This window comes from Lampetra fluviatilis, chromosome 69, assembly GCF_964198595.1.
Source record: "Lampetra fluviatilis chromosome 69, kcLamFluv1.1, whole genome shotgun sequence".
NCBI lineage: Eukaryota > Metazoa > Chordata > Hyperoartia > Petromyzontiformes > Petromyzontidae > Lampetra > Lampetra fluviatilis.
This window is the reverse complement of record NC_136343.1, coordinates 4,425,858-4,497,946: the sequence shown is the minus strand read 5'-3', so window position 1 is coordinate 4,497,946 and position 72,089 is coordinate 4,425,858. Positions and strand designations below refer to the sequence as shown.

At 47.7% G+C, this 72,089-nt stretch overlaps 1 long non-coding RNA gene across 1 annotated transcript; it reads right to left on the bottom strand.

Moving 5' to 3' along the window:
- Positions 1–37,921: 37,921 nt before the first annotated feature.
- LOC144952656 (uncharacterized) lies at positions 37,922–68,337 on the bottom strand. The gene is made up of 3 exons (XR_013640666.1): positions 68,281–68,337; positions 38,804–38,874; positions 37,922–38,007 (listed from the first exon to the last, which is right to left on the bottom strand). It is a non-coding gene; the product is annotated as an uncharacterized LOC144952656 (long non-coding RNA).
- Positions 68,338–72,089: the final 3,752 nt, after the last annotated feature.

The window sequence follows — 72,089 nt, the reverse complement described above, 5'->3', positions numbered from 1 at the left end:
ACATCTCCATGGGGAGAGAAAAAAAGAGAGACGCACACTCCACATATACACCAGCAGGCATCGGCCCGTCAGGGTGCGGGGTCGAACCCACAACCCTCCTGTATACAAGGCGAGGCAGTTACCATCTCACTAGCGGCCGAGGCACCCATACAGGGACTCTTCTACTTACGAACGAGTTAGGTTCCAGAGGTCTTGTCATGAGTCGATTTGTTTGTTAGTCCAACTTTACTCCTGTCGATTCCAAACACGTTGTACGGCGTGTACACTAAACATGAGGAATGGATAGTTTTTGTAGATGCCACCAGTTCTTCATATTCTGGAGATGTAGATGTCATTGATACGTCACGTTCAGCAGAAGTAGATGCGACCAGTGTTTTCATGTTCTCCAGATGTAGATGCCACTGGTGTCTTCACATTCTGCAGATGTAGATGCCATCAGTTCTTCATGTTCTGCAGATACAGATGCCACTGGTTTTCACGTTGTAGATGCCACTGGTTCTTCACGTTCCGCAGATGTAGATGCTACTTGTGACTGATGTTCTGCAGATGGAGATGCCACTGGTTCTTCATGTTCTGCAGATGCAGAAGATAATAGTTCTTCACGTTGTAGATGCCCATGGTTCTTCACGTTCTGCAGATGTAGATGCCACTGGTGTCTTGTTTTGGGCGGCCGTTGAACTTACGATTCTCGTTTCCAAACAGCTGCAACTGGACATATACGGGGAGAGCTTTGTTCGTATCTCTGAAAGTACGTGAGTGCAATATTCGTAAGTAGAGAAGTCCCCCACACAATTTTAACAGGGCGAAATATATTTTTTTAACCTGCTTATCTTAGGGCACCCCTTTCCCCCTTTTCATGAGTGCCGTCAGCCACGCTTGGCGAGGACAACTGCCGCGGTCGGCCCGACAAGTAGAGTATTAAAAAGCAAACGAGATAACGCTCATGGCAACGAGCAAGGCCGACGTGAAGCGAGCCGCACGCAATCGGGTGCATCCGTTGCCGCCGCCTTTGGTGGTGCTGCTGCTGGTGGTTGCTTCACTGGCGATGCCGCCATTGTTGCAGAGATTCTGTTGGCAGCAGGTGAACGAATCGACAGTGCCGGTGAATGAGGGGACAAGGGAGCTGATGTACTCTTTTATCTGATCCTTGAAATCGGCGGTGCCACACTGAGCCGAAGTGGCGCAGTCCCTGCCCATGAGCTGCTTTCCATCTGGAAAAGTAAAAAGGAACATAACCTGTTAAATATATAAATAATTCCCAATTCATAAATAAATGCTAGCATGAATAATATAAATTATTAATATTAGTTCATATTCATAATGCACATTCTATCCGAGGATGCTCTACATCCATTTCAGTGAACACATCACCAATGCCGAGGTCCGCTTTCTCACAGGATACCCGGCATCCCGTGAGAATATCACGCCAGAGCCCTGCGCGGGACTGGAGTCACTCCCGGGGCAGACCACGGCCTGACGTGGACACGCACGGTCGAGGCCGATCTTCAACAGCGTGGCGGCTGGTGCAAGATAGAATTGTCTGGTGGCGGCACGTGGAGACTGCTATGCCCGGAGGGGCACACACATGATAATAATGGTGATGATCCTAGGATCCCAATTGCGCATTGCATGAATAGCAGGGAACAAAAACAACTAGTGGGGGGGGGGGACCTAGAGAGGAAAGAATCTGACTTGAAGGTTTCGTGACTGCAAGAATTAATATTCTTTGGGTCTTTCGGTAAAGTCACAAAGATAGGTTTAAAAAAAGACATGCTCCAATAACAGTGTAACAATATATATATATATTTTGCCCCTGGGTAGTAAGTGTTATTTTCTAATTGCTTATGCCTCAAAAGTACAGAAAATGGCTATATTTCCCCACAAACTTTGCTTTTGTGACCAGGACAGTGATTTTTTTTAAATGTACCTATTTTCAGTGAGAATTCCAGATAGATTCAGTGCTGAGTAAATTTGGAGTAACTTCTAGAACATTCCAGAACTTTCCAGTAATATAAATAGTAGTATAAACACAGGTGCCTTATGCCGACCAGTTCAGTTTAGTTCCAGCTGCTTAAGTGGATACATATCTGGATTTTTCTGAGATGGCATCAAGAGGATGTAAGAATCCGGCAGGCGTATTTTGCTTTGTCTACGGCCAATTTATCAAGACAAGAGCGAAAAAGTACTCTGTGGAAGCATCTGCTAAGATGTGTGAGGCCTACAAGGCATATTTCGGCATGCCTGTCAGGAATTAAGACAAACCATGGGGACCTCATTTTACCTGCGAGCAATGCAAAAAAAATTGGAAGGTTAGATGGACAATTGTTGCTCATAATTTTAAGTTATGAAGTGTGTTAAAAGTTTTAATTAAAAAAATGTTTTACAATTTTCAATGTTGTTGAAAATATATATCATATATGAAAAATGTTGCGAGAATCTCTTACACATTAGTCATTCGTGAAATAAAAGTATTTTGTAGGATGGTACAGAGGGGAGTTTTGGACACGAGGATTAGAAACATCATCACCCTATCATCGAACCAATGCGGCTTCGTCAAAGGATGTGGCACTACGGACGCCATATTCGCGGCGAGGCTCCTGCTGGAGAGGCACAGAGAGAAGAACCAAGCTGTGCACGTGTCGTTCCTCGACCTTGAAAAGGCATTTGACAGGGTCCCCCACGACCTCATCTGACACTCGCTTCGATCCCATGGAGTCCCTGAAACCTACGTGCATTGGGTGCAACTCCTATACAAGAACGTCACCAGTGCAGTCAGGTGTGCAGTGGGCATATCACCGCCATTTCCCATCAGCGTTGGAGTGCACCAAGGATCGGCCCTGTCACCACTCCTGTTTATCCTGTGCATGGACACGATCACTGCCGACCTGCACACGCCCCTGCCATGGTCAATTCTCTACGCGGATGACGTCCTCCTCTCAGATTAAGAGAGAGGAGAAGTGGAAAGACAAACGCGCCTGTGGAAGGAACGTTTGGACGAAAACGGGATGAGGTTCAACATCAAAAAGACGGAGTATATGGAGTGTAGCCCCCAAACCGACGGCACCATCAGTATTGACGGAGAAGATCTGAAGAAAGTGACGGACTTTAAGTACCTGGGCTCCACCATCAGCTCAGATGGTAGCATCACGACTGATGTGAGGTCACGAGTCAATGCGGCGTGGATGAAATGGAGGCAAGTCACCGGAGTCCTCTGTGATCGGAAAATTCCGGATAGGCTGAAGGGAAAAATATACAAGACCATCGTCCGACCGGTGGCACTCTATGGATCACAGTGCTGGCCAGCCACAACTGTACACGAACAAGCTCTCCACACCATGGAGATGAGGATGCTCAGATGGAGCCTCGGGCTCACTCGATGGGATCGTGTCAGGAACGAAGACGTTCGGAAGCGACTTGGTGTGGCCCCCATTGCGGACAAGATGCTTGAGGCAAGGCTTCGGTGGTACGGCCACGTGATGCGAAGTGAAGAGTCATCAGTGGCCAAGACTGCCTTGCGTATTGAGCCAGAGGGCCGCCGTCCACGCGGGCGTCCGAAGAAGCGATGGATGGATCGAATAAAGGAAGACATGAAGACGGTCAACGCATCCCCTGAAGATGCCCTGGACCGAGCCAAATGGAGAAGACAATGCCGAAAAGCGGACCCTGCGCCACAGCGGGAACAACGCTAGGAAGAAGAAGAAGAAGGTACAGAGGGGAAAAGAGAGCCATGAAGTTCGCTATCCCAATAATTTGGCAGGAAACCACTGACCACTCAAGCAACTGCTACTTCTGCAAGGTGGACCCTTCCAAACGTCGGACTGTCACGTATCTGTAACGTCCTTCATCCAGCGCCCCGGTGTCACACTGCCATGAGCTCCCCGTACCCACTCCCCCGGAGAGAGAGCAGCCGTCTTTAGAAGATAGCATCAAGTCAGAGAGCGAAGAAGATGTAGATCCAGATGACAATTTCAGAGGTGGAGCCGAGAAGAGAAACCCATACTACCCCAACCAAAAAGATCTCAACGACTTGATCAGAGATCTTGGTCTCACCAAGTCCAATGCCGATATTTTGACGTCGAGGCTCAAGCCGTGAAACTTGTTGGATGCAAGTGTGCAAGTCACAGATCAGAGGAAGCGTCACCAACGTTTTTGCAGCTTCTTCACCCATCAAGATGGGCTCTGCTTATGCCACAATGTTACCAGTCTGCTCGAGGCAATCGGAATCGCCTGTAACCAGTGGCACCTCTTCATTGACAGCTCATCCAGGAGCCTCAAAAGTCGTGCTGCTCCATAATGGTAACAATACTCGTCTCTTCCCCTGGCTCACTCAGTGCACCTCAAAGAGGATTACAACAGCATCAAGACCTAGCTGGATGCCTTGAAGTATGATGAGTACAGCTAGGAGGTCATCAGAGACTTCAAAATGGTGGCATTCCTGATGGGTCTTCAAGGCGGTTGTAACAAGTTTCCCTGCTATCTTTGTCTTTGGGACAGCAGGGACACCAAGGCGCACTACCACAGGCGGAACTGGCCACAGTGGACCGAGTTCTCTGGGCAGGAACAACGTCAAGTGGAAGCCACTGGTGGACCCTAGGAAGGTGCTGATGCCACCACTGCACATCAAATTGGGCCTTATGAAACAATTTGTCAGAGCCGTAGATAAGGAGTTGGCATCCTTCAAGTCCCTTCAAGACTTCGTCCCTAAGCTGTCTGAGGCAAAGGTCAAAGCCGGTGTCTTCGTCGGACTATAGAAATAGAAGATCCTGGAGTGCAATTAATTCCCCAAGAAGCTCACTAGCAAGGAGAAATCAGCTTGGAACAGCTTTGACACAGTGGTTCGGGGCTTTCTGGGTAATCACAAGGCCGAAAACTCTGTGGGCTGTAGAATTTCCCTCAAAGTCCATAACCTTGATGCTCATCTGGATACATTCAAAGAGAACATGGGAGTGTATTTGGAGGAGCAAGGCGAGCTCTTCCACCATGATATACTGGACTTTGAACGCCGATTTGTGAAAGTGATTTACAATATAATCGAAAATCTCGAAAAACTACTCACTTCTAAATATTTTGCAGTAATTTTTGTATTACTTTAGTATGAATACTTGTTCATTTTGATTTATATGTTGTTGTGTTTTTTACTTTATGTGAACGAAAAGACACATTCACCCGTTTTCTCATTGAAAATAGGTACATTTCAAAATATCACTGTCCCAGTCACAAAAGCTAAGTTTGCGGGGAATAATAGCCATTTTAAAAATACTTTTTTGGCATAACCAATTTAAAAATGACACTTACTACCCAGATACAAAAATAGTGTTACATAGTGTAATGTAATTGTCTTTGACATTGATTGGCCTACACCAGAGACAGCAGCCTTTTGTATGGCCTAGTCTCACTAGTAGTGTCTCACTAGCAGTGTCCCACTTGCAGTGTCTCACTACTCAGTGTCTCAACACGAGTGTCAGAGAACGTTAAAAGGGGAACAGTACAAAAACAATGGACGTATCAGAACATTTATAACTCTACACTGCACCGTAGACTCAACACTGCCACCCATAGGCTCAACACTGCACGAGCAACTAAGCACTGCCTTCCAGAGACTCAGCACTTCCACCCATCGACTCAACACTTCTACCCATAGACTCTATACTGCTACCCGTAGACTCAACACTGCCACCCATAGACTCTCAACACTGCCACCCATAGACTCAGCAATAACCCCATAGACACAATACTGCCACCCACACACTCGGCACTGTCACCCATAGACTCAACACTACCCCTGTACATTAAGCAGTCTTCCCCCTCCTTAAACTCTTTCCATTCCCTCTCTTAAAGTCTCATCTACTCTCCATCGTCACCCATTTCCCTGCCTCTTTCCCCTCCACCACGCCCCCTCCACTCCTTCCTGATCCTTCCCTGTGACCCCTTCGCGTGATTCCCAAATACCCCCTCCATCACTGCCGTCACTCGTTACTCATCACCCTTGTAGCACACCCCTTCTGCCAACTGCATCATTCCACTCTATGCCACCCTTGTGTATTTGCAAGCGCCTTGACATAGCAAACAAAACTGGCTCCATTGTTGCTAGATTATTAACTCCCTCGCCTGGCATATAGTGGGGCGTGGGTTCAATCCCGACCCTGATGCCTGCTGTATATTTGGAGTCTGCTTGTCTCTCTCCCCTTCACATTTAGAATCAACATCTCCACATGTTTAGAGTATTTGGCTGTTGCTATAAATTTTCACGTGATGCTATCAGCCACTTCGTTGAGCTGCTATTATATTTGAAAGCCAGGTCGCTTCTGCATAGCTCAAGGGGCCTTACCTGGTAAAATAAATATTGCTTATAATTTAGTATGTATGCACGTAGCCAACCGCGCTAATTGGAGTTGAGGGGGAAGGACAAACTAAACAAAACAACAAGCAGTTCTAAAGAAATGAGCTTGTCGATCTCGATGATTATTTAAAAGTGTATAGTTCCCAGTGGCTTCCTAATATCAGAAGAGCTCTCCATACGGCCCCAGAAGCGCATCTGAAAGCGCCGTGCGATGATGTGTTGGCTGTCTTTGTTCGACGGCTAGGCAAAAGTTTTGTGTATAGTAGTGTGTAGTATAATGCATAGTGTAGTGTATCGTAGTATAGTGTATAGTGTGCTGTATAGTAGTGTAGCGTCTATAGCATCTGAAAACGATGCACGATGGTGACCACTGTCTGAGTTCAATGGCCAGCAGCCAAATGTCACTACTGCTGCAAGGATGAGCGGAGTTCGCGTCACGATGGTTTATTGTTCCTTGATGAGACCAGCAAGGTAATGTGGGTCATTTGTGGCAATTGCACACTGTGTGTGTGTGGTCAATGCGACCTTCTAATGCTGTGTATTCGTTCGGCAACCAGAAGCCGATGCAGATCTATGCATCGTTAACAAAGTCGTAATTAATCGCAGTAACAGTTCTATTTCTAATGGTCTGAAATCCGTTTTAGCTAAAGGACTAAACTTTGCAGTCACACCTAGACACATACCAGTTAATGATATCATTGTCCGAGTAGATGTGGCTCTCAAGGGCCTGGGTCACATCGCTGCAGACGTAGCAAGATCTGAAATCGCTGCAACCCTCAAAAACGCTAAGATGCCGGCTAGTAACATCAGAAAAGATGAGCGTTTTGAATTAGCTCAATAAAAAAATAGGGATGACATTGTCATCCTCTCAGCCGACAAAGGCAATGCCACTGTCATCATGGACAAAATAGAATACAACAAAATTCAAGAACTACTCAACGATGGCAGTTATACAAAAATAAAAAGAGACCCCACCAACAGCCTCATCATTAAAACCAACGAAATAATTTCTGATTCAACCGCATTAATTGATCAAACCAAACAGTTCTCGTCGAAACCTTCTGCAGCCAGGCCACCAAGATGATATGGCCTTCCAAAGATACATAATGAAGATAAGCCTCTTTGTCCCATTGTCTCTACTATCAACTCCCCCACCTATAAACTGGGTCGTTTTTTGTCTGAAATCCTGCATCCTTTCACTGGAAAAAACACCTATGCGGTACTAAACTCTACGGACCTGGTATCGACAATCAAGGGAATTTCCATGTCCCCAGACGACCTGCTTGTCAGTTTTGATGTGGTGTCCTTATTCACCAAAGTTCCTGTACCTGACACCATCGAAATCATTGAAGACTTGGTTCATCAAGGACTGAATACTGGGGTACCCCCCCCCCCTGGTGAGACACTGCTTAACCAATACATACTTCACCTGAAATGGAACTTTCTGCAAACAAACTGAGGGCACCCCAATGGGCTCCCCCCTATCTCCGGTTGTAGCCAACGTGTTCATGGAAAAATTTGAGACTGACGCCATCCAGACTGACACTCTACGCCCAACCTTATGGAAGAGGTACGTAGATGACACTTTTGTCATCTGGCCACATGGCAGGCCTGCTCTAGACGAATTCCTCGACCACATCAATTCCATACACCCAGCCATCAGATTCACCATGGAAGTCGAAAAAGATGGCAAGCTACCCTTTTTGGATGTCCTAATTAAAAGGAGACCCGATGGTTCAATGAGTCACTCTGTCTACAGGAAAGCCACCCATACGGATGCTTACCTAAAACCGGATTCCCACCACCATCCATCCCAGAAGAATTCCCTCATCAAGACTCTATACCATAGAGCCCAATGCATCTCTGACCAGGAACACATTGCCAGTGAACTCAAACACGTACGCCATGCTCTTAAGGCTAATAGTTACTCCGACTACACAATCCGCAAAGCCATCACTCAAACCATCAAGAAGGATCCTGTTGAGGAGCCTTTCAAAACCATCACCTTACCCTACAATGCTGGGGTCACAAAAAAGATCTCCAAAATCCTGATTAAACACAAGATCCAGGTCCGATTCAACACAGTACATAAAATCCGTGATCTGGTCCCGTCTGTAAAAGATGTAGTTCCAGACATACAGTACCCTGGCGTCTACAAACTAAGTTGCCTCTGTGGTAGCAGTTACATTGGAGAAACCAAACGACATGTCTCGGACCGCATCCGTGAACATAAAGCAGACCTGAAACACGGTAGGACAAACACCTCAGCCGTGGAAGATCACTGTTACAATTCAGTGGGCTCACATGACATTGACTTCTCCAAGACAGAGGTTCTCTGCAAGCCATCTGGCTACCATGAGAGATTCGTTCATGAGGCAATCCACATATACAAACACAGAGACAATTTCAACCGAGAAGATGGATTCTGGCTCAGCAATCATTGGAAGGACGTAATAAACCATTTCGGATCTTAACTGATTGTGTTCACGTTTACAGTAACTTTCAGACCACAGTCCACTCACTGACATGCCCATATATATTGTGTTCTCCGCAGGGAATGGATTCTTTGCTCCGCAGCAAGTCTCCTACTACCACTCTTCCATTGACATATTTCGTTGCTTACTCTTAGTATCTTTCACTCGACGGTCAATGGTATAGTGTATAGCAGATTGTATAATAATAAATAGTATAAAATTGTAATGTTTATTATCGTAATTGTATAGTGAATATACAGCAGTGTGATATGACTTTGAAAAACCCCGCCCACCTCCTACGCATTTCACAAGAAGTACTAATCACATTCCTGCATTTCCCATAAATATGCTAAATTCCTCTTGATATGCAAATTATTTTGTCATGGCGCACTTCCCTCCTTCCAACCCAGCTTAAATAGACGCTCCAAGCGTGGTGGTATTTCATTCAGACGCTGTCTCCCTGACAGACCTGGTCTTCACCTGAGGACGGCTGCTTGCGTTGTGGCCGAAACGTCGTGAGAATTATTTTATTATGTTTTATTTTTATTATTTTATTACTTCCCTTCTACATGACTTTACCGAAGGCACCAAGAAGACAGATCTATGCAGTTCCCCCCTTCACAACACGTGCCAGATAATGTTGTACATGCTTTTGCCAGACGTCTCGTAGAGTAGTGGGAGTTGTAACAAATGAGTAAAGGGTGCTCTATAAATATACGTTAGATTATATGTGTAGTGACATATAATCTAACGGGATGTCACTGGGTAAATGCCGGCCCTAGAGGGGCTCGGTCAGCGCTGAGTAATAGCGCTGGATGGCACCACGCTTGGCGTGCAGTGCCAGCCCTACAGGATAGGGTGGAAATGCCGGCCATAGGAATGGGTTTACTATAGGCCATGGCACTTTGGTTGACACGAGAGGACATGTGACCGGTTAAGTCTACAAAGGGCCCCAGGTGGTGGCTCGGGGTGGTCACATCTCAGGGTCGAGATCCTGCTCAAGGATTCTGGAAGGTGGTCGTGGACAAACACAGAGACAGCCACGACCCGTGAGGATATAAGCCGGGTCCCCCAGAGAGACCGGCTGCTGTTGTTCATCCTGAAAAAGTCTACGTTCCTCCAGAGTCTCCAACACGTGGACCGGGACCCAAGCTGTGGTCCGGTCCTTTGTAGCTAGTTATGGTGTAATTAGTAGTTAGCCTGGTGGTCACCACCATAGGTTGTTATTCTGTTAAGAGGCAGTTACCCCGTGTGTAGGTGTTAATACATGTGTTGCCTCCAAAGATTAGGTCTGCGACTTAGTTGAACTCACTACATATTTAATGATTGTGGTGTCACTTCTGTGTACACACGCACACATGTGACGTCACTGTGCCGGGAGCGTTACTACCACGTGGGTCTGCACACACACATGACGTCATCTTGGCTGGAGGCAGGAATGACATCAGGGCCGGTGCTGGAAATGTGACCGAATCCGAGTGGGGGCCGGGGGCCCAGGGGGACCTCGGGGGACACGTGAACAGCAGGAGGGGCTTCGAGAGGGTGCTCAAAGGGAGGCGTGGCCGGGGTGGGGCCTGGGCACGCCGAGGCCCATATAAGCAGCCTCCTCAGGAGGTTCGAGGCTGCCCATGCCGAGAATGAAGACGCCTCGTGAAGATGCCAAGAACAGAGGGCCTCCAGTGAGCGGACCTGCCAGCAGTCCACCTGGCTCGGTCATGCTAGAGTAGCTACGAAGAGAAGTGTGTGTCAGCTAGAGTAGGTCGGTGGTCACCACCCTATGTGTAAAGTAAGAGTAACTGCTGAGTAACTGTTGTGTTCATTAATAAATGAGTGTTGCCTCCCAAGAAGTGTGTGCGCCTAAAATGAACCCATTACACATATGCTATAAAGTTGTGATTTTTACCAGAACAAACTTACCCTGTGATAGCACAGCAGTCACACACGAGTCTTCCCCTGGTGCACAGGTCTTGTCCATTTCAGGAACTCCCAACCCGCTGCTTCCGAAGCGACAAGTACGACCATTGGTCACTGCATGGCAAGGGGGGTGGGGGGGGGTGAGCTCATGGGAACCTGTGACATTCAACAGCATCGATGCAGATCAGACCCAGAGAATAATAATAATGATTATGATAATAAATACTTTAATCTTATAGCGTCATTTGTAGTGGTTGGCTGTGCACAGTGCGAAAGAACCCCAACACACGCAGAGTGTGTTGGGCTCAGCAGTTGTTTCTTGCTGTGGTTGTCCCACCTGATGACGGACGCTTGTGTTGCGCCCGAAACATCGTGATTTAATGTATTTTGTTTTATATATATGTGACTTTACCGAAAGAACCAAAGAGTATAGATCCGTGCAGTCACGAAAACTTAAAATCTAGATAGAGTTTAATTGGTTGTCCTTCCCCTGCGCCTCCGATCAGTGCATTCGGCGACGTACGGTGGTGTGAAAGTTCAACATACATATTTACCATAGATAACACTACCCATCGACTCAACACTACCCTACCCATAGACTAACACTTCCCATAGACTCAACAGTTCCCATAGACTATACTCTTTGGTTCTTTCGGTAAAGTCACGTGGGTAGAAATAAAATAAATCACGATGTTCCGAATGAAAGACAAGCGTCAGTCATCAGACGAAAAAAAACCTACTCATAGGCTTAACACTATCCATAGACTCAACAATGCACCATAGCCTCAAAACTGCACCTCCGATTAGCATAGTTGGCTATGTACAGTGAAAAAAGTTCAACCTACACACATCAGTATGGGTCTCTGTGGCTTTCTGTGGGTATCTTCTGATATTGGGATGCCACTGGGCGATATGCACTTTAAAATCATCTAAACTGACAAATTCACTTCTTAAGAACTGCTTTTTGGGCTTAGTTTGTTGTCCTTCCTCCGCATCTCCGATTAGTACGGTTGTCTACGTACGGTGCTAAAAAAGTTAAATGTACATTCTACACTTCTGTACACTACACACTGATGGTGGGAAGACAAAGCGAAAGAGATCCAACATCTTGCCGACATATAATATGCATGGCTTTTTCAGTGCCACCAGAACCGCCAATGGTCCGAGCACTTGGGGAACAACCCCCCACTGAGGGCTAAGAATGGAGGAGATCTGATCAAGGAGAGGGAACTCAACACACGCTGAAAAGATAATTTTGAAAATAAGCGCAATCGAGACTCGTTTGTCGATAGTGTTTTCCGCTCTGTTCCACAACACCCAATCAGAAATGAGCTTGGAACCCCCTCAACCCTTGCTAACATGAGGAAAGACATCAAGCAGATGAAGAGCAATAAGGCACCTGGGAGCTGATGGAATCCCTGCTGAAATCTTAACAAGGAGAGGCGCTCGACTCACGACTCCAAGCGCTCACGTTGAACATTTGGAAATACGAGGACATCCCGAACGACCTCAGAGATGCCATGATTGTGATAATCTTCACGAAAGGACATACATCCGATTGTGGAAATTACAAGGAGGATCGCCTTGCTGTCCACTGCAGGGAAGTTCATTGCAAGCACTTTCCTGAACCGTCTTCTGCCACTTACTGATAAACTCCTCCCAAAATCCCAATGTGGGTTCAGGCCATCGAGAAGCACAACTGGCATAATCTTCGATGCCCATAAACTGCAGAAAACATGTCAGGAACACAAACCTCTCGACATGGACTTCTTTGACCTCACGAAATCCTTTTATTCTGTCAACTGAGGAAATACTGTGGAGATCCTTGAAAAGTAAGGATATCCACGGAAATGTGTCACTTCTTCGCCTGCTGAATGGTGGTATGCGAGCAATGATTCTTAGTAATGGATCCATCTCACACCACTTTCAAGTTAAGATTGGAGTCAAACAAGACTGCGTCATTGCCCCAACACTCTTCTCAATATTCTTCACTGCGATGCTACAGCTAACTACTGGCAAGCTTCGAGCAAAAGTGGAGCCAAACTAACAAATTGATGGTAAGCTCTTCAACATAAACCGACTTCGATCTCAAACTAAGACCATCCCGACAGCAGTTGTTGTTGAGCTCCAGTATGCTGACGATGCTGTCGTGTGTGCCCACATGGAAGTGGATCTTCAGGCAATCAAAATTTAACTAAGGCACATGAGAAAATGGGACTGACGCTTAATATTTAAGATGAAGGTGCTTCATCAACCAGTTATGAATGAGCAGTCCCCACTTTCGACAATTTAAATCCATGGTGAGGCTGGAAAATGAGCATTTCCCATACCTTTTTTAATGGTATGCTGATGTTGGTAAATAAATCCAAAATCCTCTGAAATGTGTAAGTGCAGCTTTTGGTCGGCTGAGGAAAAGGATTTTTGAGGAATTTGACATTAGGTCCAAATGGTTTACCAAGCAGTCGTAATTGCTACCTTTCTGTATAGAACCGTGACGTGGATAATACAGGAGACGTCTTAAAGCACTGGAGAAGTCCTATCAAGGCTGACTGCAGAAGATCCTTCAAATCAGGTGAGAAGACAGACTCACAAACGTCAGCATCCTCTTGCAAACAAACACCACGAGAATTGAGGCCACGATAATTCGACATCTTGCATATGCCTAACTCCAGCTTATTTGGGTTGTGCATTCAAGAGGAGGGCAGGGACAGTGATTCAAGGATGTCCTGAAGGCCAACATGAAGAAGTGCTCTATCGACACCAACTAAAGGGAGGCTCTTGCCCAGTATCACCTCAGCTGGAGACAGATAGTCTCGGGAATGGTGGAAACATCATGCTGCATCCCAACTTACTAATCCAGTTCCACCCACCACCCTTCATGTATTTTCAGATCCAAAGATAATTAAACTTTTCTATGGAAGACACTCATCCTCGATTGCGGGGGATCGCCTATGATGATGACACTACACATTACCCCACTATACTATTTCAAAACACATTTATTTTTAAAACTGCTTGTTTTCAGTTCATCGTCCTTTCCCAAGCACATCTGATTAGCACGGTGCGAAATGAAGTTTAATGTACACACACGCATACTCCACATTACAGAAATAAGATAGAGGTGGGTTAAACAATCTGTCAATTGAAATCCACTACCGCCATTGCAGAGATCGGTCTGGCAGCAGCTGTAATCATTCACGGTGCCGGTGAATGACGAGGCGATGCCGGTGATGTATTGCTTTATCTCCGTCTTGTAATCGGACGTCTCACACGCCGCCTTGACGCCACATCCCCTGAATTGGAATGTTTTGCCACCTGCAAAACAAGGAGGCGATCGCAAACTGTTTAGATCAACGTTGTAGTGACCTGGACCGAGTTTTATTGTCCCCCGCATAACCACCCCTCCCCAGAGCAGCTCAAAGTCACTTAACCTGGGAATTGGTCCCACTAAACTAGAAACAATTTTTTTTATTTACTAGGTGTAAGGCCCCACTGAGCTATGTAGCTGTTTTTCAGACAAGCCACCTGACCATCACAAATTATAGCAACTTAATTAAGTGCCGGATAATCACGTGGAAAATTTAGCAGCCAAATACTAAACTAAACTATTTTTAATTGACCAGGTAAGGCTCAGAGCTACGTAGCATTTTTTTTAAACATAAGCGACCTGGCCATCACAAATGATAGCTGAACAAAGTGGATTATCACGTGCAAATTAAATAGCAGCCAACTACTCAAGGGGAAAAAATCCATGCGACCACCATGGGGAGAAAAAGAGATGCAGCCTCCAAATATACAGCAGCAGGTTTTGTCAGGGTTGGGATCGGGATCGAACCCACGACCTCTATACAAGGCGAGGTAGTTAACATCTCCTAGCAACTGAGGGCTCAGTGGGCCTTGGTAAAATTAAAAGTTTTGTTTAGTTCTCTCTCCACATAGACTCGCCCTTTTATCATAATCAGAAAATATATTTACACTCCAGGAGGAATCCAATGAGATATAAAACTCTTCTTCATAGTTGTCTAGTATCGGCAGGTGGTAAGAGTGTTAAAAAAAACGAACAATACAAAAACACAATAATGACGCAAAGTACAATAACGGTAAACAAATCACCCAGACACATATCCTGCCAGACAAAGCCCATTGAGGTATCAACTAATTTTTTCAGAAGTAACCTGGCTTTCACAAATAATAGCTCAATAAAGTGGCTCATTATTCGGACATTTTTATTAGTAAAATTATTTTAATTATCTCAATGCATGTTTCTAAATGTGGAGGAAAAAACTGGAGGACCTGGAGAAAAAATCCACGTGACTACGAGAACATGCAAACTTCAAATATACAGCAGGCGTCAGGGTTAGGATCGAACAAACGACCCCCTGCATACCAGGTGAGGAATGTAATATCTCACCACCGTAGCACCCCTTTAGTAAATAAATAAAGTATATAAGTTCAAATTGCACAATACATTTTTAAGCTTCGGAAATGGGGCAGTTCAACAACAGCAAAAACAGTCTCGGACCAGACCAAGACACAGTCCTTCAATATATTTTTACATTAAAATGGAACTCAATACATTAAGGAATTAAATCTACAAATCAAATTGGAAAAGGGGCACTGGTGAAGTATAGGTGCTGACGAGGGGTTAGGAAGCAAGATCGGTACGCAAAGCATACATGCCAACCCCTTATCAGTGCCTTCCTTATTACAAACCAATTCAGACCTTATTGGTCTCCCCATGTCCTTGTAAATATCAACGTGCATCCTACAGAATCCCATCACAAGGCATGAACACAAAGAAGTAGACAAAAACTATGTTTTGTCCGCATTGATATAGCTGTAGGGCATATGGTCCTGAAAACTCAATTTCCCTGTACAAGAATACGTGTTTACACGTATGGGTTGACACGTATGGCAATGGTCGTCCAAATGATCTTCCCGGGCCAAACCGTTACCCTGCGTTAGGGTGGTGGTTAAGCAGGAGTCTTCGCCTGTCGCGCAGAACTTATATTCTTCGGTGATTCCCAGTCCGGCACTCCCGTAGTAGCAGATCTTTCCAGTGGCTGCAACAACAAAAAGAAACACGATCGCATCAGCAATGAGAGAGACAGAGAGAGGTCGAGGAAATCCAGCCGTGGCAGTACCAAAAAAAAACGCACGAGAAACATGAAGGCAAATGCAACTTCATTCAACGCAATCGGCAGAAAGTTTAAGGTTCAAGATGCAAACCCCTATGACCACCACCACCTCCACCTGACACAGCCAATCAGTAAAGTGGTTTGTCAGTAAACAAAACGTCCATTTATATAGGTGTTTGGGTTAGATCGGGTAAATATGAATGCATCATTAAATCCGCCACCGCCCGACGACACAGTCAATTAGTATGGGTGTCACGTAAACAAAACATGCCAATTCGTTACTAGTGTAGGGAACTAAATGGAGAAAAAATGTTACACGGAGTTACTAAGCAGGTATCAAATCGAAAGAACACAGGTGCTGAGAGAAACTAGAAATAGAACAGGTGGTAAAGGGATAATTATCGAGAGGGTGGTGTAGCAACAGAAGACACGTGGTGATGGATAATGAGTGAGAGGGTGGTGTAGCAAGAGAAAACAGGTAGTGCAGGGATAATTAATGAGAGGGTGGTGTAGCAACAGAAGACACGTGGTGATGGATAATGAGTGAGAGGGTGGTGTGTCGCTCCGCTGATTCGTTACTCGTCACGAGTTGTGAAAACCCCATGTAACTTAATAAAAGGTCGTACCTTTCTCTTCTTTGACAACTCGTCAGAGCTTCTTTACACAAGTAAAGCACACCAGTTGAGTTGGAGAGTAAACCCACTACAACACTTAAAAATCGAGTGCCGTGATTTTTCGCCAGTAATTACAAATAGCAGGGGCGACAGACAGAGTTGTGGATACATCGTCCTCCTGTCTTGGTATTAAACAAAGCGTAACGATTTAGTTTAATAATTCAGCACTAACTGGTTGTTGTATGTTGGAGAGTTCAACCCACAACACACATTTACACAATTGTGTAGCTGGTGACGTTTCGCTTGGGGTGTGATTACAACAACCAGCGGCCAATTTTGCCTGTCGCTTGATGAGGCTAAGTTTAGTTTCCCATTTGTCAGTAAGGTTTTGACAGTAGGTAACCACGAAATAAGAGAGAGATGAGTCTTAGTTTAACATTTGTCGATAAGGTTTTACAGCAGGTAACCATTAAATAAGAGACAGATAGATGAGGCTTAGTTTAGTTTGCTATTTGTTGGGTAGGTTTTATAGCAGGTAACCACGAAATAAAGGGGGGGGGGGATGAGAGTGCAAATTCATAATTCGAAATCCCAACTTACCGTTATTGCAGTATTTTGTCTGGCAGCAGCTGTAGTACTTGACGATGCCCGTGAACGACGCCAAGCTCGCGAAGGATTGTCTGATCTGCGTCTTAAAGTCGGGCGCGTTACATTGTGCCTGGGTGGTGCAATTTTTGCCCTTGAATATTCGATCGCCTGCAAAAAAACCGCATGCGAATTGTGAGTGGAAACGGCAATGTGATTTGGTGTAGCCAGGGTGTATGTGTGTGTGAGCTTACCTGTGATTGATCACACGTATATAATCGTGCACTCTGCTAATAGCTAGGTCATAGCCAGGTGCGTGTTTATGATTATTATTTAAGAGAAGGCAATGGTGAACAGGGATCAGTCTGAGGCCCTGTGTGCACAGCTTACTACGGGGCAAACACCCCCCAATTTAGATTTGGGTGGACTTTCGTGCTGTTAAGCTGCATAGCTTCGATAATATATATAACTGTTAAAATGATATTGCTTGAATGTCAATCGACTGACAGGAGGATCTCAGTAATGTTATTTTACCGTTCAGTTATTACTGGTAATGAAGATGTTGCACGATTAAGACGTTGATATTAAAGTTGATTTTAACACGTAAATACTTGTAATAATTCGGTCTGGAATATGAACACTGGCGCTCAATCCCATTTACACTGAGGAATTGAGCTGCGGCGTTGTGCACATGGAGGGGTGATGAGGGAAGTGTCCGGTCACTCTTGCAGATACGCAATTGTCCCTTAGGGAGAAGACCTTTTGAAATGAAAATTTTGCTGTCCCATAAACTCACCCCCTGGTGCTCAGCTGTTTTGGAATCACCCACTTCTCTTCACGAGAGACAGAACACAACACGGAGTATCAATTTATTCATCGTCGTCTACCTAATCTAATTATTTTGTAATCATTGTTGTGGTCGTCTATTTAGCAGATACGTCCCGCCCCTCACCTCGTTAGAGGGACAGGGTAGACTGGCTGCATTTGCATCGCAATCAAGTTGTTAATACCTTGCTGGAAGAGACAAGAAAGACTTCTGATCATCCCTCACGTTTTTCCACATCATGCGCTGTGATAAATACCGCACCATAACGTAGCCCAGCTGTTGAGCTAATCGGAGGTGCGGGGGAAGGATGACCAACTAAATACACCTCAATAAGCAGTTCTAATGAAGTAAGTTCATCAATCTCAATTATTTAAAAGTGCACAGCTCCCAGTGGATTCCTAATATCAGAAGGAAGAGCGTTAAAGAGGGCCGCAGAAACTCATCTGAAAGTTCGCGATGCGATGACCATGTTTGTTCGATGGCTAGCCAAAATCACAACCCCTATCACGACCCATATCACTCACCCCGATCACTATCACTACCACTAATCACTACCCCTATCTCTATCCCTGTCATTACCACTACCCAAAGCCCTATCACTGCATTCATGTGTGTAGCTAAATCATGGCCTCACTTGAATAGCTTACCCTGAATCAGCAGTGCAGTCACACATGAGTCTTGTCCAGAACGGCAGATCGTGTTCTTTTCAGCAACTCCCAAACCGACACTTCCAGTAGAGCAGTATTGACTCACTGCAAACACGTGGGAGGAAGCACAATAAATCCTGTGAATGTAATCACAATGGCAGGTTGCACTCACACACACACACAAAGCGCTTGTCATGAATGATCCACAATACAGACAGTCCCTGGGTTACACGGAAGGGTTACGTTCCATAAAACGATCCATAACCAGAATTTTCCATAGTTTGGAAACTAGACAATTTTGCCCCTACATCAAGATAAAAGCCCATATCCGGAAATAGTTGTAGCCTCCCCTACCGTTTTCTCTCGGCACTGTATCGCACTGTCGTGTATCGCGCTATCACTACCTGTATCATATCGCTGTACATACGCTCTGCACTTCCTATTATTTTTTTTATTCATCGAATATCTACCCATAATTAAACTAATGAAACAAACTGTATCCAATTATTTATAAATACCACGAAACATTTTTATATTCATTGTTAACAAAGAGCGGTCACTTGCGAATGTTCGTTTACCGTACATTAGGCTAGGCCTAGACTTACACATTTGGCTAGGTCCACCTTACGCCTCGATTTGCGGTATTCATCCGTAACCTCACTGTGCTGCACTGGCTGAAGTGAGCAGGAAAAAAGTTAATTCTACACTCTAAACCTAAACTATAAAACGAAAACTAAAAACTTTTATTTTACCAGGTAATGCCCCACTGAGCTATGTAGCATATTTTCAGCAGTTCAACAATGTGGCTTATCACGTGAACATTTCTAGCAGCAGCCAAATATTGTAAACGTGTGGTGACGTTGATTTTAAGTGTGGAGGGAAAAACTGGAGGACCCAGAGAAACATTCACGCGACAAAGGGGATAGAGACATGCAAACTAAAAATATACAGCAGGCACCATCAGATTCGCTAGCAAACCCACGAGCTCCTGCATACCAGGCGAGGTAGTTAACATCGCTGAGCGATCGTGGCGCCTACTAGACCTCCGCTTTGAGTATAGTCACTCTCCAGGTAACAGCCACACCCATCCAACGCCTCACATGATGTGCACCACAGTTTCTGGTTATAAAATTACAGTGCAGAGTACAGTCTGTTCTCCTATAACGTGGTGGTAGTTGTTGCATTCCTGAAGACCACCATTTCATATGACAATCGCGTTGTAATAATAAATAATAAGCACAGTTCGCGATAATGCGTGAGGTGATGACGCGTAACGCAGGACCTGAACGTTTAAGGTAGCAAGACTAGAAGCATCCAGCAGCATTCCAATGTGATGACGATGACGATGCTACACCGAGGTAGAAGTCGTATTCATTAATAGAATACGACGTTTCGATTGCAACACAAGCAATCATCATCAGGTACGAATGAATGAGAAAACAAACCTAGAAAATTAGAAATATAATGCAATACCACAAAGAGTCGGCTAACAGAACAGTTAACACTCTACCTGGTTGATTACGTTCTTCCAAAGATGTCTAAACTTGAGAGAGAAACAAAACACAGACACACAGACAGACATAAGCAGAGAGACAACCAGGTAGGGTGTTGATTGTTATGTTAGCCGACTCTGTGTTGTACTGCATTATATTTCTAAGTTTACTAGGTTTGTTTTCTCATTCATTCGTGCCTGAGGACGATTGCGTGTGTTACAATCAAAACGTCGTATTCTATTATTTAAGTCATCTTCTTTCTACATGACTTTGCCGAAAGAACCAAAGAGTATGGTCAGTCCCGTAAAAAATGTGATACGGGTTCAATAAAAGCAGGGAAGCATTGTTAAACTCACAAATAAGAAGACATTCTACATGTTCACGTAATACTGCAATAAATACTGTATAGTGAATAATAAATTAAATTATAAATATAAAAGTCTCCAAGTGCGCTTGCGACGGATTTGGTACTCGAACGGTGGGCCTTACGTAGAATTGTTTTTGCCAAGCAGCACTCCCTAAGCCCCGCTGTGGGAATACGTATTCAGTTTTCCCATCCGTAAATTTTAAAGCAGTTTAATTACCACATTTGTGCAATTTTTTGTATTATTTACTTATTTGCGCAACATCGACCGTACCAACTGATGACAACTTCCTGGGGGGGGGGACATTTTCTTTTACGCGTTTAACATGCAATACAGATGTAATGCGAGCGTATGTGGGGTTTCGTCGCCCTATCCCCTAAGTCAATCAGGCGCCACGAAGCATCGGGGGCAGGGTCTAAAGGCGGAGCCCAGGGGCGTTAAGGGAGGGGTATTATCTGGAAGGTTCTTAAGGGGTGTGGCGAAGGGAGGAGTCTGGGTGACGTGGGAAGGGGATATAAGGGGGAGCCGGAAGGGGCTCGGGGTCAGTTGGTGGGAGCTGGAAGCTGGGCTACGTCGGGAGTCTCCGCGAGCCATCGGCCACGTGGCGGCGCGGAGACGACTCCCAGCGCGCTGTCTGCCAGCGGCGAACGGGAGAGCGGAACGCGAGCTGTCCATAACGAAGAAATAAAGGCACGAAACCCAGTCGCTTGTCGTCAACCCGTTTTATTACACATATACATGTAACGCTGCGGATATTTCTTCACAGTGTGATGTCCTCTTCGACCCCCCCCCCTCAACATGATGCGTCCAGTTAATACTACAGAGTCCGTAGATAATATTATACTGCTTAGATAGCATTATTGTTGCACGGGCGGGGGGATGGTGGGGAGGGGGGGTTGCGGCCCAGCCCACAGCCTGCCAAAGTGCTACCTGCCCTGCCTTGGCAATGTAGGCCAGGACTGGGGCTCTGCACGGGACTAGGCCTCACCAAGCCTATGGTAAGTACAAGTTTCCTTGCTTCTTACGCTACAATCATGTACGTACAAAACTGTTGTTTTATTCATCACCTTGGAATTATTATACTATTTTTGTTTCTGTGCTCATAACATACAGTGAGGCAAAAAAAGTATTTGATCCCCTGCTGATTGCCCACTGACAAAAAAATTATCAGTCTATAATTTTAATGGTAGGTGTATTTGAACAGTGAGAGACAGAATAACCACGTAAAAATCCAGAAAAACGCATGTCAAAAATGTATAAATTGATTTGCATTTTAATGAGGGAAATAAGTATTTGACCCCTCTGCAAAACATGACTTAGTACTTGGTGGCAAAACCCTTGTTGGCAATCACAGAGGTCAGACGTTTCTTGTAGTTGGCCACCAGGTTTGCACACATTTCTTGAGCCACTCCTTTGTTGCCTTGGCCGTGTGTTTTGGGTCATTGTCATGTTGGAATACCCATTCACGACCCATTTTCAATGCCCTGGCTGAGGAAAGCAGGTTCTCACCCAAGATTTGACGGTGCATGGCCCTATCCATCGTCCATTTGATGCGGGGAAGTTGTCCTGTCCCCTTAGCAGAAAAACACCCCCAAAGCATAATGTTTCCACCTCCATGTTTTACGATGGGGATGGTGTTCTTGGGGTCATAGGCAAAAACGGCGAGTTGAGTTGATGCAAAAGAGCTACATTTTGGTCTCATCTGACCACAACACTTTCACCCAGTTGTCCTCTGAATCATTCAGATGTTAATTGGCAAACTTCAGACGGGCATGTATATGTGCTTTCTTGAGCAGGGGGACCTTGTGGGCGCTGCAGGATTTCAGTCATTCACGGCGTAGTGTGTTACCAACTGTTTTCTTGGTGACAATGGCCCCAGCTGCCTTGAGATCATTGACAAGATCCTCCCGTGTAGTTCTGGGCTGATTCCTCACCGTTCTCATGATCATTGCAATTCCACGAGGTGAGATCTTGCATGGAGCCCCAGGCCGAGGGAGATTGGCAGTTCTTTTGTGTTTCTTCCATTTGCGAATAATCGCACCAACTGTTGTCACCTTCTCACCAAGCTGCTTGGCGATGGAATTGTAGCCCATTCCAGCCTTGTGTAGGTCTACAATCTTGTCCCCGACATCCTTGGAGAGCTCTTTGGTCCTGGCCATGGTGGAGAGTTTGGAATCTGATTGATTGATTGCTTTTGTGAACTGGTGTCATTTATACAGGTGTAATAAAAGACTCGATCCTGGGTCTGTCTCCGTTGTCCTTTATTCGGGTTCTTACACCTTTCCCACACGGCCCTCGCTCAGAGCTCTCCCCTTGGCAGCTCCATAGCTGCTCTCGCTCCCGTAGCCTCCACTCCTCTGCAGCTCCGCTGCAGACTCCTGTACAGTCCTCCGGCTGCACTCACTGCAGCTCCACCGTTGCCCTCACTGCAGCTCCACCGCTGCCCTCACTGCAGCTCCACCGCTGCTCGTCGTTCCTTCGTGCTTGGTCACCGCTGACCGACGGTGCCAAGTCTTACTCTCCGTGTGTGTGGCGATCTCGCCACTCCTCGACCTCCGCCCTGCGTGGCCTCACTCTTCCTCTATCTCCAACACTCTGCTGGCTGGCGCCGTCATGAGCCCTCAGCCACCAGGCTGAGGCACGGCGACCACCCAACGTAGCCTCCACTCTTCACTCCCCCGACTGACCCAGATGTCTTCCTGTCTCCCCGCTATACCATCTCCCCCCACGTGACCCTGACTCCTCCTTCTCAGATCGTCACATCCGCCCCGCCCATTTACGCCCGCATTACACCACCCTCCCCCGTAGAGAAAATTCCAGCCGTCTTCGGCTGAAACAGAACAAAATAATGCGGGCGAAGGCATCACAATCAGGAGTCCCCCAGACACAACGGAGATTATAACAACAACAACACAAGTAACGAAAGGGGAGGGATCAGGAACCGGAACAGAACAACAAGAATAATAATGGCACAAAGCACAACAACCGACCGCAAGAATGGCACACGCGCACAACCCAGAAATGTGGTGTCTTAGAGCGTGTCCACTCGGCTCAAGTCCAACATCAAAGAGCAAGTGGTAGGGCAGAATGACAAACGGGCGCTCAATTGCTCCTTTAAGTCCTCGTCCAGTTAGCACACCAGGTAACACCCAGTGTGGCAGGCGCCGAAGATCTGCGACGAGAAGGAGAATCCAATCCCCTGAGGCACAGCACAACAACGCACATCCGCATGTCGTACACGACAGCCACCCGGCCCCAGGGTAGTGGAGATGATGTAATTCCGGCCCGTTTAAGAAAACCCCAATAATTACCCAAAATAACGCGATGGATGCCCCAATATTTACATTTTAACAACAATATTATTTACACGTGACAACAACAACAAAAACAAATTCCTGCTCTTGCCCACCAGCAGTCCTCCCTTGAGGACCAGCACAGACATCACATGTACACAGCATGTACCCACGGGCACTCTCAACAAAACCCCCAGTCGCACACCCTCGCGTGGAGAGAGCCACGCTCCCCAGCGGTAACGTTTAACTCGCCCTAACCCTCACCGTGGTCGTCAAACCACAGCAACATCCACTGATCATACTCTCGGCTAGTGCAATTTCGGGGATGAGCAGCAACTTGGCCATGCTCCTCCCTTACTATCCCATCAGCGATGGACACACACCAGCCTCTTATAGTCTAACGCTTTATAGCCAAGGGAAAATCAATCCCTCGACAAGGCCAGACACCAACGACCCCCCCCCCCACGAGGTAATGTTCTCTTATAGAGACAATAACGCCCTAACCCAAATCCCGTGAGCTCCCGGCACACCAGGTTCAGTCTGCCACCGCACAACTGAACCATGACTCCCCGAGCCATATGAGCACACGGCCCATTTGTTTGAGACATACCACGGAGGTTTCGCCTCCGGGCTGTCAGGTCAGCCATCAGCCATAGGCCGATGTGACCACAACTCGTGCATCACCCAATCAACAATGGCAGGCATAACAGATGGAATATTTGCCCCACCGAGGTTTTTCCCGCGCGCTCAAAATGGCGGCCCCCTTCGCCAAGCGCGTTCTCGCAATATCGCGCGCGCATTCAAAATGGCGGGCCTTTGCGCAAAGCGCATCGTCGCCATACCCCGCGTGCGCGCAAAATGGCGGCCCAACGTGCGAACACGTGGCCAGTTTTCTCCGTGCGTGCACCCCAGCTGCCCTTTGCTGGGGGTCACAAGACGCATCCCCCGTCACGTTGTAACAACCCCACCAACGATAGACGCACAGCCCCAGCTTGTTGCGCACAGCAGTCATATCGGGGAAATTTTAACCAATATTTTACCAAAACACATTGGTTACACACACCAACTCGCAAAGCAACTCCTGGCTGCATGCAATCAACCGAATGAGCGACGCCACTTGGCGCCAATTTACGGCCCCATCACTATTAACATCTGAGCCACCCACAACGGCGTCATCGCGCACCCTCATCGCGCGCTCTCTCTCTCAAAAAGCGCAATTACCTATAATATACACGCAATATCGTGTGCATAAACATCCATACAACCAAATTTTTGGGTCCCCCTCGAATTTGTTACCAATTTCCAAACAGGTACGCACAATTAATAACACTCCCAAACCCAATAGTCAACCAATGCATCGCACCCCGTAACCATACAGAATGGTGTAACAGCACATGCAGTCAGCATATCGCGATCACACGCGTACATTTAAGCACAATAGCAAGCAGATCTGCAGGCAACCAACACACCATTAATCCTGTCGTAACTTTGCAGCAACAACACAATTATTCTCTCTCTTGCAATAAACCACATCGCACACAGCACCTCGCAGCACAATACACCAAAAAAAAATATTTTTCAACTAAGCCCGTCGCACACGGTAACCCACGAGATGGTACAGCGCAGGATACCCGACGCTCCCGAGTTAATAATTAACTTCACCATCAAGATAACAACTCCACACCGCAGCGCACACACACTATTTGACACTCAGCAACAAGCAGATAGCGCGTCCATCGTCAACACACACATATACACACAGCCTGAACCGCGCTCCGCACACTCGAGACATGAGAAAAATCGCCCCCCGGCCCTCGAAAGATGGGTGAGGTGTGTGTTAAGGCCGGGTGCATATCGTTACGACTCGCCCGGGGCTGTAGCAAGCAGAGGACAGCAGGGTGGTAACTTGAGACGCCTCGCAGAACTCGAACGATGACTTGACTGCTCCGTTGTCTCGCACCCGAGCCAGGACGGGAGAGCTCCCGCCCCAGCAGCTGCAGCGTCGTCGTCCTCTCCTCGCAGCTCCTCCTCGCAAAACAGCAGCTCACAGCAGGCTGCTCTCCCCGCGGCACCTCCAGATGGCAGCGCAAGGCTGCCTCTCCGCCGCGATGTTGAAGATGGTGGCGTCTCCCCGCCGCGGTGAAGACAAGATGGCGGCTTCCCGCCGTTTCTCCACTGCCACGCCTAAGATGGCGTCTTCGTGCCGCGTGGCAGATGGCGCTGGCAGCGCAGGCAAGGCGGCGGCCTGCAGACCACCATCGGCTCCCCCCAACGCCGTCCTCGGCGTGGTGAGCTCACACAGTTGCGCCAGCACGATTTTCAAGGTCTCCATCTGCGCCGTCATCTGTCTCAATCGTAAGTCGGATGATGTAGCAGATGATGGCGCAGGAATATTCTTTCTTCTGAGCTGTTTTGACATGCCGTTTCACTTCTGACACCAGTGTAATAAAGGACTCGATCCTGGGTCTGTCTCCGTTGTCCTTTATTCGGGTTCTTACACCTTTCCCACACGGCCCTCGCTCAGAGCTCTCCCCTTGGAAGCTCCGTAGCTGCTCTCGCTCCTGTAGCCTCCACTCCTCTGCAGCTCCGCTGCAGACTCCTGTACAGTCCTCCGGCTGCACTCACTGCAGCTCCACCGCTGCCCTCACTGCAGCTCCACCGCTGCCCTCACTGCAGCTCCACCGCTGCCCGTCGTTCCTTCGTGCTTGGTCACCGCTGGCCGACGGTGCCAAGTCTTACTCTCCGTGTGTGTGGCGATCTCGCCACTCCTCGACCTCCGCCCTGCGTGGCCTCACTCTTCCTCTATCTCTAACACTCTGCTGGCTGGCGCCGTCATGAGCCCTCAGCCACCAGGCTGAGGCACGGCGACCACCCAACGTAGCCTCCACTCTTCACTCCCCCGACTGACCCAGATGTCTTCCTGTCTCCCCGCTATACCATCTCCCCCCACGTGACCCTGACTCCTCCCTCTCGGATCATCACATCCGCCCCGCCCATTTACGCCTGCATTACACAGGTAACAAGCTGAGATTAGGAGCACTCCCTTTAAGTGTGCTTCTAATTCTAGATTTGAAGCTTTCGTGACTGCAAGGATTCATACTCTTAGGTTTTTTCGGTAAAGTCACGTAGGTAAAAAATATTAAAAGTTAATAAAAGTAATAATGGAAATAAAATAAAATAATAATAAATCACTTTACCTATGTGACTTTACCGAAAAACCCTAAGAGTATGTGCTCCTAATCTCAGCTCGTTACCTGGGAGCCAGAAATCTTTCTGATTGAGAGGGGGTCAAATACTTATTTCTCTCATTAAAATGCAAATCAATTTATAACATTTTTGACATGCGTTTTCTGGATTTTGTTGTTGTTATTCTGTCTCTCATTGTTCAAATAAACCTACCATTAAAATGAAAGACTGATCATTTCTTTGTCAGAGGGCAAACATACAAAATCAGCAGGGGATCAAATACTATTTTCCCTCACTGTAGATTTTTTTTCTCAATAATCACCTTCATAATATTACATTCATAATGTTTGTGTGCGGACAAATTATATTTCTGTTCCAACCTTCTTCCACTAAACTCATGTACATAGAAAGTGTGTGTAAGTCCATGTGTGTGTCTGTCTTTATTGCCCGGGCAACGCCGGGTACTTACCGCTAGCTTAACATAAAATAAAGTAACATGAAAAAAATAATCGGTTCTATTTTCACTCACCTCGAGTCCTGATGCTAGCTCCCTTGTCGGAAGGGGAGTGCATCGCGTGGGATGCGGGGCCTCATCACATCTAGAGGAGGATCGCTCCGCTGAACAAAGTAGTTCTGCAGTTCATCTTACGGGGGATGTTCGTAAGTGCGGGCGGTCATAAGCACGCGAGCCTTCGTAAGCACGCGGGCAGTCATAAGCACGCGGGCTGTTCGTAAGCACGCGGGCTGTTCGTAAGCACGCGGGCTGTTCGTAAGCACGCGGGCTGTTCGTAAAGCACGCGGGCTGTTCGTAAGCACGCGGGCTGTTCGTAAGCACGCAGCTGTTCGTAAGCCCGTAAGTTTCGTATCCCCGGGACCGCCTGTATGGTACCGCATTTAGATTTTTCAGGAAAACAACCCAAACACATTGAAGTATGCCACCGTGAGTTTTTATTTATTACCGTAGTTGCACGAACTTGTCTGGCAGCAGGAGGTGCTATCGACCGTGCCAACGAACTTCGACTGTTTTCCGAGGATGTACTGTTTCATCTGGTCCTTGAAGTTGGACGCATTGCACTGTTCTTTTGTGGCACAGGTTCTGGCCAAGTAGCGAATACCATCTGCAATGGAGATGTAATTGGAGAAAAGATGAAAAAAAATCAGCAGTTAAGTATAAACTACATACAATTTGCACGTGTTTGTAATGAAATCTAACGTTTTTTGTTGTTCGTAAAGCGCATCCCAAAATGTGCAAAATAAGAGGATTTGGCCATCGCGGTTTTGTGACAAATGTATTAAGTTCACCGATCGCAAATGAACATGCTTTGATATATTACAATATATTATTAGAGCACATTCGTGTGCATGTTTACTACGAGTACTGTGTGTGGTTAATGCTGTGCATGATGCCGTACAATAAGTATCTATTTGGTCTTCTTGATTCTTTCGGTAAAGTCACGTAGAAGGGAAGTAATAAAATAATAAAAATAAAACATAATAAAATAAAATAATTCTCACGACGTTTCGGTGCAGAGACAAGGCTGTTAAGAAAGCTGCCGTCTCCTGGTGTAGGCCAATCGGTTCTAAGCCCAATGATTATATTACAGGAGGACCCGAAAAAAAATCAATGCAGTGACCACCATGGGGAGAGACTCCAAATATACAACAGGTACCATCAGGGTCCGATATTGAACCAACTGTCAAATGTATACCAGGCGAGGGAGATAACATATCCAGGGGGAGAGAGATAGACGCAGACTCCAAATATACAGCAGCCTTGACCTGGAAGCACTTACGCTGAGTCAGTTGCATCGTCACGCATGAGTCTTGCCCGATTGCACATTTCATATATTTTTCAGAAATACCCAAAGCAGCACATCCGGTATGGCAAAAAACAGTTGGTTCTGCAAAATTGTACAAAGATGCATATTAGTATTTAAACTCAACCATTTTTTTTACCAAGTGTAAGGCCCCACTGAGCTATTATGTAGTAGCTCTTTTTTCAGAAGCGACCTGGCCATCACAAATGATAGCAACTCAACGAAGTGACTGATATGGTCACGTGGAAATGTACATCAGCCAAATACTCTAAACCCGTGTTTCTAAATGTGAAGGGAAATACCGGAGGTCCCGGCTTTAAAATCCATACGACCACCACGGGGGATAAAGAGATGCAAACTCCACATATAACAACAGCATGCATCTTCAGGGTCAAACAACACGAATCTCCAGCATATCAGGTGAGGTAGCTAACATCTCCGAGCCATCGTGGCGCCTACTAGACCTCACTTTGAGTATAGTCACTCTCAAGGTAACACCCACACCCCTCCAACACCTCACACGATGTGCACCACAGTTTCTGGTTAGAAAATTACAGTACAGATTACAGTCTGTTCTCCTATAGCGTATGGTAGTTTTGATTTTAAGCTTTCGTGACTGCAGGAATCCATACTCCGTTTCTTTTGGTAAAGTCACGTAGATTAAAAAAAATAAAAGAAACACGACGTTTTGGTCGCAACACAAGCGTCCTTCGGGTGAGAGAGAATGATCTGCTGTTGTGGCTTTATATAGGTACGGGAGGGGGGGAGTTTTTGTAGAGTCTTGGCTGCAGGAGTTCACGGGGAGAGGGTTTGTGGCTTTCAGGGATGGGTGGGGGCTGGCACGGGGTGGAGTGGAGCTGGAGAAATTGGCATGTCAATGAGCTTGAATTCGTACACTAAAACGAAAAACGGGACGGATGGGTGAGTGAAAATCACAGCAGTTAAACATGACGTGGTTTATCACGTCCTTCCAATGATTGCTCAATCTGAATCCATCTTCTCGAATAAAGTTTTGTCAGTGTTTGTATATCTGGATGGCTTCATGAACAAAATTCTGATGGTCGCCCGAGGGTTTGCAGAGCACCTTGGTGTCAGAGAAAACAATGTCATGTGTGCCCACAGCATTGAAACAGAGACACGAGAGGCCAAGCAACGACATTCCAGCAGTATGCTGAGCTCAAGGAGGGCTTGCTCGAGCACCATCCTGCGGCGGTGAAAGGTGGCGGTGCAAGCGTTACAGCGGAGCCACAGCAGCCAAGAATCTGCTGTCCCTGTCTGGGGGGGTGGCTGTTCAACCCTAACAAATGGGCGAGAAGCCGTGCATGCGTGACGAGTGCGGCAAGACGTATTCTCGTGCTCGGCCTACAAGTATATGTTTTTTTTCTTTTCCGCTTGTGTGTTAAACTGTATGTACCCCGGATATTTTAAAGATGGCAATTATCCTGCTGTGTATCCTAATGCTGTCCCTCCCGGCCATATTTAGTGCCACTCAACTCTACAAACGGCTACCCTCATGACTTTGCGTCCATACTTGTTGCTCGATTTTCCGCTACACCTGCTAATGAAACAGCTTGTAGACACTTCTACATTCCATCATTGTATCATTTTAAACCCTATCTTTGTCCCATTACTTCACCAGCACTCCTTCCAAACGTCATTCTGCTCTTTAAAATACCACCAACTGCGAGTTGCTGCTATTCGTCCAAAGTTCGTCGCTCTTCATCCTTTCACAGAAAATACCTGTGCAAACTATTCTACTTTTCTTATTTCTGGTTGGTATTGAGCTTCACCCTGGCTCAAATGTAAAGAACTCGTATAATTCTGCAGATTTTTCTGGCAGAAAAGGTGTTGGTGTTCTACATGTCAACATCAGAGGGCTTGTGATTAAATTATGTCAACTAAAACTAGAAGTGGCAAATCTTGATCCGGACATTCTTTGCCTACCAGAAACATTTCTCACTCCTGCCGTAAATAACTTGCAGATTACGATTGACAACTACAGCCTCTTTTGGCGTGGCCGAGGATCTAAAGGAGGTGGAATTACCATCTATGTTAGTAATACTATTGCATGTGTAATTGGATCCGGAGACACTTGTAGAGGTAACGTCTTTATTACAATACAACACTCCAATAGTCCTGATACATTGTTACAGCCTAGGGACACAGCCTACTTCTAGCGTGCCTGACACTGGCTACGCTCTCGGGTCCTCCGGCTACAATTACCCTAGGGGAGGCTACCTGACCCGACCCAGCCAAGGTGGGGGGTCTAGACTTTGGCTTCCTCGGATCTCGCCCTTATAAGGGTGTAGAGCCGGGAGTCCCACTACTGGCCCGCACAGCGTCCCAGCCCTTACAAGGACAAGCGGGGCGAGGGGGTCCAGGTCCTAAGCTGGCTGGTCTTGGATCTTGAGCTGCGACTAGCCCCGATCGGCTGGGCAGCAGCCCTTTTATCCCCCTTGCCCATCAAAGGGTGGGGTTGCGTGGGATCCTAGATCCTCCGCAGCCCCCCGTTGGTGGCGCCAAGGGGCTCAGCTGTCTGGGTTGTCTGGGATCCTGAGGCCCCGGCACCGAGGGCTTAGCTGCCTAGGATCCTGAGCCCTCAGCAGCCCCCCCCCCCTCTTGGGCTGGCACAGTGGCCCCTTCCCTGGGGGTCCGAGATAGCTACAGATGGGCCCTGTCCACCACTGCCGGTAAGTGTGGCCCATCTACGGCACGACACATGTTCACCAGCTCACTCCTTGTATAAAAAATGTTGCTTTGAAGGTCTGGTTCTCAGAATAACTATCGCAAATAATCAACAGATATTGGTAGGGTGCTGCTATAGATCGCCTAGTGCGGAGGATATTGAAGCTGCTTATGCACTGAAGCTGCTTCTGCACTGAGAGAGCTTCTTGGGGGCCTCCCTAAAGGTGAAATAGTTTTAGTGGGTGATCTAAATTGGAATTGGGTAAACCCGCCGGCCGTGGCCACAAATTTTGCACGTGAATTTAACCTGTTTCAATTAATAAATATCCCCACAAGACGCAACCAAAAAAATCCGGTACAGTTATCTCTGCTTGACGTCCTATTGACAAATACCCCTCACAATTTCGTACTGACTGGTGTTCTGGGCAATAACCTTGGTGATCACTCTTTCATTTTTGGGGTGAGATCATCAGTCAGACCCAAAGCCCCCCTAAATTGGTTGAGAAGCACTCCATGAGACACTTCAGCACTCAGGCATTTACTAAAGATGTGCTTCACTTGGATATTGATAAGGTCTGTGATATATCCAACCTGACTACGACTTTGGAGACTCGGGTACATGTTTCTCCAAATTCTTAACAAACATGCTCCGTTGGTTAGATTTCAAACTAAAAGCAACCGCCCACCATGGTTTGATCCTTTGATTACTAAGCTCATGAAAACTAGGGACAAGGCTTGGGCATGTGCTCAGAAAAGTAATTTGGTCAAAGACTGGAGAGAATACAGGATTTTAAGGAATAGATGCGTCAAAAAAATACGGTATGCAAAAAATGTCTACTTTTCCTCCACTCTCCTGGAATCACATGGAAAAGCCAGTATTTTCTGGAAAACAATCAAATGTATCGAAAAGGCATCTAAAACAGATAATCTGCCCGTTGAGCTTAACCGAAATGGGTAATATTTTTCAGATCCCAAAAAAATAGTTGACAATTTTAACCTTCATTTTTCTGAAGCTGGTAACATTTTTGATAATGTATTGGGAGTCACCCTGTTCATGCAAATTCCTACACCCCTGTCCAAACATTAAACGAATTCAGTTTCCAGCCAATCCACGAAAGTAATGTTCTGAAACAACTGTCCTACCTCAAAGGGTCCTCCTCTACCGGAGCAGATAGAATTCCCGTCTATGCTCTACTAACTGTTGGTCACCTAATATACAAACCTATAGCCCATATTTTCAACCTGTCCATCAAAGAAGCATCAGTTCTTCTAGAATGGAAACATTCCTATGTTCGTCCACTTCACAAAGGGGGCCCTAAAGATGATCCAAATAACTACCGACCTATCTCAATTTTGTCCCTGTTGATGAAAAATGTTGAAAAATTATTGAATTACCAAATTAGCAGAGTCCTGTCAGCCAACAATCTATTACATCTAAAAAATCTGGGTTCCAAAAAAAATACAACACCACATCTGCTGCATAAGACTTCTCTGAATCACATTTACAGTAGCCTTGATAATGAGCAGTACTGCGCCTGTCTTGACTTTTCCAAAGCTTTTGATACAGTAGACCACAACACCCTGCTTAGTAAACCAAGTTGCCTCGGTTTTTCCGAAAACGCAGTAAAATGGTAAAAAAATTACCTCTTTTCTCGCACCCAAACTGTATTGACAGATGGTTGGAGGTCAAACAGTGTTAAGATAACAAAAGGGGTTCCACATGGTTCCATCCTCGGCCCCCTCTTGTTCTCTCTTTATGTCAATGACTTGGGCACTGACCTGGATCATTCCAGGGTTAATCTTTTTGCAGATGACACGATACTGATTACTGCTGGCCGCTCCCAGGATGAAGTGATTGCTAAGCTCCAGGGTGATTTCAACAAACTACAACATTAGCTAGTTGCTCTTAAACTAGTCCTGAATACCTCCAAAACCAAGGTGCTATGCTTCTCAACAGGACTAAAGCAGTAAGATATTTTTTCCCAAATTACATTCCTTAAATAATTATCAAATAGAGAAAGTTAACATCTTTAAATTTCGATTTAAAGCTTTCGTGACTGCAGGGATTTATCTTCTTGGTTCTTTCGGTAAAGTCACGTAGAAGGGAAATAATAAAATAATAAAAATAAAATGTAATAAAATAATTCTCACGACGTTTCGGCCACAACGCAAGCAGCCGTCCTCAGGTGAAGAACAGGTCTGTCGGAAAGACAGCGTCTGAATGAGCACCACCAAGCTTGGCAGCATATATTTAAGCTTGGTTGGAAGGGGGAAGAGTGCCTTGACAAAGGAATTTGCATATAAAGAAGAATTTAGCATATTTATGGGAAATGCAGATATGGGATTAGTCACTAATTGTGGAATGCGTAGGAGGTGGGGGGGGGTTTCAAAGTCATTATGCAGGATTATCAGCATGAAAGGGAGAGAGTAGGGTTAGCATTAATAAAGGGAAGGAATGTCAATAGTATGGAGCTGCAGCAACTAAAGCCATGGTGGAGAGTTTGGAATCTGATTGATTTCTTCTGTGAACAGGTGTCTTTTATACAAGTGTAGAGGTGTAATTGTGTATGGGCGCGGATGGCTAACAAACACAAGGGGCGTGGTTAGGGCCGTACACAGAGGAGGTGCTCACACCGACGTCCGCACCTGCATCCCCCACGGGCCCCTCCCGGGGGCCGAGTGCTATAAAAGGTGGTGAGCCGGAGGGCTCGAGGTCGAGTATCAGCTTAAACCAGCGAAGACTGAAGACCAGCTAGAATAGGCCCCGGAGCTCCCCTGGCTCGCTGTCCTTGTCAGGGCCGACCAGGGCAAGCCAGTGGCGTGGCCCCGAGAGCCCAGACTGACGTTCTTATAAGAGCCGGTCTGGAGACTCAGGGTGCCGGGATCTAGGGGTCGGCACGGTTTGAACCGACTCAAACTGGTTTCAAATTGAGCAATCCAAACCAAACCAGCGACGACTGAACCAAACCAAACCAAAACCAAACCAAACTAAGCTAAACCAAACCTCTTAAGTTGGCTTGAACCAAACTAGTTTGAGCCGGTTCCACCCTGTCCGAGCCAAACCGAGTCGGTTTTCGTAGCCCCAAACCAAACCGAACCAGTTCAAACAGAGCCAAACCAAACCGATTTGGTTCGGTTCAAACCGCGGTTTGGTGGTTTGAGCCAAACCGTGCCGACCCCTACCGGGATCCCAGCTTGACCAGGGCTGGGATAGGTAGCCTCCCCTAGCTCCGTAGTGGAGGACTTGGGCGTAGGTTAGCGGGGTTAGATGTTGTGTTTCCCTGTTAGCCGAGTGAAGGGGACGATACCCCCTTAAGTACTGTGTGTACCCGTTACTGTGCACAAGTTGGTGTTAATAAATAAGTGTGCCTCCGACCCCGTCGTCAAGCCTCCTGAATACTTACTACACAAGTAACAAGCTGAGATTAAAAGCACTCCCTTTAAGTGTGCTCCTAATCTCAGCTCATTACCTGTATAAAAAACACCTGGGAGCCAGAAATCTTTCTGATTGAGAGGGGGTCAAATACTTATTTCCCTCATTAAAATGCAAATCAATTTATAACATTTTTGACATGCGTTTTTCTGGATTTTGTTGTTCTTATTCTGGCTCTCACTGTTCAAATAAACCTACCATTAAAATTATAGACTGATAATTTCTTTGTCAGTGGGCAAACGTACAAAATCAGCAGGATTTCCCTCACTGTATATAATTGTATATTACGTGAAAAGACGGTGATATTTTTGGTACGGTTATATTTAACAGTACACGGTTCAGGTTTTCAAGAACGCGACCCAAACGTACATACAGAAAGTCCTTGACTTATGTTGGAACGGGTTTTATGTTCCCGAGAGCCGTTCGTAAGTGGATTTTTGTCGTATCTAGAAATCAAGAGGTAATTGTACAGTAAATATGGTCAGTCCCATAAAAAAGTGATACGGGTTCAATAAATGCAGGGAAGCATTGTAAAACTCACAAATAAGACATTGTACATTTTCACGTAATACTGCGATAAATACTGTATAGTGAATGAAATTAAACGTCAAATAAAGTAACATGATTAAAATAATCAGTTATTTTTGCTCACCTTGAGTCCTGATGCTAGCTCACTTGTCGGAAGGGGAGTGCAACACGGGGGATGCGGGTCTCATCACATCTAGCGGAGGATCGCTCCGCCGAACAAAGTAGTTCCGCGGTTCATCTTACAGGGAACGTTCGTAAGTGCGGGCGGTCGTAAGCACGCAGCTGTTCGTAAGCACGCGAGCGTTCGTAAGCACAAGGGTGGTCATAAACGTGGGCGGTCATAAGCATGCGGGCGTTCGTAAGCCAAGAAGTTTCCTATCCCCGGGACAGCCTGTATGGTACCGCATTTACGTTTTTCAGGAAAAACAACCCAAACATAGAGTTTTTTTTATTACCGTTGTTGCACGAACTTGTTTGGCAGCAGGAGGTGCTATCGACGGTGCCATCGAACGTCGGCAGTATTCCGAGGATGTATTGTTTCATCTGGTCCTTGAAGTCGGACGCAGCGCACTGTGCTCTTGTGGCACAGGTTCTGGCCTGGTAAGGAAGGCCACCTGGAATGGAGATGTAATTGGAGAGAAGAAGAAAAAGAACAAAAAAAATCTGCAATTAAGTATAAACGACAAAAAAAATTAGCACGTGTACATGATGAAATCGAACGTTTTTGTTGTTGGTAAAGCGCATCCCAAAATGTGCAAAATAAGAGGATTTAGATATCGCGGTTTTGTGACAAATGTATTAAGTTCACCGATCACAAATTCACATGCTTTGATATATTACAATATATTATTAGAGCACATTCGTTTGCATGTTTTCCACGAGTACTGTGTGTGGTTAATGCTGTACGTGATTCCGTACAATAAGTATCTATTTTGTGTTTGAACATCTTAACACAACCTCTGTTTTATTGCCAGAAAGGGTACGAAGCCTATTCTTATATTTTATTTTTATACTAGCATCATGAGGTTTGCCTTCGATATGTAGTGGAATAACGCACGCGGGGGGGGGGGGTGCAAGCGGTGTGCAAGCTTTTATGAGTTACAGACAGTGGACAGTGAGGTCGCATCACGGCGACCAGGTGTGGTGAGAGGGAACAACGGAAAGGAGACGGCTCATTAAGATGCATAGCAGTGATTGGCTGGCTGCAAATGCAGGCGCGGAACAGACGCCAGGCAGACGGGAGATTGAGACGATAACGACGGAAGCCACGGGCGTCAGGCGACGGTAGGTCGCCTGCTCAATTAATGAGGAGTTAATGACAGAGGTGTGGACTCGAGTCATGTGACTTGGACTCGAGTCAGACTCGAGTCATGAATTTGATGACTTGCGACTCGACTTGGACTTGCATAACAATGACTTTGTCCCACCTATGAGATGTGGACTCGAGTCATGTGACTTGGACTCGAGTCAGACTCGAGTCATGAATTTGATGACTTGCGACTCGACTTGGACTTGCATAACAATGACTTTGTCCCACCTCTGGTTAATGAGGAGGGGGTTATATACGGGAGCGTGAGAAAAAGAGTGGAGTTGGTCGCAGTGAAGACAAGAGGGAAGACAAGAGAAGCTAGCAGAGAGATAGCTAGCAATAGAGAAGCTAGCAGAGCGTATAGTTAGCAATAGAGAAGCTAGCAGAAGTTTTCGTGAGATTCTAGTAGTGGAGAAGCTATCCGAGTGTATAGTAATAGGCTAGCAGTGGAGAGGCTAGCGGAGTGTACGGTGGGAAGCTATCAGAGTGTGTAGTGGTAGGACAGCAGCAGAGAGAGCAAAGTGAGCGGAGCGTGACAGGCAGGCTAGCAGTGGAGAGACCAGGAGAGTGAGAGAGAAAACAGGCTAGCAGTGGAGAGACTAGGAGAGTGAGAGAGAGAACAGGCAAACCGTGGAGAGTCTGAGAGAGAGGGGGAGCGGAGCGAGCGAAGCAGGCGAGCAGCGCAAGCGGGAAAAACACGACGGAGTTACGGGGTGTCGAACGCGAGGAGATCTGTTAAATGAAAGTAACACAGGAGAAAAATAAGTTGTCCGCGTGAAAGAAACACTACAGATATAAGCACTACTCAACGCGAGCTGTAAGTGCTCTGCTACTTGCCATTGTCTTTGCACCATTCATCTTTTAGCGTGGTTCTCTGGTCTGACACTGGTGCAGAGACAAAGCCGTTAAGGGTGCCGTCTCTGGTGTAGACCAATCGGTTCTAAGCCAAATGCTTGTATTACCGGAGTACCCGAAGAAAAATCAATGCAGTGACCACCACGGGGAGAGACTCCAAATATACAGCAGGCATCGTCAGGGTCCGGGATCGAACCCACGCCCTCCTACATACCAGGTGAGGTAATTAACATCCACGGGGAGAGATAGATACAGACTCCAAATATACAACAGGCACCGTCAGGGTCCGGGATCGAACCCACTGCCTAATAAAAACCAGGCGAGGAAGATAATATATCCAGGGGGAGAGAGATAGACGCAGACTCCAAATATGCAGCAGCCTTGACCTGGAAGCACTTACTCTTAGTCAGTTCCATCGTCACGCATGCGTCTTGCCCTGCTGCACATGAGGCCAATTTTTCAGGAATCTCCAAACCAGCACTTCCAGTGTAGCAGAGAATCAGTCCTGCAAAATTGTACAAAGACGCATATTAGTATTTAAACTCAACCTTTTCTTTTTTTACCAGGTGTAAGGCCCCACTGAGCTGTTGTGCAGTAGCTCTTTTTCGGAAGCGACCTGGCCATCACAGATGATAGCAACTCAACGAAGTGACTGATATGATCACGTGGAAATTTAGAGCAGCCAACAACCATTCTACACCTGTGTTTCTAAATGTGAAGTAAAAACCGGAGGACCCGGCTTAAAAATCCATGCGACCACCATGGGGGATAGAGAGATGCAAACTCCACATATAACAGCAGCATGCATAGTCAGGGTCGAACTTCACGAATCTCCTGCATACCAGGCGAGGTAGTTAACATATTCACGGGAAGAGAGACACATGTAGCTGGAATGGGCTTAATGTAATGGAGTTAATGATGACCATGGATTGGACCCATAGACCCACGTGACTGCACAGTACACCACACCCACAAGTGGAGTAATCAATTAAGGGTACGGGGAATTTATTTAGATTCGGATGGACGCTGTACAGGTAATACACATTTACAGCTCCGCTAAAACATAGGTAACTGTTTAATCATTACGGTTGGACTGTAACTTAGTCCAACCGTTGCGCTGATCGGAGGTGTGGGGGTAGTGTATAGTAGTACATTCTAGTGTATAGCAGTGTCTAGTGTAGTGGAAAGTCTAGTTAATTGTGGTGTTCTTCAGGAACATTACTACCGCAACACAAGAGGACAGACTATACTAACTAAATGAACGCAAACGTATAGCTGAGGAGTGGAGTGAAAAACGTCACCTTCGACGCTCATAGCGAGCCAGATGACAGACGCCAGAACATGAATCAGGGTAATGTTCATGTTGCTCCACCTGGCAAAATACAAAAACACACACCACTGTCATGCTGGCAGCAGCGTCTTTTGGCTAACAATCAAACAAAGATGGTGGTCACTGCATTATTGTGGCGCTTTCAGATTGTGCTGCTTCTGCGGCCGTCTGGAACGCTCTTCCGTCTGATATAAGGAAGCCACTGGGAGCCATGCAACTTTTTAAATGATCACCATCTAGGTTGACAATCTTACTTCTTTAGAACTGCTGCTCGTTGTGTTTAGTTTTCTGTTCTTTCCCCGCACCTCTGATTAGCTACATATGGTGTTAAAGAAGTTCAACATACATATTCACACTACTATACACTACTCCACACTACACACCTATACCTACTATAATCACCCAGGAATATCCTTACCTCTCGTGACGTCACTCAAAATCGACCAGCCCCCCTCATTAACAAACATGAGCAGGTGACGTCCTCCACATGGACTGGCCCCTCATTAATAATCATGAGCAGGTGACGTCACTCCACATCGAACAGCCCCCCTCATTAATAACCATGAAGAGGTGATGTCCTCCAAATGGACACCCCACCTCCATTAATAATAATTAGCAGCTGACGTCACTCCACATGGGGGGTGAGGTACCTCCGCCCTCCTCCTCGGCGTCAACTTACAACCATAACTACAAAGGCAGAACCCTCACGTCACAGATCTCCATAACGCTGTTAAGACAAAGTAAAAAGCACATGATGAACAAGGGATTATAACCTTAAAGTGAAATAGGTCTGTGTCACCGCGCCCTTACAAATTGCACACGCATTAATACAATGAATATCACGTTGCGGTCTGCCTTTTGCTTTCAAGTTTCAGATTTGCTGCAATACACCCGTCCTTGGACAGGCAAAAGGCTAGTACACTATACTATTCAACTCTACACTATACAATCCACCACTAACCAATACACTACTATAGTACTATATAGTACACACATACACTTCACAAATATACACTACACTACACACGACACCACCATACTAAATTGAAAGCTCATGTCTGTACAACTGCTTTGTGTGTTTATTTTCTTTTCCTTCTGCAGCATCTCTTCATTCCGTGGTCTGTGTGTAGTGTTGTAAGGACGGACTTCTAAACTTCTTTATGGCACACACTGTTTATTATCTTAATAAGTCCTTATCACACTAAGGGGTATATGGTCCCCTCACCCGTTACACTCAGAAGGTACAAGCCTCCAGACCTTGCAGGATATCTAATCTCCCTGCTCTTCCAGCGTCCTCTGGCTGGACCTAGGGGATCTCTCCCCGACCACTGGTTACTCTGAGCCCTAGCCCTGATAAGGGCTGGAGGGCTTGGTCCAGGGTCCTAGACGTCTTCGGCCGACTTGGGTCTTCGTGTAGCAGAACTCCTCCAGAGCTCTCAGCGCTCAGGCTTTATACCTGTTCGTGGCCGGGTTGTCCAATCCCCGGCCACCTTGTGGGACCCTCTGATTGGTCCTTCCCAATCTGGCGTTTGGATCCTACCTCACCCCATTTGACCCTGACCGTTCGATTGAGCGGGAAAACCTTGTTTACGATCTGCTTTCACAGTTTGCGAACAGCGAGTAGTTAACACCACTACATCACTCCCCCCTTCGGAAGCCTCAGCCGTCCCGGCTGTTACAAGAGAAAAACCTTCCATCAATGAACCGATGTGTGTGCCAAAAAAAAACAACAAGAACCACAAGAACAACAAGAACAACAAGTTCCCCAATATAAATACCCCCCCAATAACACAACATATGTATACGGTGAGAGACAATCACCAATAATGACATACGCGACGCAACAACCCATGCAGCGTTCCGCCGCAGAAAAAAAAACGATGGCCAATCATGAAAACCGACGCGATTTAGCCCGCGTATATTTTGCGGGCCCATCGTAGGGGATGGGTGGCCCCTTCCGGGTTGCAGGCTGGTCAGGCAACCTGGCAAAAATGTCGGTAGGGACAGGGTGCCTCTCTGTGGAGACTCCTGGTGCAGATGGGTCCGGCAGCCTGGCAAACATGTTGGGTGGGTCAGAGGTCTCTCTGCGGAGACTCTAGGCGCAGGCGAGTGAGGCAGGCTGGCAAAAATGTCTGGCGGGTCAGGCAGCCTGGCAAACATGTTGGGTGGGTCAGGAGATCTCTCTGCAGAGACTCTAGACGCAGGCGGGTGAGGCAGCCTGGCAAAAATGTCGAGCGGGTCAGGAAGCCTGACACAAATGTTGGGTGGGTCCTGAGGCCTCTCTGCAGAGACTTGTGGCGCCCCCCGGTTCCCAGCGGCAGAACGCGGCTCGCACGACTCCATCAGTCCTGCATCATCTGCGGGAGGAATGACACGTCTGTGCCGTGGATTAGGTACCAACGGGGCGACATCCGGCTCGTCGGGCACATCACACTCTCGGCCCTCATGTTGTGAGTTTGACGCAGAGCCGCGCAGAGCAACAAATGGCTTCAGGCGAGAAGGGTGCACAAACCAGCGACGCCATCCCCAACGGATTTTAATACATTGTGGTCGTACAATCTCAACGACTTCAACTGGACCCCGCCATGGTTTAAGGAGCTTTGCCGATGTGGACACCGGCACCTGGGAGCAATGAAGCCATGCCTTATCACCTGGAGCCCACTGATGCACGGACGTGCAAGGGGCTTGCAACCTCGAATTGGCCCGCTGGCGGGAGGCGGAATTTTCAATCGCCGCATCACGTGCCTCAGACAGCTTCCGGAGATTGAAGCGTAAATGATCAGCGAGCTTCGATGACCGTGGAAGCTGCTCTATCTCAAGCCGAACGTCAGCGGGGGGAATGGCCTCCCTGCCATACATTAGGAAAAACGGGGAGAACCCCGTCGCTGCATGTGGCGCCATGCGATAAGCAGCGAGGACCCCCGAAATCTGCAAGTCCCAGTCTTGGTGGGATTCATCAACCTGATGGCATAGCATAGAAGTGAGCGTCCTGTGCAGGCGCTCCACCATGCCGTCAGTTTGAGGGTGATAGGGCGAAGTGCGCACCTTTTTAGTACCCAACAAGCGGCATACCTCGCTCAACAGGGTACCTGAAAAATTTCTACCCTGATCGGTCAGCAGCCGTTCTGGAGCGCCCTTGTCCAACACATAGCCTTGAACAAAGGCGTCCACGACGGCTGCTGCCGACTGGTTGGGGAGGGCCCAGGCCATAGGCCACCGTGTAAAATACTCAACCCCAACCAGAAGGTACTTATTACCACGAGGCGTTGTAGGGAAAGGCCCCAAAATGTCAAGAGCAACCAGCTCGTTCACACGGGATACCGAGATGGGCTGCAGTGGTGGGCATGCCGGCTTCGCTGGTGGTTTTCTTTGCGCACATTGGGTGCAGCCCATTAAAATATCAGTCACGTCGCGAAGCATGCCCGCCCAGTAAAATTGCAATGTTAGCAACCCCATGGTTTTGTGCACACCCAGGTGCGACAATCGCTCGTGTGACGCGCACACAGCCGTACACCACAAAGCCGATGGCACCACAATTTTGTACTGGCAGGAATCAGCATCCCAATGCATGAGCAGACCGCGCCGCATAGCAAAAGAGTTCAATTTACCCGACCGTGAGGTCGTATCACATGCGCGACGACGCAGAGGCAACAATGACGCGTCGTTCATTTGGTGCCGACCCCATTCGTCCAGCGTTATCCCCAGCAAGTCGTCACTCGCTGGCGGACTTTCGTGGTCCGCTCCCGGCACAGAATCGGAGGGAAACGCGGCAGAAAATGTTTCAGGAGGTGCAACCGGCTGTACCATTTGCGGCTTGCACCGGCCAGAACCCGTAAGGCACGCGCATGTTTTTTTTGGCGGAAGGCGAGATAGCGCGTCAGCATTATTGTGCTGTGTACCCTTATGGTAAATCACCATGAAATTGTAGTCCTGGAGGACTTCAAGCCATCGGGAGAGCTGGCCAGACGGTTGGTCAACGTGCAAAGCGTATTGCAACGCAGAGTGATCGGAGCAAACGGTAAATCGTTGACCGTACAGGTATGGCCTGTATTGCTGTATGAAATAAACAATGGCCAGCAGCTCGCGTCGGGTCACGCAATAGCGTTGCTCTGCCGGGGACAAGACCCTGCTTCCATAGGCAACGACCCTCTCAACACCATTTATGGTTTGGGATAGTACCCTGCCGATTCCGGTGTTGCTGGCATCCGTGTCCAGAATAAATGGTTTCGCAAAATCGGGGTAAGCTAAGGGCGGTGCTGCTATGAGAGCATTCCGCAAGGAGTCAAATGCGGCCTGTTCAGCATCTCCCCAATGAAATTTGACCCCTTTCGCCATAAGAGCATGCAGTGGCTTGGCGATTGTAGTGAAACCAGCCACAAAGCGTCGGTAATATGACGCGACCCCGATAAAACTGCGAACATCCCCCGCAGAGGTGGGGGTAGGCCATTGGCTGACACATTTTGTCTTTTCAGGGTCTGTGGAAATTCCCGAGCGGCTGACTATGTGGCCTAGATAGCGCACAGACTCACGCAGAAGGTGGCACTCCTGCGGTTTGAATTTGAAGTTAGCAGCTCGCATCTTTTCGAAAACAGCGCGCAACCGTTCAATGTGTTTGTTGAACGTGCTGCCAAAGACGATAACGTCGTCAAGATAGATGAGACATGAGTCCCACTGGAGCCCAGCGAGGACCAACTCCATGAGCCTCTGAAACGTCGCTGGGGCCGAGTGGAGACCCATGGGCAATCTATTAAACTCGAAAAGGCCCTGTGGTGTCCGAAAAGCAGTCTTTTGTTTTGTCGCTTCGTCGAGGGGAAGTTGGCAAAACCCCGACAGAAGGTCTAAAGTGGAAAAATAACGTGCCCCTGCCAGAGCCTCCAATGACTCATCCATACGTGGAAGAGGATAGGCGTCAGCCACGGAAATTTTATTTAGGCGCCGAAAATCGACACAGAATTGAAGACTGCCATCGTGCTTTTTGACCAGCACTATCGGAGCACCCCAGGGGCTGGTTGAAGGAGAAATGATATCAGCCACCAGCATGTCGTCAACTGCCCATTTGACATGCTGTTTCTCCGCCGGGCTGAGCCGAAACGGGTTTTGGCGGATAGGGGTAGCGTCACCAGTATCAATGTGGTGACGCAGCAGCTTGGTGCAGCCAATATCAAAGGGTACAAGCATTTGTGCTCCTGCCGGAATGCGTACAGCGCAAGCCGTAAAAGCCTGCACGGAGGCATTTGCCGTCCGTGAGTGCGTGGCTGCGGGTAAAAATGCCATCCGGCGGCCCGAAGGGAGTTCAATACATCCCTGGTCGATGAAGATTTTAATGGGTATTTTGGCAAGAAAATCAGAACCCAGGAGACACGGCACCGCGAGGGAGGAAGAGACAAAAACAGGGCCGGCCAATTTAATATCACCAATCGCAATTTGCGCCCGAATTTGCCCGAGAATCCCCAGTGAACTTCCATTTGCGGCAAAAAACGGAACAGAGACCTTTTCCAATGATCGACATCGCACCGGCAGTATGTTATAAATTAAATCGGAAATGATAGTGGCCGATGCACCGGTATCGACAAGCACGCGCAACTCTACCCCACTTCTGACACCAATGTAGTATTGTAACGACGGACTTCTAAACTTCTTTATGGCACACACTGTTTATTATCTTAATACACAGTCCTTATCACACTAAGGGGTATATGGTCCCCTCGCCCATTACACTCAGAAGGTACAAGCCTCCGGACCTTGCAGGCTATCTAATCTCCCTGCTCTCCCAGCGTCCTCTGGCTGGACCTAGGGGATCTCTCCCCGACCACTGGTTACTCTGAGCCCTAGCCCTGATAAGGGCTGGAGGGCTTGGTCCAGGGTCCTAGACGTCTTTGGCCGACTTGGGTCTTCGTGTAGCAGAACTCCTCCAGAGCTCTCAGCGCTCTGGCTTTATACCTGTTCGTGGCCGGGTTGTCCAATCCCCGGCCACCTTGTGGGACCCTCTGATTGGTCCTTCCCAATCTGGCGTTTGGATCCTACCTCACCCCATTTGACCCTGACCGTTCGATTGAGCGGGAAAACCTTGTTTACGATCTGCTCTCACAGTTTGCGAACAGCGAGTAGTTAACACCACTACATGTGCAAGACTCAACCTACTCAGACTCGCCTTCCCATAACTGAAAACTGAAACAAAATCCCATTCTCTTAACTTTTCATTTATTTTAGTTACTTCCACTTGTACCTTCGACTTAACCTTTCTCATGCCATTCGCTGCGCTCAGTTTTAAAATTACTTTGCTCAGTCTATTGGTCTCTGTGTGATGAGTCTATGGGACTATTCGAGATGAGCTTGTGGGTCTCTGTCTGGTGAGTCTGGGTTTTTGTGTGATAAGTCTGGGTCTGTGTGACGAGTCAGTTTGTATTTGTGTGTGTATATATGTGTAGGGGACTGTATAAGAGAAGGTTCTGGAAGGGCGAGTTGAGATGGTTGAAAACACGTGGCCGTAAGGCAACTGTCACACGTGTGATAATTAAGTGGGGGGGGGGGGGGCTCACTGTCTGATGGGGGTGCGGGCGAGTGGGTATGTAAAAGGGGGAGTGAGGTCCGCAGTCTCGGCGCTTGCTCGGGGACTAATCGACGATCGGTGGACGACATCGGTTCGACTATTCAAGATCAACATAGTGGAAACCACCGGGGCTGAAGATAGCCATGATCAGTGTAGCAGTGGTTATGATCAAACTGTAAATACGTTTGGAGAAATAAAGCCTCAACTACCCTGAAAATGGATGTCTGCAAGGAGCGTCTTTACATATATATAACGACTTGGACGATGAAGTAGTAAGAGCCAATTTTATTTGGACACTGCCACATAAAAGCACCCTAGGCTTCTTGATCGTCTTCCAGCTGGTATCTTCCTACGAACGTCTCCTTATAGATTCCTCAGCCCCCTTTCTCAAACCTTCCTGTCCCTTTTTTACCTTTAGCCAATTCCTGTTCTTCCCCTCTAACGGAGTCTGTTTTCCAAATTCTCTTTCAAACCTTATACCTCCAATCCCTTTAAGAGTCTGTGTCCCGACCAATCACCGTGGAGGCCTCTTTCTTCCAATCGGAGAACGTTGTTTACTTTCAAATTGCCGTCCGGCTGCATATTGGCTTGGGGTCATTTTTCGGTCATTACATCTGTATGCATGATGAACTACTTTAACACTTTCGAAGCCAACCTTCCCATCTCCGCTCTAATGTGTAACCAAAGCCTACTCTAGAGTCCAATATTGGCACACACACAATGTAAAGAACGATCGTTCGATCGATTTCCATCACATCCACAGCGGACTAACCGTCGCAAGCCACCGGTGATCCGGGGACCCAACACGTTGAGAACCACTGGTCTAGCACAATAAGGAAAGGGTTTGTTTTCTTTCCCAACCGGCAGCCTAAAAAAAAAGACAACCACCACAGTAGTTCGAAGGTAAGAGGATTGTGTTGACAGAAGTATAAGAAAAATTAGGTAAAAAAACTAGTTTTCCAATGCACACACTTATTGGCACTCAAAAATAGAAAATAAATTCCTTTTACCCCAGAATGAATCCTTTTTGATGTGGTGAATAAAAGTGGGTAGTTTCATTTCGATACGTTTCATTTTCTTTATGCAAGCCACCAACTTTTAAATCAGCACATCAAATCTGATTGGCTCTGGGGCTCAGGATAATTTATTTTCTACTTATGAATGCAAATAAAAGGGTGTGCATTGAAAAAAGTTCTTCTTACCGAACTTATTTTAATGTTAATCTTGTAAAAATAATTTGTATAGGTACATATTAAAACATCTAATATATTTTAAATAGTGAAATAAAAAAAAAGCCAATGATGGGCGGAACCTGGACTGTTTTTTTAAATGAAATACTAGCATAAGTACCCGGCGTTGCCCGGGTGAAAAATATATTTCTTAATAACCTTACATATATACACACCCTCACCACTCACCACTCACCCTCACCATTCACCCTCACCACTCTCCCTCACCACTCTCCCTCACCACTCTCCCTCACCACTCTCCCTCACCACTCTCCCTCACCACTCTCCCTCACCACTCTCCCTCACCACTCTCCCTCACCACTCATCCTCACCAATCACACCCTCACCACTCACCCTCAACACTCACCCTCACCACTCACCACTCACCCTCACCATTCACCCTCACCACTCTCCCTCACCACTCTCCCTCACCACTCATCCTCACCAATCACACCCTCACCAATCACCACTCACCACTCACCCTCAACACTCACCCTCACCACTCACCCTCACCATTCACCCTCACCACTCTCCCTCACCAATCACTAATCACTACTCACAATCGCCACTCACAACCGCCCTCACCATTATATTTTTGCCCCAGTCAACGCCGGATATTTCCCATTCGTAGCAGTTTATATCAACTCTATAAGCAACTTATATTATACAGGAAGCGCGATCCTAAAGTAATTTACAACCTTCGATTAGTCCTTTGTGCGATTCAAAGAATCGATTCCTGGCATGTTGGGGGTTTACATTTTGAATGATAGAGTTTCATTGTTATTTTATTTTTTTATTTTTTCAGGAGTTTTTAATTACATTTTTGCCCCGGTCAACACCGGATATTTCCCGTTCGTAGCAGTTTATATCGACTTTAAGCAACTTATAGTAAACGGGAATCGTCCGAATCTAAAGGAATCTACAACCTTCGATTCCTTTGCGCGATTCAGAGAATCGATTCTTGGCGCGTCGGGTTTAAAAGTAATTACACAGTTGTTTTTTCATTGGTATGTAATGTTTGAAAGTTTTCATAAGATTTTAAATGTATTTTCCTCCCGGGCAACGCTGGGTATATCGAGTTTATACCACAAATGCGTGCGCATATTTTTAACGGGAATTAAAAATGGCGTCCACCCGGCAGCGAATGCGTCGCTACCCGTTGCCAGGGGCAACCGCCGTCCAATGAAAGTGCGTATGGTCCGGCGAAACACAGACACACACACAAACAGACAGACAGATTTGCGATTTTATATATATAGATTGAATTGTCACACGAGACGACGAGTCTGTATAAAATGTTAGCTAGTTAGGCTTCGTAGATTCGATGATATTAAAGCTTCAAAGATTTGAAAGAATATAAACAGACAATGCCAGTTGAATAAAAGTGGGTAAAAAAGAAGCGAGTGATACGATGCTGTATATACAGTAGTTCTCATCGATGATTTAAAAGCACTTTACAAGAATTCTACATGGTGCATTAGTTATTGGCTGGTGGGGAAAAAGGATAGGATTCGAGTGTTGGGGAGGAGAAGGGATGTTTAGGAAGGGTGATGATAGGGAAAGGGAGAGGGGTGAGGTTAGGAAGGGGAGGATGGTACTGGAGGGTAATGATAAGAAAAGGTAGCGCTGGCGTGGTTAGGTGGTTGGTTAAGGTTTTAAGAACGAGGATAGGAAGGGGTAGAGGGATAGAATATTTAAAAAGAGATGAGTCTTGAGGGAGGAACGGAAACATGGTTCGTGAAGTTGCCTTTTTGACGTGCAATGGTAATTTATTACAATGGAGGGGAGCCAGAAGGGAAGAGGAGCGGAGACGTGACTGGGCGTCGGGGAGGTGACGGTGTAGTAGAGCCGAACCCGGTTTAGCTAATCATGGGTTGAACACAGAGGCACGTTTTTCAACAACAAGAAAATGCAGCACCTTCCTTTTTTTTGCTTTGGCTTGCCGTTTTAAAAAAAAGATACCCCCCAAATATAAATAAATAATACACCAATCCACGATTGCATAGTCCTTCACAAGGGGATCGCCTTTCAAAAAAATGCTTCAAGTCACGGTGATACTTTCGGGTTTTAAGATTTAAAAGAGAGATAACTTTTTGCTTTGTTTGTTTAAAAAAGTTAATTCACCGCTTCTGCAGGGCAGCTGTAAGATGTCAAACATGCGGAAAAGTACACCGATGATATATATTTGTGTGTGCGTGCATGTGTGTGTGTATGTGTTCGTGTGTGTGTGTGTGAATGCATGTGTGTGTGTATGTATGTGTGCGTCGCTCAGACCCCCCCCGCCTCGCAGGATTGGAAGGATGCCCTGGTGGTCCCCCTCTTTAAGAAGGGGGACCGCACAGACTGTAACAACTACAGGGGCATCTCACTCCTCAGTGTGCAGGGAACAGGTGGCAGTAGGAGACTGTATAGAGAATCATTAAATCCACACAGATACACGTTGAGATTATTGTAAACAGGCAGCCTAGGGAGGACAGTGAAATGTACAAGTTGAGATAATTAAAGACCGGTGGCACAGTTAGGGTAGAGGGCACTGTCCAATTAAGCGCGGGGCTTGAGAGGATATATAAATCGTAGCGAGGCCTGCAGTCTGGGCGCTTGCCTGGGACCAGGAACTACAAAGGTAGAAGGCATCGGGGCTGACTGTTCGCTGCGATGTATCTACATATTTATTATGAAAATAAGAACTTAATAAATATATGTCTCAAAGGAGCTTATTTACTAATGTGTCATTAAACCCGCACCACCTGACACAGCCAATCAGTAAGGGGGAGGGGGGGGGTTTGTATCGCGTAAACACAAAACGTGATGATCAAGTTGACTATTTCAGCACTAACTGGTTGCTGTGTGTGTTGGAGAGTTAAACCGACAACATACATTTACACATTGGAGTTACCATGACATTTCAATTGGTGTGATTACAACAACAACGAGCAGCAACCAGTAGCCTCATGATGTGATTAGCCAGAATGGTGGACCGCTTCGGTCTTAAATAGATAAATGTGATGTCGTCAATTGTGAGACTATCAGGTTCAAAAGCTAGAGAGGGAGGGGGGTCTTAATTTTGTTTTATAAATGACAATGGACATATATTATTAGTTGCGTTATTCGTAATTAAAGATGAAGCACATTATGATTGTTGCGACACGTGCGATATGTAAGGTCCATGACTGTCGTATCATCTGTTTTGCAAGAAAATTATCTTGATAATTTCTTGTGTCATTGCATTTTCTTATCAAATCTGACAACGAAATTATACAGTCCCTGCCCTCCTATCAGGCAGCGGTCGTAATTTACGTACTTTTGGTTCTTTCGGTAAAGTAACGTAGGTATAAAACATTGATAGATCATGACGTTTCGATCGCAACACAAGCAATCGTTATCAGGTGAGACAAATACAGCAGGAGAACTGCTGAGGCAGCAGTTTTCCTGCTGTGCCCAGAGCGAGGTGATAATTATTATCCCAGGAACGTGAAAATATTTTTTCCCACCAGTTCTGTTATTTGTGGAACGCGGTTCTGCCCCAACGCGTACGGCGAGGTCTGCCCCGTATTTGTTCATTTTCGTGGTGGAGAGCGAAATTATTTCTGCTGATGTCACTCCTGGCTGAAGATTATCCACGAGGGAGTAAAACTCAAGAGAGTGTTTGGCCTACTCTTCCTATAGGTGTGTAGTGACATATAATCGGTCACTTAGCAGCATAGCGCTTGTTGCTGGAAGGAAAAGGAATCTGCAGTTACAACAGCCCTGACTGACAGCAGGTCACGTAATAAACCAGAGAGAGGGATGTATGGGAAAGGTTACAGAGGGGGCACGTGAGGGAAGCCGGGGAACCCGCTAGTAGGTTCCAGAAAAGGGGGCGTGGCCAAGGCGGAGCGAGGCCAGGCTGGGAGGATAAAAGGGGGCTCCGAGCCATTACACTCAGAAGGTACAAGCCTCCGGACCTTGCAGGCTATCTAATCTCCCTGCTCTCCCAGCGTCCTCTGGCTGGACCTAGGGGATCTCTCCCCGACCACTGGTTACTCTGAGCCCTAGCCCTGATAAGGGCTGGAGGGCTTGGTCCAGGGTCCTAGACGTTTTTGGCCGACTTGGGTCTTCGTGTAGCAGAACTCCTCCAGAGCTCTCAGCGCTCTGGCTTTATACCTGTTCGTGGCCGGGTTGTCCAATCCCCGGCCACCTTGTGGGACCCTCTGATTGGTCCTTCCCAATCTGGCGTTTGGATCCTACCTCACCCCATTTGACCTTGACCGTTCGATTGAGCGGGAAAACCTTGTTTACGATCTGCTCTCACAGTTTGCGAACAGCGAGTAGTTAACACCACTACATGTGCAAGACTCAACCTACTCAGACTCGCCTTCCCATAACTGAAAACTGAAACAAAATCCCATTCTCTTAACTTTTCATTTATTTTAGTTACTTCCACTTGTACCTTCGACTTAACCTTTCTCATGCCATTCGCTGCGCTCAGTTTTAAAATTACTTTGCTCAGTCTATTGGTCTCTGTGTGATGAGTCTATGGGACTATTCGAGATGAGCTTGTGGGTCTCTGTCTGGTGAGTCTGGGTTTTTGTGTGATAAGTCTGGGTCTGTGTGACGAGTCAGTTTGTATTTGTGTGTGTATATATGTGTAGGGGACTGTATAAGAGAAGGTTCTGGAAGGGCGAGTTGAGATGGTTGAAAACACGTGGCCGTAAGGCAACTGTCACACGTGTGATAATTAAGTGGGGGGGGGGGGCTCACTGTCTGATGGGGGTGCGGGCGAGTGGGTATGTAAAAGGGGGAGTGAGGTCCGCAGTCTCGGCGCTTGCTCGGGGACTAATCGACGATCGGTGGACGACATCGGTTCGACTATTCAAGATCAACATAGTGGAAACCACCGGGGCTGAAGATAGCCATGATCAGTGTAGCAGTGGTTATGATCAAACTGTAAATACGTTTGGAGAAATAAAGCCTCAACTACCCTGAAAATGGATGTCTGCAAGGAGCGTCTTTACATATATATAACGACTTGGACGATGAAGTAGTAAGAGCCAATTTTATTTGGACACTGCCACATAAAAGCACCCTAGGCTTCTTGATCGTCTTCCAGCTGGTATCTTCCTACGAACGTCTCCTTATAGATTCCTCAGCCCCCTTTCTCAAACCTTCCTGTCCTTTTTTTACCTTTAGCCAATTCCTGTTCTTCCCCTCTAACGGAGTCTGTTTTCCAAATTCTCTTTCAAACCTTATACCTCCAATCCCTTTAAGAGTCTGTGTCCCGACCAATCACCGTGGAGGCCTCTTTCTTCCAATCGGAGAACGTTGTTTACTTTCAAATTGCCGTCCGGCTGCATATTGGCTTGGGGTCATTTTTCGGTCATTACATCTGTATGCATGATGAACTACTTTAACACTTTCGAAGCCAACCTTCCCATCTCCGCTCTAATGTGTAACCAAAGCCTACTCTAGAGTCCAATATTGGCACACACACAATGTAAAGAACGATCGTTCGATCGATTTCCATCACATCCACAGCGGACTAACCGTCGCAAGCCACCGGTGATCCGGGGACCCAACACGTTGAGAACCACTGGTCTAGCACAATAAGGAAAGGGTTTGTTTTCTTTCCCAACCGGCAGCCTAAAAAAAAAGACAACCACCACAGTAGTTCGAAGGTAAGAGGATTGTGTTGACAGAAGTATAAGAAAAATTAGGTAAAAAAACTAGTTTTCCAATGCACACACTTATTGGCACTCAAAAATAGAAAATAAATTCCTTTTACCCCAGAATGAATCCTTTTTGATGTGGTGAATAAAAGTGGGTAGTTTCATTTCGATACGTTTCATTTTCTTTATGCAAGCCACCAACTTTTAAATCAGCACATCAAATCTGATTGGCTCTGGGGCTCAGGATAATTTATTTTCTACTTATGAATGCAAATAAAAGGGTGTGCATTGAAAAAAGTTCTTCTTACCGAACTTATTTTAATGTTAATCTTGTAAAAATAATTTGTATAGGTACATATTAAAACATCTAATATATTTTAAATAGTGAAATAAAAAAAAAGCCAATGATGGGCGGAACCTGGACTGTTTTTTTAAATGAAATACTAGCATAAGTACCCGGCGTTGCCCGGGTGAAAAATATATTTCTTAATAACCTTACATATATACACACCCTCACCACTCACCACTCACCCTCACCATTCACCCTCACCACTCTCCCTCACCACTCTCCCTCACCACTCTCCCTCACCACTCTCCCTCACCACTCTCCCTCACCACTCTCCCTCACCACTCTCCCTCACCACTCTCCCTCACCACTCATCCTCACCAATCACACCCTCACCACTCACCCTCAACACTCACCCTCACCACTCACCACTCACCCTCACCATTCACCCTCACCACTCTCCCTCACCACTCTCCCTCACCACTCATCCTCACCAATCACACCCTCACCAATCACCACTCACCACTCACCCTCAACACTCACCCTCACCACTCACCCTCACCATTCACCCTCACCACTCTCCCTCACCACTCACTAATCACTACTCACAATCGCCACTCACAACCGCCCTCACCATTATATTTTTGCCCCAGTCAACGCCGGATATTTCCCATTCGTAGCAGTTTATATCAACTCTATAAGCAACTTATATTATACAGGAAGCGCGATCCTAAAGTAATTTACAACCTTCGATTAGTCCTTTGTGCGATTCAAAGAATCGATTCCTGGCATGTTGGGGGTTTACATTTTGAATGATAGAGTTTCATTGTTATTTTATTTTTTTATTTTTTCAGGAGTTTTTAATTACATTTTTGCCCCGGTCAACGCCGGATATTTCCCGTTCGTAGCAGTTTATATCGACTTTAAGCAACTTATAGTAAACGGGAATCGTCCGAATCTAAAGGAATCTACAACCTTCGATTCCTTTGCGCGATTCAGAGAATCGATTCTTGGCGCGTCGGGTTTAAAAGTAATTACACAGTTGTTTTTTCATTGGTATGTAATGTTTGAAAGTTTTCATAAGATTTTAAATGTATTTTCCTCCCGGGCAACGCTGGGTATATCGAGTTTATACCACAAATGCGTGCGCATATTTTTAACGGGAATTAAAAATGGCGTCCACCCGGCAGCGAATGCGTCGCTACCCGTTGCCAGGGGCAACCGCCGTCCAATGAAAGTGCGTATGGTCCGGCGAAACACAGACACACACACAAACAGACAGACAGATTTGCGATTTTATATATATAGATTGAATTGTCACACGAGACGACGAGTCTGTATAAAATGTTAGCTAGTTAGGCTTCGTAGATTCGATGATATTAAAGCTTCAAAGATTTGAAAGAATATAAACAGACAATGCCAGTTGAATAAAAGTGGGTAAAAAAGAAGCGAGTGATACGATGCTGTATATACAGTAGTTCTCATCGATGATTTAAAAGCACTTTACAAGAATTCTACATGGTGCATTAGTTATTGGCTGGTGGGGAAAAAGGATAGGATTCGAGTGTTGGGGAGGAGAAGGGATGTTTAGGAAGGGTGATGATAGGGAAAGGGAGAGGGGTGAGGTTAGGAAGGGGAGGATGGTACTGGAGGGTAATGATAAGAAAAGGTAGCGCTGGCGTGGTTAGGAGGTTGGTTAAGGTTTTAAGAACGAGGATAGGAAGGGGTAGAGGGATAGAATATTTAAAAAGAGATGAGTCTTGAGGGAGGAACGGAAACATGGTTCGTGAAGTTGCCTTTTTGACGTGCAATGGTAATTTATTACAATGGAGGGGAGCCAGAAGGGAAGAGGAGCGGAGACGTGACTGGGCGTCGGGGAGGTGACGGTGTAGTAGAGCCGAACCCGGTTTAGCTAATCATGGGTTGAACACAGAGGCACGTTTTTCAACAACAAGAAAATGCAGCACCTTCCTTTTTTTTGCTTTGGCTTGCCGTTTTAAAAAAAAGATACCCCCCAAATATAAATAAATAATACACCAGTCCACGATTGCATAGTCCTTCACAAGGGGATCGCCTTTCAAAAAAATGCTTCAAGTCACGGTGATACTTTCGGGTTTTAAGATTTAAAAGAGAGATAACTTTTTGCTTTGTTTGTTTAAAAAAGTTAATTCACCGCTTCTGCAGGGCAGCTGTAAGATGTCAAACATGCGGAAAAGTACACCGATGATATATATTTGTGTGTGCGTGCATGTGTGTGTGTATGTGTTCGTGTGTGTGTGTGTGAATGCATGTGTGTGTGTATGTATGTGTGCGTCGCTCAGACCCCCCCCGCCTCGCAGGATTGGAAGGATGCCCTGGTGGTCCCCCTCTTTAAGAAGGGGGACCGCACAGACTGTAACAACTACAGGGGCATCTCACTCCTCAGTGTGCAGGGAACAGGTGGCAGTAGGAGACTGTATAGAGAATCATTAAATCCACACAGATACACGTTGAGATTATTGTAAACAGGCAGCCTAGGGAGGACAGTGAAATGTACAAGTTGAGATAATTAAAGACCGGTGGCACAGTTAGGGTAGAGGGCACTGTCCAATTAAGCGCGGGGCTTGAGAGGATATATAAATCGTAGCGAGGCCTGCAGTCTGGGCGCTTGCCTGGGACCAGGAACTACAAAGGTGGAAGGCATCGGGGCTGACTGTTCGCTGCGATGTATCTACATATTTATTATGAAAATAAGAACTTAATAAATATATGTCTCAAAGGAGCTTATTTACTAATGTGTCATTAAACCCGCACCACCTGACACAGCCAATCAGTAAGGGGGAGGGGGGGGGTTTGTATCGCGTAAACACAAAACGTGATGATCAAGTTGACTATTTCAGCACTAACTGGTTGCTGTGTGTGTTGGAGAGTTAAACCGACAACATACATTTACACATTGGAGTTACCATGACATTTCAATTGGTGTGATTACAACAACAACGAGCAGCAACCAGTAGCCTCATGATGTGATTAGCCAGAATGGTGGACCGCTTCGGTCTTAAATAGATAAATGTGATGTCGTCAATTGTGAGACTATCAGGTTCAAAAGCTAGAGAGGGAGGGGGGTCTTAATTTTGTTTTATAAATGACAATGGACATATATTATTAGTTGCGTTATTCGTAATTAAAGATGAAGCACATTATGATTGTTGCGACACGTGCGATATGTAAGGTCCATGACTGTCGTATCATCTGTTTTGCAAGAAAATTATCTTGATAATTTCTTGTGTCATTGCATTTTCTTATCAAATCTGACAACGAAATTATACAGTCCCTGCCCTCCTATCAGGCAGCGGTCGTAATTTACGTACTTTTGGTTCTTTCGGTAAAGTAACGTAGGTATAAAACATTGATAGATCATGACGTTTCGATCGCAACACAAGCAATCGTTATCAGGTGAGACAAATACAGCAGGAGAACTGCTGAGGCAGCAGTTTTCCTGCTGTGCCCAGAGCGAGGTGATAATTATTATCCCAGGAACGTGAAAATATTTTTTCCCACCAGTTCTGTTATTTGTGGAACGCGGTTCTGCCCCAACGCGTACGGCGAGGTCTGCCCCGTATTTGTTCATTTTCGTGGTGGAGAGCGAAATTATTTCTGCTGATGTCACTCCTGGCTGAAGATTATCCACGAGGGAGTAAAACTCAAGAGAGTGTTTGGCCTACTCTTCCTATAGGTGTGTAGTGACATATAATCGGTCACTTAGCAGCATAGCGCTTGTTGCTGGAAGGAAAAGGAATCTGCAGTTACAACAGCCCTGACTGACAGCAGGTCACGTAATAAACCAGAGAGAGGGATGTATGGGAAAGGTTACAGAGGGGGCACGTGAGGGAAGCCGGGGAACCCGCTAGTAGGTTCCAGAAAAGGGGGCGTGGCCAAGGCGGAGCGAGGCCAGGCTGGGAGAATAAAAGGGGGCTCCGAGCAGGAGCTTGGGGCTGTCGTGTGGAGTGGGATCCCGTCGTGTTGCTGGAGTCTTCGTTGCCGTCTACGTCTTCACCATCTCGGCATTGTCAGTCAGGCAGTCTGCCAGATTTCCTGACTGGGAGCTGTAGTTAAATTTCGATTTAAAGCTTTCGTGACTGCAGGGATTCATCTTCTTGGTTCTTTCGGTAAAGTCACGTAAAAGGGAACTAAAATAAAAAAAAACATATTAAAATCATTCTCACGACGTTTCGGCCTCCGCAGGGAATGGATTATTTGCTCCGCTGCAAGTCTCCGCCTCCACTCTCCCATTGACATATTTCGTTGCTTCCTCTTAGTACCTTTCACGTGACGGTCAATGGTATAGTGTATAGCAGATTGTATAATAATAAATAGTATAAAAGTGTAATGTTTAATATAATGTATAAGGTAATATATAGTATCGTAATTGTATAGTGAATATACAGCAGTGTGGTATACAGTAAGGTGGGTAGAATAATACATCGAGTAATATTACAATGTATAGTCTAAGGTATAGGGTGGTGTATAGTAATGCAGTATATAATTTAATGTTGGGTTTGTCTATGGCAGTATATAGTACGGGGTAGACCCGTGTGATGTAAGAGAAAAAAGTTTAGCTGGAGGCATATTGTATTTTTGCGACGTAGAATTGTAATGTATGACTTACTGTTAGTAGCTCAGCTTACTGGAGAGTATATTTAGTATATTGATGATACTGATGTAGTTTATATTTTAGTTTTTTACGTGGTGGTTTAGCTGCTGCAGCTCCTTACTATAAAAAAAAATTCCTTCCCTCTATTACTGCTAACCCTACCCCTCCCTTTGATGCTGCTAATCCTGCATACTGCATAATGCACGGGCATATTATGACTTTGAAACCCCCCCCCCCACCTCCTACGCATTCCGCAAGTAGTGACTAATCCCATATCTGCATTTTCCATAAATATGCTAAATTCCTCTTGATATGCAAATTCCTTTGTCAAGGCGCCCCTTCCCCCCTCCAACCCAGCTTAAATATACGTTGCCAAGCCTGGTGGTGCCCACCAGGCTTGGCAGCGTTCTTCACCTGAGGACGGCTGCTTGCGTTGTGGCCGAAACGTCGTGAGAATTATTTTATTATGTTTTATTTTTATTATTTTATTATTTCCCTTCTACGTGACTTTACCGACAGAACCAAGAAGATGAGCTGTTGTTACTTTGCGTGAACTGTTAAGGCTGTTAATAAACAGAGTGCCTCCTACTCTTAGTGTCTTTGACGCAGTCACTACAGGTGTACCCATACTTCACCCCTCTCCCCACTAACAAACACTACGTGCCAAATCAACAAACTGCGGTATATACGTTTATGCTGCTGACGGGATAAAGGTAGTGTGGTGGGGGGAGGTGGGGGGTGGATGCATGAAACTTAAACCAATATTTTCAACCCTGCCTGTGCCAGGAAAATTGAATCATGTATGTAAGTTGAACTTTTTTTGCATCGTGCATAAAAAACACGTGATAATTGGAGGTGCAGGTGAACGGACAACAAACTAAACACAACAACAATCATATTCTTTGATACTTTCGGTAATGTCACGTATATATAAAAAATAAAGTGCAGTGGTTAGCACACTGACCTCTAAACCCTGGTCACCTGAGTTCGATTCCCAGCCAGGGCTAACTGACTATTAAATAAAAAAATATTTTTGTCAGGTAAGGCCCACTGATGTATGGAACTTTTTGTCAAAAGCGACCTGGCTATCACAAATTATATCTAAAGATAGTGGCCTATCGTCACGGGGACATTTATAGTAGCCCAATACTCAAAATGCGTGATGTTGATTCCAAATGTGGAGGGGAAAACCGGAGGACCCGGAGAAAAATCCCCGTGACCAAGGGGAGAGAGACATGCAAACTCCAAATATGCAACAGGCATCAGGGTTGTGATCGAATCCACGACCTGTATACCAGGTGTGATAGTAAACATCTCACTAGCCACCGTGGCCGCCACGTGATGGAAAGTGTCGAGTCAGATTATATTTTGCACGCAGGCACGCACGTGAGAACTAGGAAGTTCACACAAACAGAATATATTACACTCCCTCCAGGCAAATACCACATTTCATCGTTACAGACAAGGCACGCTCCTGCCTAGTCCTCATGAATACAATGGCATAAACACCAATGGCAAAAAAGAGCACTCTCCCTCAATGGTATGTTCCCCTTATCAAACGATCAATCATTGTCAGCCAGCAGCAAGTCAACGCTGAACAAATGCCTCTCCAAATCGCACTCTAATCTATCCCTAGCTTATCTGGCAATGCGACAAACGCTCACCCAGCACCTGCCACGCATGGCGTGACTTCTGTGCTCCGTTTCCTTCAGTGGGGCCGTCCTCTTGGATGCATTTCTTTGGCCGCCACTCAACATCGTTGACCATAAACTATGTATGTGTATGTATGTGGAGAGCGGTGGCGCATTGGTTAGCTGTTATGTGAAACGAACCCGGCGACCAGAGTAGATGGCCAGCACCACATCCGGCTTCGTCTGTCTCTCCAGTGGCGACGTTTACTACACATTGGATCAGGTACTCATTTGAGGCTGAGTCGACCTTGGGGAGGCCGAGAGTCGGTTAATTTCGCCGCTGGTGTTGGTGACCGTTAGCGGGTATCGAACTCTGCCGGGTTGACAGCTACTGCTCTCCACACATAATCACACACACTCATTCACTCTCACACATTCACTCATTCTGATAAAACGGGAGAACGTACACGACTCTATAGACTGAAAGGCGTGCCAGTGGAGAATTGGAGTTAGACCCCTTCTTGCTGTAAGGCACAAGTAAGGAAGTTCAAGAAGTTTAACACATCGGCTTTCGCGACCAATATCATCCATAAGAGGTTTTTTGGGTTAGATCGCGTAAATATATAAATATGATGTTAAACCCGCCACCAACCGACACAGCCAACTAATAAGGTTTGGCACGTAAACAGAACGTGCCAATTCATCACCAGTACAGCACACCGGTGTGTTGGAGACACAAGCCACAACATTTACAATCTGAGTACGACGTTTCGCCAGTAATTCCAACTACCTTAATCAGTCGCCTAGCTTCATCAGTTGCACCATAGAAGAAGACTACTTGATGATGATGATGATGCAGGCAGTGATGAGAGGGAAACTGGGGTACTATTTGGGCACCATATGTAGAAAGATGGACAAGAACAGGGTAGTGGAAAGTGTGCTCAGAAAAATGGAAAGAACTGGATAAGGGGGGAAGACCTAACACATTGACTTGACAGTGACTATTTAGAGAATGGTGCCAGAAAGATGTGCCCACTAATTGAACAGTTGGGCACAAGACAAAGGAAAGTGGAAACAAATGAGTTTAAACCTACAGGGAAATCTGGCCATGGATCATGATGATGATGATTCTACAATGAGAGAGAATTAGAACGTAAAAAATATAGTCATTTTAAATATAAAAGCGGAGTTGTGGTTGTGAATTAGTTTCGGGAACTCATACACATCATAACCGGCCAGATGTTAGCTCGATCGCGTGGTATACAGGAGGTCGTGGGTTCGATCCCGACACCGACGCCTGTTGTGTATTTAAATTTTGCGCATCTCTCTCTCCCCGTGGTCGTGTTTATTTTTCTCCTGGTCCTCCAGTTATTTTCTCTCCAAATTTAAAAACGTCCGTTATAGAGTACGTTTTGCACAAAATAATCGTGAACGTAGTCCTGGGTTTAACTCTCCGACACAAAACAACCTGTTAGTGCTGAACTAGTAAACTAATTGTACAAGTTTTGTGTTACGTGATAAGCCTCTTCCTTGAGCTATCATTTGTGGCCAAGTTGCTTTTGAAAATGAGCTATATATCTCAGCAACAGCCAAATACTCTAAATGCCTGTTTTTTTTTAATGTCGAGGGGAAAATAACTGGAGGACCCTGAGAAAAATCCATGCGACCACGACGGAGACAGAGAGAGACACGGAAACTCCAAGAAACAGGCATCATCAGGGTCGGGATCGAACCAACGACCTCCTGTATACCAGGCGAGGTATGTAACATCTCCCTAGCCACCGTGGTCTCACATAGTTAACTAGTGTAGTTTAACAGGTAGGCTTTCACAACCAATATTATTCATAACTAGTAACTATTTGTCTTTTGTCAACGTGACACTTTTTTGCTGATTGGCCGTGTCGGGTGGTGGAGGGTTACGACACATTTATAAATAACGCGATTTAACTAGTGTAGTCTGCGCTCGTATTAATGTAGAAATAGCACAACCACACAAACTCTCTCCTGTGTAGTAATTACTCAGGAGGCTTGACGACGGGATCGGAGGCACACTTATTTATTAACACAACTTGTATACAGTTAGCGAGTATACACAGGACCTAAGGGGTAACGTCCCCTTACTCGGCTAACAGGGAGACACAACATCTAAGCCCCGCTAACCTAAGCCCAAGTCCTCCACTAGGGAGCTAGGGGAGGCTACCTGTCCCAGCCCTGGTCAAGCTGGGATCCGACCCCCTGAGTTCCCAGACCTGCTCGTCAGTCTGGGCTCTCGGGGCCACGCCACCGGCTTGCCCTGGTCGGCCCTTATAAGGACAGCGAGCCAGGGGAGCTCCGGGGCCTATTCTAGCTGGTCTTCCGTCTTCGCTGGTTAAAGCTGATACCTCGACCTCGAGCCCTCCGGCTCACCCCCTCTTATAGTCCGCGGCCCCCCCGGGAGGGGCCCGTGGGGGATGCAGGTGCGGACGTCGGTGTGGCCACCTCCTATGTGTACGGCCCTAACCACGCCCCTTGTGTTTGTTTGCCATCCGCTCCCATACACAATTACACCTCTACATCACCCCCCCCTGTACAGCTCGCAGCCGTCCCCGGCTGCAACAAAACCAGAATAAAGGTGCATGCCTCCCCAAAACCGTGTGTGCCTCGCGTAAATTTAACAAGAACGATAACAGTCATAACAACAACAACAACAACAGGAACAGGTAGAAGAAGAAAGAGAAAAAAATAACCCGGCGCACCCTCCCGAATAAATACCCCATTCCGCAAACCCAACATATATACACGCGCTCCGGATGTCCCTCCCCCACTGTCCGCAAGGGCCCCCCAACGGCCGACCTCACAATAGTCTGCGCGTTTTGGCGCGCGTTCTCGCGGCGGGCCCGTCACAAGGGCTCGACCCGGCACGCTCAGTGGTGGTTGGTGACTGTCCGGGTGCAAGAGAGTCTGGCGTCGCTGCCGAGTGACCCCCGACCCCTCCGGGAGGGGTTGGCGGGCGTGGACCCGTCACTCCTGTTGCCTCTGGAGATGGAACAGTTGACGTCATGTTAGGCGAGAGCAGCGACGTCGGGGAGTCGGCGGACCCCTCACACGTTTGGCCATGCGTGTGTGTGTGTGAACCACGGGCCGGCGCAATGAACGGTTTCAACCTTGAGGGGTGCACGTACCACCGACGCCTCCCCCATTTGACGCGAACACATTGCGGCCGTAAGACCTGTACGACCTCCACTGGCCCCCGCCACGGCCGTACCAACTTTGACGAGGTTGCCAGTGGCACCTGGGGACAGTGCAACCATGCCCTGTCCCCTGGTTTCCATTTGAACACATGTACCCGCCCCAGCCGAAGCCTCTCGTTCGCCTTCTGGCGGAGTTCAGAATTTTGCACGGCCGCTTCCCGCGCCTCAGACAATTTGCTGATGTTAAATTTAACGTGTTCGGACAAGGTAGACTTCGCCTGAGGCGCCGAGAGCTTCAGCTGGGTCGTCACAGGGGGGTTAGCCTCGCGGCCATACATTAAAAAGAAAGGGGAAAATCCGGTGGCCGCATGGGGAGCCATCCTGTAGGCCTGCAACACACCGGCTATGCGAAGGTCCCAATCTGTCTGGGATTCGGACACCTGTTGGGACAGCATAGACGTGATGGTCCGATGTAGCCGTTCCACCATCCCGTCAGTTTGAGGGTGATACGGGGAGGTCCGAATTTTTTCCGTACCCAAGAGGTCGCACACCTCGCGGAGGAGTTTTCCCGAAAAATTCTTACCCTGGTCAGTAAGCAGCCGTTCCGGAGCACCTTTGTCGAGGACATAGCCCTGGACAAAGGCCTCCGCGATGGCTGCTGCCGACTGGTTGGCCAGGGGCCAGGCCATAGGCCATCTCGTGAAGTATTCGACCCCTGTCAATAAATACCTATTCCCCCTGGGTGTAGCGGGAAATGGGCCGAGTATGTCTAGCGCAACGAGCTCGTTAACCCGGGAAACCTTTATGGACTGCAGCGGAGGGTTGGACCCCCTAGCTGGTGGCTTTCGCTGCGCGCATTGCGTGCACGACCCCAGTAGATCCCCCACGTCCTTTGCCATGCCCGGCCAGAAGAAATCGAGCTGGAGCGTGGCAAAGGTCTTGTGAACCCCCAAGTGCAGAAGCCGCTCATGAACAGCCCATACCACCTTACCCCTCAATGCTGCAGGCACCACGAGCTGCTGGCGGCGGGTTTTTCCGTCCCAGTGCATTAAAAGACCCTGGAACAACCCCCACGAGTCAATGTTCGCCACCCCCTGCCCAACCCCCCCTGCGCGACGGCGCAGAGCGAGGAGGGAGGTGTCCTCCATTTGGAGGCGTCCCCATTCCGCGACCGACAACCCCAGCAACGAATCCCTCCCTTCTTGCTCGATAGGACCCGAAGCCAAAGGCGCATCGGCGGCGGCCACGAGGACCGAATCGGTGGTGACGTTCGGGGGCCTACAACGCCCCGAACCCAGGAGGCAAGCGCACTCCGAAGTGGGTGGCAACCGTGACAGGGCGTCAGCGTTCGTGTGGCGGACGCCCTTACGATATGTGGTGACAAAGTCGTAGTCCTGGAGAATCTCCAACCATCGAGACAACTGGCCCGATGGTTGTTGAACCCGCAGAGCGTACTGTAGGGCCGCATGATCTGTACGGACGGTGAAACGCCGACCGTACAGATATGGGCGGTACTGCTGAACGAAATAAACAATTGCCAATAATTCCCGACGGGTAACGCAGTACCGTTGTTCCGCTGGAGACAGTACCCGACTACCGTAAGCCACCACATGCTCTACGCCCCCAATGAGTTGGGACAGCACGCCCCCGATGCCCGTGTTACTTGCATCTGTATCGAGCAAGAAGGGTTGTGAGAAGTCGGGGTAATTCAACGGCGGAGCCCCCACCAGGGCATTCCGGAGGGCGTGAAAAGCAGCCTCCTCCTCCAGCCCCCAATGAAACCTGACTCCCTTGGACGTCAAGGCATGCAATGGTTTCGCGATCGTAGCGAAGTCAGCCACAAACCGTCGATAGTACGACGCGAACCCAATGAAACTCCTGACCTCTCCCACCGAGGTGGGAGTCGGCCAGGAGCTGACGCATTCCGTTTTGGCGGGATCAGTGGATATCCCCGAGCGCCCAACAATGTGACCCAAATACCGCACCGATTCGCGGAGCAAATGGCACTTCTGCGGTTTAAATTTTAAATTGGCAGCCCGCATTTTGAGAAAAACAGCACGCAGCCTCTGGAGGTGTTCCTCGAAGGATTTGCTAAAGACGATGACATCGTCCAAGTAAATTAAACACGAATCCCATTGTAAGCCTGCCAAGACCAGTTCCATTAACCGCTGAAAAGTTGCCGGCGCAGAATGTAAGCCCATCGGCAAGCGGTTAAATTGGAAGAGACCTTGCGGTGTCCGAAAAGCAGTTTTAGGTTTTGATTCGTCATCCAGAGGAAGCTGCCAGAATCCAGATAGTAAATCGAGGGTGGAAAAGAATCGCGCCCCCGCCAAGGCATCGAGCGACTCATCCATTCGAGGAAGCGGGTACGCATCTGCCACAGAAATTTTGTTCAATCGCCGAAAGTCGACACAAAACCGCAGTGAGCCGTCGTGTTTTTTCACCAAAACGATCGGTGCGCCCCACGGGCTGTTGGAAGGGGAAATGATATCGGCGGCAAGCATGTCATCAACAGCCGATTTGACATGATCCTTTTCGGCGGGACTGAGCCGAAAGGGATTTTGGCGGATTGGCGCGCTGTCACCCGTGTCAATATGGTGTCGCAGCAATTTAGTACAACCAATATCAAATTTGTGTTTACTAAAAACGTCGGCAAATTCTTTCAGGAGAACTCGCAGCTGCGCACGCTGCGTGTCGGACAGATCCACAGATCCCGCGCAAAGTGCATCCAGCCATCCGTCATCACAGTCCGAATGCGGTCGCGACGGAGGATCGGTGGTTACCTGACCCACGAGTGGTTCCTCATAGGGCGCCGGCGTTGCGTGTGCAAGCACGGTCCCTTGAGGAACCACGGCCGTTCGCGATCCTACATTAAGGACTGCAATGAAGGGGTCCCCATCCCCTTTCACCATGGTCTGAGCCGCTAGCAAATCGGGTCCATTGACCCCGGCCCGAGATGGTCCCAACAAGACCCCCCGATCCGCAACCCCTTTAGCAAACGGCCGACGCAACCTAAGAGGGACGAGCATCTGAGCCCCCGGGGGTACGCGCACAGTTTTTGTCACGAGCGCCTGCACGGTGGCAAACGCCCGACGCTCCGTGGTGGGGGAAGACAAAAATGTAACACGTCGGCCCGATGGGAGCTCGATGCACCCCTGGTCAATCAAGATACGGATGGGCATTTTGGCCAAGAAATCCGTCCCCAACAGGCACGGAACCGCGAGTGAGGAGGAAACCAAAACAGGCCCGGATAATTTAATGTCTCCAATGCAAACTTTGGCGCGGATTTGCCCAATAATGCCCAGCGAGCCCCCGTTAGCAGCATAGCATGGCACGTCAACAGGGAGCAAGGGACGACTTTGAATGGGAAGGATGTTATAAATCAAATCAGATATAATGGTCGCCGATGCCCCTGTGTCAATTAAAATCCGCACCTCTACCCCATCAATATGACCGACCACAACCGATGATCCCGCCGACGCAGCAACGACACGATGGGCGAGCTCCGACCACTGACCCGGTTGGAGCGCTCGCCGCATTTCAGAACAATCGCGCGCGATGGGCGGCGATTTTCGAACCCTGTTCAGTTGAGCGCGTGAGTGTGTGTCGGATGTGTGCATGGGCCAAACGTGTGAGGTGCCACGACTCGCCGTATTTCTCTGCTGGAGCTTGGGTGGAGACGGCGTGGCGTCCTGACGAGGTGTCGCTCCGCGCTGACGGGGAGCCCGGCATCCTGACGCAACGTGGCCTTGCAGGCCACAGTTGTAGCAGCGTGTGAGCGCCCCAGATGGCCTGGGCTGCTCCTGGCGGCTCGGTCCATTCCGAGCCTGCGGTGCCGCCGATCTCCATTCCCCCCGCCGCTCCACCCCGCAGACCTCCTCTGATGGGAGGGCGGTGGCCGCCATGGCATGGCCGGCCACCCCCTTGGCAGCCTTGCGACGCAGGGACCGCAAGCCCCCGTGGATGTGGCGCGCGACCAGCAGGGACGACATCTCTCCGTCGTCTTGAGCCAAGACGGCGATGTCCAGCTCATCGGCGAGTAGCAGCAGCTTTTCAGCCACCATGGCGTCCACTCCCTCCTCGTCCATCCGCGGGAAAGCTGCCTTTGCCAGGGCCAGGAGAGCCGTTCGGAAGGCCAGGGGCGATTCGTTGGCGCCCCGATGCCGATCGTGGAACAGCTGCCTGCAGTCCGAAGGCGGCCCATAGACGGTTGACAGCAGCTGCAGCGCCAGGTGCAGCGTGGCGCGCTTCTCCTTAGGCGCCGAGGTGAGGGTAGCCAGGGCGTCGTCGTCCAGCATCGCCGGCAGCGCGCATAGTGCCTCGGCGTCCGTCCAGTTCGCCATCTCTTGATGAGCGATGAACCGCCTTTTGAAGCCGCCCCAATCTCCAGCCGCTCCCACGAACTCCTTGAGAGGCGGCAGTCGCTGTTGTAAGGCGACGTCCGTGGCTGCGGATCTCGCTCCCTCGTTCCCAGCCGACGTTACAGTGTGGGCGGGCTGTGAGCATGGCATCGCCGGTCGCTCCGTTGTTGACGCGCTGGCCGGCGTTGATGATGTCACGGCTCGTGCTTGGCCCTCAGCAGTCACCTGACGCAGGCCGGCCCCGCCCTCTGCTCGCACTGTAGTGATGGCGGGAAATTTAACCGCGAGCCGCGTCGGGGTGGCGGGAAATGCCGGCGTGCGTCGGCTGCTGCCGTCTTCCCGCGCAGCCCCTCCAGCTCCCAGCCGCGTGATCTCCTCCAACACGGCGGCCGCGGCGTAGAGCAGCTCCGCCAGGTGGGAGTGAGCCAGCCGAAGTCCCTCGGCCGACGCATCCCCCGCCTCCTGTCGTAGCGGCGCGGGTGTACTCGGCCCCGGCTGCTCCGATCCGACCTCGGCCATCTCTGGTGGTGATTCGGCCGCGGTGTCCTCCCTCTCCGACTCCCTGGTACGTGTCGTCCCTCGTGTGTCCATCTTTGGACGTTTTACTTCTGACACCAGATGTAGTAATTACTCAGGAGGCTTGACGACGGGATCGGAGGCACACTTATTTATTAACACAACTTGTATACAGTTAGCGAGTATACACAGGACCTAAGGGGTAACGTCCCCTTACTCGGCTAACAGGGAGACACAACATCTAAGCCCCGCTAACCTAAGCCCAAGTCCTCCACTAGGGAGCTAGGGGAGGCTACCTGTCCCAGCCCTGGTCAAGCTGGGATCCGACCCCCTGAGTTCCCAGACCTGCTCGTCAGTCTGGGCTCTCGGGGCCACGCCACCGGCTTGCCCTGGTCGGCCCTTATAAGGACAGCGAGCCAGGGGAGCTCCGGGGCCTATTCTAGCTGGTCTTCCGTCTTCGCTGGTTAAAGCTGATACCTCGACCTCGAGCCCTCCGGCTCACCCCCTCTTATAGTCCGCGGCCCCCCCGGGAGGGGCCCGTGGGGGATGCAGGTGCGGACGTCGGTGTGGCCACCTCCTATGTGTACGGCCCTAACCACGCCCCTTGTGTTTGTTTGCCATCCGCTCCCATACACAATTACACCTCTACACCTGTAAGCTCTCCTGTGGCTAAGCATCAACTTTGCCGCTCAGCTCCTGGACATATTTTGCTGCCATGCACAGGGATAAACATCTTTCCCACGCAGTCGCTAAACGCCGTGCAAACTTACGACAAATATTCAACGGAGGTATTAGGAAGAAAGAAAAATCCATCGTAAGTCAATCGAAGCGATTTCCTGGCTGATATGCAGGATCAGAGGTATCGTACTTTTTCCACAAAATAAGCGTGAACGTAGTCGTGGGTTTAACTCTCCGACACAAAACAACCGGTTCGTGCTGAACTAGTAAACTAATTGTTCACGTTTTGTGTTACGTGACATAAGCCCCTTACTGATATTGGCTGTGTCAGGTGATGGTGGCTGATTTAAAGCTACATTAATATTTTTAAGCGATCTAACCTGAAATAAAATCCTTTATTACCGAAAATACTGAGGTTTTGTGACTACCATTACTTCATATTTTTACTAACTTTTATATTTCTCAACAACAACCAAAATATGCAACAATCAACTCCCCTACATAAGATGGCTATCATCTGTTAAAGTAACTATTTGTATTTTTTCTTGGAGCAATCGACAGAAACGATAGCATTGTTCAGAAAAAAATTAACGTGGCAGGTATCCCTCCTGGCAAAAAAACTAAAAAAGTCTGCCTACTTAAGTCACAAAGTGCCTTGGCGTGCCTTCATCTGGATGCAGGAGCGACAGTGCCCAATTACGATTTAGTGATACGCAACGGATATCGCAACAGCGCGGTGTTGCACTTACCGACTTTGAAAATTGTTGAGAAAGGAGCTGAAAATCTCCGACCAGGCGTGAATCTCGATCTTTAAACGAAGTCAGCGGACACACACGGTGGATCTGTGTGCGCATATATATAGGAGTTAAGGGGCCATCCATATAGCACGTACGCACAAATCTGTCAACACTTGACCCCTACCCCTCTCCATTTACGCACGCGTACTTTTTACACCCCCCCCCCCACCTACGTACGATTGACGCACCCTCCACCCCGACTCCTATAGAACTGCCGATATTTAATCCACGCAGAAACGATCAATGATTAATCATATTAATGTGTTTAAGCAAACAGATAGTTTCCTTGTCTCTCTCTCTGCAGTCGTGTGGATTTTCCTCCGTGTCATTGGGTTTTCCCCTCTACATTTAGAAACACGCTTTTCGAGTATCTGGCTGCTGCTATACATTTCCACGTGGTGATAAGCCACTTCGCTGAGCTGCAGCCATCTGTGATAGATTTCGATTTAAAGCTTTCGTGACTGCAGGGATTCATCTTCTTGGTCTGTCTCCCCGACAGACTGGTCTTCACCTGAGGACGGCTGCTTGCGTTGTGGCCGAAACGACGTGAGAATTATTTTATTATGTTTTATTTTTATTATTTTATTACTTACCTTCTACGAGACTTTACCGAAAGAACCAAGAAGATGCATCTGTGATAGCTATGTCGCTTCTGAAAAACAGCTATATAGCTCAGTGTCCTTTACACCTGGTACAATAACAAAGTTAGTATTGTTCACCCCACACCAAGAAGCGAGACTTGCCCCCATGGTGTACGCGGAATGATCAGTCACTCGGCATGTCTGTATCGACGTTGATGGAAGTTTTCCAGTTGAAGGGTTTGGGCAGTTTCAGCCTCAGTAATTTCTGCTATTATAGGACCACAACAGTGGGGAAAAAGCCAACGAATTGGCTGCATCAGCTTCCAGTTATCGAAAGGAGTGCATGCCAATGCTGTGCTCATTTTACACACAAAGCACTTTCCACAAGTGAGTCACGATAACTTGCTGCTGATCTCGTCAAGGTGCATAAACTATCATCACGCGAACTATGCTCATCCTCGCAGCAGCAGTGGCTTTTGGCTAACCACTGAACAAAGAGGGTCAACGCTTTGTGTGGCGTTTTCAGGTGCGCTTCAGCAGTCGTCTGGAACGCTCTTCCTTCCGATATTAGGAAGTCACGGGAGCTATGTATTTCAAATCTAGTTTGAAAACTAATTCGATTTTTTAGTTTAGTTCATTGTCCTTGGCCCGCACCTCCGATTAGCACTGTTGGATACGTACGGTGCGAAAGAAGTTCAACATACATAACATGAATACATGCAGGTGACTAATTAATAATGGAATCCGGTTTCCATATTCCAAGACTAATTTCAAAATTAATTTCAAGTGTTAAAAAGGGATGATGTTAAAATAAATGTTTTCATTGCAAGCTTAGATTTGGACGAGATATTTGAGTAAAGTGACTCAGTGCTTGAGGGTATGTTTCAAATGTGAAGAATGCGGAAAAGTACAAAGGTGTGCTGGATATCTGTGGGGATCTGGCCATTGCATGCAAATTCAGGATTTTGGCTGCGAGATTTCCTGGAGAGATTTAGGGCACTGCCCTCTAAACCCCAGTCACCTGAGTTCGATTCCCAGCCGGGACTAATATGTTATTAAAAAAACTTCAATTCCTATTAGGCTCGGAGTTATACGTGAGATAAGCCATGATTCATTCACACTGTTTCTAAATATAAAGGGGAAAAACCGGAGGACCCAGAGGAATATCCACGCTACTTCTGGGAGAGAGACATGCAAACTCTAAATATACCAGACAAGGTAGTTAACATCTCCTAGCCACCGTGGCACCCAGGACTTTGGCAGGGCTTTTTTGTCATCTTGGTATTATGACACCTGAAATATCCATTCTAGCAAATTGCAAACATCAGTTGAAATTCGATCGTCTACAGAGGTCGCAATCGGGTACTCGATACCCGTACCCTACACGATACCCGGCTACCCGTACCCGGTCGGGTAGGGTACGGGTACGGGTAGGGAACGGGTACCCGTACCCGGCCGAGTACGGGTAAGGAATCAAAACTCGTTTGCGACCTCTGATCGTCTAGCACGACGGTTGAAGCAATGGAATGTTTAGTTTCTTTAATCCCTCCAACTCTGTCCTCCCAGCAGTATAAATGGGTATTCCAGAGTTCGTCGATCAGAGGGTGAGTGCTTCCAGTTCCACCAATACGTCTGGCCACTATAATAACAGAAGGGCAGTTTACATATATTAAATATATATTGTACCGAGCTGCTTTGCTCACACATCTACCCCTCCTTGCTTGTGTAATAAACGACTGGACCACGATGTCTGGCTCAGTGTCCTTTATTATTCGGTTCGTGCTGTACACCCACACGGCTGTCTTTACTCTGTAGCTTCTCCACGGTGCTGACTCCAATGTCGGCCCGATCCACAACAGCAGCTCCGCTGCTGTTTCTCCCACACCCTGGCAGCCACACCGCTGCCTCTAACAAGCAGCCCCCTCTCTCTCTCTCTCTCTCCGCAGCTCCTCCTGGCAGCCACACCGCTGCCTCTAACACGCAGCCCTCCTGGCTGTCTCCTCCCCAGCTGCACACCACTCCGCAGCTTCCTCTTATCTTCGGGGTTGGCTCCCGATGGCCGTCGGCGCCCCCCCCCTCCACACTTGCCCGCGTGGCCTCACTCTTTTCCGCTCACACCCCGACTACCTTCCCCTTCCGGTTTACCCGCTTAAAGCCCCGAACCTTACCCCCACGTCACATGACTCCACCCCCCGTGACGTCACCTCCGGAAGGTCGCTTACGCCCGCATTACACCACCCTCCCCCGTAGAAAAATCCCAGCCGACCTCGGCTGACCAATAGCAAATCGTAATGCGGCGAACCGAGCTTCCCCCCCTAAAGGACACTAAGCATATAATGTAACAGCAAGAACAACAACAACGCAATCAACATCAACGATCGTACAAAAGCATGCAATAAATACAACTGTAAGAAAAAAATAACAAGACAGCAACAATCAACGAAACGTAAGCGATTTGGAACGTGTGCGGGTCGCCGGCCCGTCCCGGACGGTCGGCGGCCCACTCGCAGAACGGGAACGCGATGAAAGTCGAGGAACGACAGGGGGTAATCCCCCTGTCGCAGCTGGAAGTCCACCGCCGTCCCGTGTCTCTAAAGAGTTAGTCTTGGGCTTGTCCTGTGACCGTGCCCGTAGCTGGGTCGGAAGGGCTGCAGGGCTCGAAGGTCCCGCAGACCTGGCAGGCGTCCTCCGAGCAGGGCCCCTCGTCCCCCGCAATGTCACGGCCGGCCTGTCTGGAACAGGTACGACAGGCGCTCTAGCGAGATCAATGGACGCAGGCAGGGGAGAGTCAGCAGCAACAGACCCCGGCAAGGCAATATTGGGGGATGACGCATCATGTAAGGGAGCAACATATGGTTTCAAGCGCGACGTATGCACAACCCAGCGACGAGACCCAATCTGGACGCGTGCTGTCTGTGGGTTGGGAACCGCAATGAGGCGTACGGGACCATGCCAGGGTTTGTGCAATTTCGGCGAGGTCCCCGGACGTACCTGTGGACAATGAAGCCAGGCTAGGTCCCCAACCTTCCAAGGGCACTCCCCCTCAGACCGTCGCGCATATCGCTCGTTCCGGGCCTGGGCTTTGGCCGTAGCCACGCGGGCATTCTCCCGCGCCTCCGTGACTCGGCGAACCGTGTCCTGGATGTATTCAGGAAGTGGTTTCCGAGGTCCCTTCACCCC